The 60948-nt window shown below is 37.9% G+C and overlaps 1 protein-coding gene and 1 pseudogene across 1 annotated transcript; both read left to right on the top strand.

Moving 5' to 3' along the window:
• The first annotated feature begins 2829 nt into the window (after positions 1-2829).
• On the top strand, positions 2830-7147 carry myclb (MYCL proto-oncogene, bHLH transcription factor b). Its single transcript, XM_052533939.1, has 3 exons — positions 2830-3174; positions 3653-4248; positions 5295-7147. The coding sequence occupies exons 2-3, from the start codon at positions 3678-3680 to the stop codon at positions 5939-5941; spliced, it is 1218 nt and encodes a 405-aa protein (XP_052389899.1). The 5' UTR covers positions 2830-3174; positions 3653-3677; the 3' UTR covers positions 5942-7147.
• Positions 7148-9063: 1916 nt separating this feature from the next.
• Positions 9064-47575, top strand: LOC127935566 (tRNA dimethylallyltransferase-like; annotated as a pseudogene).
• The last annotated feature ends 13373 nt before the right edge of the window (positions 47576-60948 follow it).

The raw sequence follows: 60948 nt of genomic DNA, 5'->3' as shown, positions 1-60948 counted from the left end.
CTTATTTCAAGACTTTTTTGTCCAATTATTTGATAACACAGAATACCTTATCACATACAAATGAAAAAGAACACTTTTTATTTATCCAATTATTTCACAATATTTATAATATTTCAAATATACAGGATTTTAATCTATTTTAATACTTTAAAATATTGTTATAATAATAGAATAGAATATTTTATATTAATTTTATTACATTAACCTTAACATTTATGCTGTAAGATGCATAGCCAGAAGTCACTCACATTCCTGTTTATTATGACTTTAATTATTAATTATTAAATGTACACAGCCATATGCCTATACATTTTTATTGACTGTGTCTGCTATGTTCTGTGCTCCATTGTTTCTTTCTTTTGACCTAGTTTTCAGTTTGTTTAGTTCATTGATTAGTTTCCACCTGTTTCTGTTCTCTCCATTGTATTCCCTTTGGACTTCTTATTAAAAACTGTTATTTCAGGCTACTGGGGATTCATAATACCAGTCTTTGATAGATGCACTTCAGTAAGAATTAGAGCAACAAACAGAGTTTAGATATCCAGAGAATGTTGGAAGAAAGGATTGCATTTGTTACATATTAAAGCCTTATCTTCTGATAAACCAAACACATTTCTCACAGTTTGCCCTCCACAGCATTATTTGTTATTTGACCTCTCAGTTGAGTTTTTGTCAACGAACCTTCATAACTTAAAAAATGAAAACAAGAATTCTCACATCATTTGCACCAAAGACATCTGCTGATGATGTAAATTCCATTTTACATCATCGCATCTAACACTATACAGCAGCAGTAAGAAAAAAGAAAACAACAACAGCGATAACAAAAACACCTTAAATAATTGTTTTGAGTTGCTGCTTTAAGTTTGTAGGCCTACAATCAAACTGGCTGTAAAAAACATTTAAACGTATTAAAATGGTCTAGTTTAATCTTATATAACTTAAACAATTAAGTTGAAATTATTTTGAATTCCATAATTTAATTATTTATTATTATGTATTATTATTATTTTACAACATACTTTCCCATTTTTGGGAATTGTAAGAGAAACATTTCCCTTTAAAAAAAAAAAATGTTTCAGAAAGATTTTACTGAAGTTGTGCATTTTCTTGTAAAGCTGACCATGTTGCTGGACAAAAGTAAAGTGGGTCTTTCATTCAGTGTATATTGCATTTTATGTCTGCCAGAAGACAAAACAATAAATAAAAAATAAATTAGTGAAGTTATAGTAGCCATTCTTTATTTCTAATTTGCATTTTCCACTGCTTTGAAGGCTAACTTCTTATTTAGCACCTTTATTTAGCATCTAGTATATGATAACAGCATGCTAATGCTAAGGCTAATAACACATGCAAACACTCTTAAACACCTCTGTAAGTCTTTGTCCCCTGTGCTACCCAAACACCAGCTCCACACACACACACACACACACATACACACACACACACACACACACACACACACACACACACACACACACACACCTACTGAGTAAAACTGAGTTGAGAAGGATGCAACAATGCATCAATGCAAACCAACTGTCAGAGCAACCCAATAAAACTTGCCTATAGCCTGGTATCATTGACCAGCCTCCTAAAAACTCTTTTGTTTCTGTATTTGTATGGGACAATTGGATAAAAAGGGTGGGTCGAAAAAGAAAAGCAAATTTTATTAAAAGACCATAAAGCCAAAGAAAGAAAGATACATCTCTCAGGGGAGATTTTTCAGTCACTGTCGGAATGAAGAGCCTGTGTTCTGCGTAAGGTCAAGGTCTTAAATTAAGAGGTGAAGAAAAGGAGAGGACAGACACTGAATTGAGACACTAGTCAGCGATTATACTTACTTCCTAATGCACAGATTTGACATATGGGACATTGTTGGAAAAAAGGAAATGTGTTATAGCCATAAGAAACCGTATTGTCACAAGTACAGCTTGTGCACTGCCAGCAATTCATTAAGCTGTCTGGCACTAATTATCATCTTGAGCTAGCTACACAGATAAGATATTAAGGCTGGATATGACTTTTCACTCACAATAATAATAAAATAATGTGTAGTTCAATTCAACATATGGAAATCAAAAAATCTTCCGTTGTATGTGAGATAAAGTAAGATCTAATGTTTCACTTTCTTTTCTCAGATCTCATGCACAATGATGTGCTAGCATTTTGCATTGCAAAAATAATATTATGATTATTTTATTAAGGGACATAATATGCAACCTGGAATAAATTTTTTGGGAGGTTTATTTTTTATTTTTTATTTTTTACCTTCACGTGATAATTATTTCAACCAAAAGCTTGAATTCCGAATAAATAAATAAATAATAATAATTCCTATGTATGTATGTATCTATGTTTGTGTGTATGTATTTATTTAAACATTCTTAAAACAAGACTATTATTTGATTTTTAACAACATTATTCTTAAACAATCGTTGTATATATTTAAATAATAATATATAAAAATTAATAACTTACTTAATAAATAATTTAAGTATATTATTAAATATATTTTGTTATATTTGTTTGTAGTATAAGAAATTAAATAATTGTCAAATAGATAGTAATATCTGGCATTGATATAATGTAAAATGCATTTTTATTTAAATCTTGCAAATGTCTTGTTGTTGAGCTGATGTAGAGTATATCGTCTTAAAAGTGTTTTCAAATCTGAAAGAGACAAGTCTATTAAACATTTCTCCCAATCATGATCTGAATTTATCCCTGTACACCCAAATCTCAAATGAACCTCAGACCCTGTCACTTTAAGCAGTGGGCGTGGTCAGAGCCCATATGCAAATCCAGCCACTACTTTGGCTGGGTACTCGTTTCAGGTGTCTATAGTGAGCGCTAGCCGCGGTTTGAGAAGGAGCACACAGACGCGATAAAGGGCGCAGAAAGAAGCTAAGTTCTCATGAAGAAGCCCACTGCAAATTAGCAAACATCCTCGCAACTCAAGTTCTAAACAACAGCCGGATAATACTAAACCACACTCGAGAAACCCCACACAAGACAGGATTATTCAACAAACAGCTGATGACGCTTTCTTAACCTGTTGACATGAAAGCTTTTTGTGCAAAACATTTAGCTGAGGCTCACTGGTGAACCGCAACACCTTATTTTCGCGTCTCAAATGACAGGCAACATACTCTCTCCCGGATCTGTACTACGGTAAGTGTTTAAGCAAGGAACGCCTAATTTATTTGGTTGACTTTAATCGATTTTGGGGGCATTTCACAACAAATAATGCAATTCTATGAGACAGTATACACTAGTGTAACCTATTTACTTACATGAAGCGTTAAATGGTTGTATTATGTAATAGAAATAGCCTATGTTGCGAAACTTCAAGTTTTATACAGTGGAACTGCATGCAGACCAAATACTCTAGCATTGCGTTAAGACGTTTATAAAATAATCACATTTGATAATAATGCATTTGCATGCATATTGTTAATGAATTCATAATTAATTCATAATTTATATTATTTAGTATAATTTGATATTAAGATTTAAATTAATTCATTTTTTGTAATTATATAGCTACTAGCTCATTGAAAATAAAAATGAAGTGCTGTAAGTCGATTATCTCTCACAGAGCACCGTAAGATCGGATTGTTTTTAAAAGCGGATCAATTGTGGTTTTCAGATCTTGAGCTCTGAGGAAGACACCAATGCCAGGAATCAGTGCAAACGCATCGCGAAATGAGAAGTGGGAGATGGAGGAATACGACCAATATCAGCACTATTTCTACGACGATCTCAACTTGGACGAGGACGACTTCTTCAAATCGACGGCGCCAAGTGAGGACATTTGGAAGAAATTCGAGCTCGTGCCAACCCCGCCCCTGTCGCCCGTCAGGAGACTGGAAGGTACCGGTCCATCTCCAGGGGACAGACTAGAGTGGGTGTCCCAGTTCATAGGACAGGACGACGAGCAGGAGGGACCGTGCAAACTGAACGCGGAGGAGACTCTGGAGAACTTCAGCTCCATCATTATTCACGACTGCATGTGGAGCGGTTTCTCCGCCAGTCAGAAGCAGGAGAAAGTTGTCAGCGGGCGCTTGTCCTGCTCTGCACAGTCGAAGCTCTCCAGCAAGGCGCAGTGCGTCCCAGCGGACGCGCCTGCTCTCAACAGCTTGGCGACAGATTGCGTGGATCCAGCAGCTGTCCTTACCTTCCCCCTGAGCAGCAGCTGCAAGAAACAGGTGTCATCCGGGTCAGAATCTCGCAGCGACTCCTCTGGTAAAGCACGAGACGTTAATTTTTAAACGCTACATATCAATACATCTCACTTTATTTGCCGAACAATGTAAATTTGCATTTGTGTTGACACCTCATTTCGACACCTGACGGATCTCAATGTCAGTGATTATGCAGTGCAGTAGTTACCATTCATTTGTGCATTAAGTAGAACTAAGAAAAACCCTGACATACTTGAATAGAAAAGTTGCAGTGGTGCCATGGGATTTAGCTTGGCATTTCATTTCGAATATGTGTGGAATGTAATAGTGTGCTGAGCTTCCACATTCCTCAAGTGGAACAAAAGGAGAAATTGTTTTAGTTGTGGGCGGTGCCAGCAGCAGAAACCTATAATAAGGATGCTTGGATCCTAAAGGGACACCCAGGGGCCACTCAGTTGTCCATGAAAGAACAATAAGTACCTGAAGTTTTCCACCTTTTTTGGGGGGGGGCTTTAATTATATTCTATATTTTCACTTAAAGGGCACATGCAGCTTACGTTTTGCCAAAAAGAAAAGTTCTGTATCATTTGCTCATGTCATTTTGTGGTATGACATTCTGCAGAATACCAAACATACATTTCAGCTCTTTTTATCCATGCAATGAAAGTCAAAGGTGTCCAAAAAAAAAAAAAAAAACACTGGATACCATTTACTTTCTTTTTATGGACCCAAAACATATTTATTAATGTATTTATTTTCAGCTTCGATATAACTTTTAATAGTGGATTTCTGATTTTGTGACGAACATTATGCTTTGTGCTGTGCACTAGAAGTAATTGCATAGTGAAATCAGAGTAGAGGGAACTCACAACAGATGCTTCTCTTATCAAAATACACATCAGAGGTGACTCTAAGTTCATTATTGCAGTTCAAAGCCTCTTACTTTCCTCTTGTTGAGAATAGGGAACTGAAAGAAACCTACGATTCATCTTGTAGTTTCGGAACCCATCTAATTAAAGATCTTACATTCTGAATGGAGTTTCTATGGGTGAGTGGAATGGTGTTGCACATACAGTCAATCTACATTTCTTTCTGTTGCTCTTTCAGATGATGAAGAGATTGATGTAGTGACGGTGGAACATAAGCAGAAGAAATCGCGCTTGGTGAACGCCCGTAAACCAGTGACCATCACAGTTCGTGCAGACCCCTATGACACTTGCATGAAGCGTTTCCACATCTCCATTCACCAGCAACAGCACAACTACGCTGCCCGCTCTCCCGACAGTTATCCTGAAGAGGAGCCACCTCGCAAGAAGATCAGGCAAGAGACCTTGCAGCCACGAGTGGGTTCCACACCCCAAACCCCAGAAAGAAAAAGCCCCTTGCCTTCCCCCTCAGTCCCCACTCCATCTCAGACGGTCTCTGATTCTCCAACACACACATCCTACCACCTCAAATCCCAACCATCCAGCCCTCAGAGTTCAGACTGTGAGGACACGGACAAGCGGAAAACACATAACTTCTTGGAGCGGAAAAGACGCAATGACCTCCGTTCCAGATTTCTGGCCCTTCGGGATGAGATCCCAGGTCTGGTTGACTGTCCCAAGACGCCCAAAGTTGTGATCTTGACCAAGGCCACAGAATACCTGCGTACGCTGCACGTCAGCGACAAACAGAAGGCGCACGTGAAGAAGCAGCTGAAAAACAGACAACAGCAGCTACTACGAAGACTTGCTGAACTAAAACGTGCATAAACCTTCATAGTCCAACCATTTTTTCAATAGGAACTGTGTAGAACTACGTTTTCTCCAAAAGTGGGATATTTAATGGAACGGACTCTGTATTTTGAGATTGGTTCTTCAGTTTTTGTTCTTTGCACATTTGCCTTCGCAACGGGGGAGACGAACTTGTGGAAGCTGTGGAACTGGTTCGAGCATTTTTCAAAGCGGGTCATAATTTCAGATTTTCATTTTGAAATTTCAAGATTTAAACCATGAATGTGCGTTATCTTAAATTCTTTTGCGAAAGCTTAAGTATTTGGGCGGGGAAGTATTATTTCATTGAATTAGCATGCCAAATTAAGCATTGTTTGAAAATGTAGCAAATTTATATGCATGTGTAATTGATCTTCTAAACCATCAAGCCTTTTTTGGCGGGGGAATCTTGAATTTATCTAGGTAAATACTCAAAGTAACTTCTCCGTTAATAGTGCTTTATCTAAATTAACCTAAATTTAAGGAGAGCTGTGTGCCCCCGTTGCCACATGATGACCGATTAAGTTTAACAGACAGGAAGTTGCATCACTGTTGCTTTGTTACATTGTGTTCCACTGTTTTTTTCAGTTATTGTTGTATATTATTGTTAACATTCAGGACCGTTTCCAGCACAGCCTTGCAGTGTATATAAACTGTGGCATATTCTTCAGACATATGTATATAATAATAGTGGTGTACAGGACATTGTGTAAAAATACATACTTTGTGTTTTGAATATGAAAATCAGCACTGTTAATAGATTTTATTTTCTGTTTTTCTGTCATCTGTCCTAAAACTTGGTTGGCCCACCTGCCTTCCCTAGAGATCTCAAAGTTTCTATTTTTGTTAAGAAAAGTTGTAAAAAATGTCAAAAAGATAAATAAAACAAAACTATCAATGTTTCATTTCCATCACTAGCCACTTTATGCTGTTTTCACTGACTATTCCCTTTGTGTTTGGAAATTTCTTTGTCTTTTCACTCTTGTGGCAGAAAAAAAATGCTAAAAGAATTTTGTACTAGTTATATTTTCTTACAGAATTAATTGTATCATTGTTTGATTTCTATTTAAATATAAAGTTGTACTGATGGCATATGCTTACTTATTTCCCAATATGACCATGTGGTCATTTGAAGTTTATGCACATGGTCATTTGTCATGCAATTATTTGTCAAAAATAAAGGCCATGTGCTCAAAGCAATCACCACTTACTGATTGAGGTGACTTCTGTTTGTATATTCAGTGTTGCCATAAGATCAATCAGAAATAAATACTTTCAGAAATAGACCGTACTTCACACCAGGGATGCATATGCCATCAGTAACCTGTTGTTGTTGTTTTTTCTTTCACTTTTGTCACTTGTCATCAGGTGTCATAACGGGAGGAGAATGGCAGCAGCATCGTCTAAGCACTTTGTGTTCTGTACCTCATAAGCCTATATACATAAACTCAAAATTGGGTGAACAATAAAATAAATTCAGTTCAAATCCTGTCAGCATCCTTGTCTTTCTTTGTTAATTAGCTTTTAACGCCACTTAAATGCTTTCAGATTTGGTTGCATACACCTGAAGCCATGCATGAAAATTTTAACATTTTTACAGAATAAGACATAAATGTTAGTTCTCTCGTAAACAATCTGTCATCAATTCAGTCTTGTGTTGTTCCAGACATGCATGATTTAATTCTGTGGAACATAAGATGCCTTTTGTGAGAGAAAAAAAAAAAAAAAGATGCAATGAATGTGAAGAGTGACTCATACAGGCTAAGAATAACAACAGGGTTAGTAAATGGTTGACATCTGGGTGAACTTTCTCTTTAAAATGACCTTAAGACAGATTTTTGGCAGTTTTTAAATAATCTCTTGATCAATGAGCCAATGAGTGGTTATGAAGTGCACCATGACTGTTTAAATATTATTATCCTGGCTCGCTTGTGTCAGAAAATAGGGCGAGGTTTTACTATGTGTGGCATAAGAGCTATTTCAGTTCATCAACACCTGGGTGAGAGTGTGAACTCGATTTGATCGTTTCATTAGCGAGAGCTACTTTTAGTTGACACGTCGTAGTGGCCTTTACCATGGCAACGAGCATCTCTCTTCCGTGGCGCAGAACGCTCAGTTGCCAAGGAGACAGAAGAGAGCTATTCATACCCGTGTTCTTCCGGAAGGTGCACAAGCCAACCTGCTAAAGTCAAAGCAGCAAACGTAAAGATTAAAGAACTGTGCCAACTCATCAGATAAGTGAGTGACAGCTGAAAGCCCTCATCAATGCATTGAAGAATACGGATACTAGTTTCACCATTTTACTAATAAATAGCACTCATTGCTGGGTAGATTAATTGCTAAATTAATTGCATTACTGATTACAAATTACACTATAAAATGGTATTTATTAATATCAACTATTTGATTATTAATTTTATGTAACATATTCCAAATACATATTTAATTACTTTTATTGACAACTTTTTAGAGTACTGTCTCCTTTATCCTGTAAATTCTAATGGGACTGTTTTGTAACACACACACACGCACGCACGCACGGACGCGCGCACACACACACACATATACATATATATATAAAGAAATAGGGTAAAAAAAAAGCATAATTAGGGACAATTAATAAATTATGAATGATTAATGCCATTGTGTGGGTATGCAATGCAATCTGATTTTGAGCATTTTGAAATGTAATATAATCCAACTACAAATAAATAAATGAAAGAATTAATAAATAAAAGTAAATCAATAAATGCTGCTAAATATATAAATGTACTTAATTTTTGGTTACTAGCCAGCAATAATTATGTTATTAGTTATTACAGGATTCTATATGAATGCATTAGTGATTACTAATGCATCCATATACTAATGCATTCCAAACAATTTTTTCCTTGTTTGGAACAAGCAGACCCATTTTATTGTTCATATATATTACAAATCCTGTTTTCCAATAACTTTTTGCTCGATTGTTGAACTTCTGTCCTGTTTCTGAATGAGACACCCTTACCTTCGCGTGACTTACCTGCTGAAGCCGAATCCTTCCATCCCGTTCCTATGGAAACAGTGTTAGTTGCTTGGAGACAGTTCCCTCCTCCGTCGCGAGATCTCCGCGCGTGCTCAGATCGTTCTACAGCCGCGAGAGGTTGCTGTCATGGCGGCCGCCACGCGTGTGCTCAGGAGAGGCATCAGCCCGTCTTTACTGGTGATTTTAGGAGCCACGGGAACGGGCAAATCCAAACTAGCTATCGAGATCGGGAAAAGGCTTAATGGGGAAATTATAAGCGCCGATTTCATGCAGGTGAGTCGAGCGATCCACTGGTTCATCTGTCAAACAGAGAAGAAAGTGAAAAGGCATTGAGATTAATAAATGACAGGTCGTCTTAAAACAGCAGAGCTGAAATATTAGTTAGTGCTTTACATTGGAACAGCATGATTTGTCTGAAGCTTTGGTTTGGTGAGACATTAAATGCAGCATGTTTTATATCGTATTAAACTAGCATCGCGATTCCAAAGCATCTGGAGTCCAAAATATGATTAGTAATTAGATTTCCCTCCAAATATAGATAGGAGCAAACATTGTTTAAACTTGGAAAACGCATCGTACACGTTTGAGGTTTCAGATTTTTTTTTTTTTTTTTTTTTTTTCGTGTCCACCTTTGGTCGACATTTTTTGACAATGCTCCACGCGATCATAATTCATAAATTTGTCATAAAGCCAAGATTAAAGTCGTGTCTACTGGTCTGCCACCAACACCAGGGTTATGTCAAGCAACGTGTAATAACTGACTTACATTTAAGTTGATTTGGTAAATTATCTTACATGCATTGGTAATCTAAAGGTGAGCATTGCTCAGTTTTCTGACAGGATCTGTTTTAATGGGTTTCCTTAAATGGATAGAAGTGATCATCTGCACTAGTTTGCTACTTTTGGTTATGAATAGTTCTGACCAAAGCTGGAGATATTTTGAGCATGCGCATAACAGAGCATGTTGCCTAACGGTATGAATGATGTCTTACAAAATAATTGAACCATCCAGTGCCAACTCTAGATCATGGTCTATATAATATTTGGAGAAAGCTGTCCGTTAGCATTGCTGTGAATCGCAGATACATTTACTCAGTTGGTACAGATACCCAGAGAAGTACACGATTAGATGTCTGCCTTCTTTGCTTGTTGCATGGGCTTTTAGTTCTGCTGCCAGGTTGTATTGGGCAGTTCACAGCGAACTCAAAAGCAGTGCATAGGCAAGATATCTTTTGCTATTTTATTTATATATTTTTAGAGTATTTTCAACGACTCTGGGCAGCTATTTAGGGTGTGCAAGGCCAAGGGCTGTCTGCTTGAATGAGGAAATCATGAAAAAAAAAAAAAAAAAAGCACACTTGCCACACTCACATTGAAATATTTCAATGACAGGAACTGCCCCAGTTCTTATGCTTTCTTATGCTCAAATAGCATTAAAATAAAAAAAGAAAGAAAAAATTATTTTGGGGTCTGAACTAGGGATATGACAGTATGAAAATTTTCCTTCAGCAATTAATTGCTAATGCTTTTATCATGGTATTATCACAGTATTGCCATTTCTTTTAAAAAAAGTTGTCATAATACAGTATAACAGGTTTAACAGGTTTTTATAACAAAAATAACTGAACATTTAAATACAATAAAGCAATACAGAAAAATATATAAAGTTAAAATTTTACACAGATTAAAGTGCAAAAGAACTATAAAGACCCGTAGGTATCACTTTACAATAAGACCTCTTTAGTTAACCATTAACATTCACAATGAGCAATAGCTACATTTTCTAAATAAGTTATTAATCTTTGTTAAAAAAAAACTAAAGTCTTTGTTCATGTTAGCTCATTAAATAACACATTTGCAGCTTTTTTTTTTTTTTTTTAACAACGTGTTATTAAATATTAGAATACCTAAGATTTATGAATGTTCAGAATAATTTTTCTTTGGCAGTTTCACTAATGAATTAACTAATGTTAACTAATGAAGCCCTAATGTAAAGTTTGAACGAACAATAAAGAATCAGAATCAGAATCAGAATCAGAATGAGCTTTATTGCCAGGTATGTTTACACATACAAGGAATTTGTTTTCGTGACAGAAGCTCCGCAGTACAACAGAATGACAGCGACAGAACATAAAACACATAATAAAATAATAAAAAATACAAATAAGTAGATAGTGAATGACAATATACAAATTGACAATTGTAGGCAGGTATATTACAAAATGCAGTTATGTATGTACATGTGTATTATGTGCAAAATTTAAGTGTATACTAAGTATGTGTGTTAGATAAATGATAAATCAAAACACTTTCAAAAAATATCTATGGCATGTTGTAGTCCAGATAAAAAAAAAAAAAAAAAAAAGTAAATAGCCTATTAAGTCTAAATATTTAAGTATTTGGTGCTGTGATGAACACCGTAGCGAATACACAAATCTGAATGGATATTTTAAATTATTTAAATATGTTTTAGAATGTAGTGCATCAGAGCGCACAGGTATCTTTCAAGCAGCATACAGCATGTTGTGCATTTTGACCAGTTGATGGGAATAGTATTCTTAAAATTAATTCCAAATTCGGAATAATTTGTAATATATAATTATTCACGGTATTTAGAAGTGCCCACAATAACAATACCGTGCATACTCATTAACGTGATGTATTGCTTTACCGAATACCGGCACATATCTTGGCTAAACCAGTGAATCTTTTTTATGATACACTTATTTCTAACAGGGCGAATGGGTTCTGTTTCTTTCCCACACTCTATCCCCATCCTTTCTAGGAGTATGTAAGTTTAGTGAGTGGGAGTGAAATACATTGAAAAGGGTGGTTTGCTTTGTTAACAATAAATGCCTGTGTACAGCTATCCTCTGCAATTACAGTGTATTACTGTAGGGAGCTCCAAAAATTCACAGAAATGTACAAAACTACATGCAGTTGTTGTGAGCTATAGTGAAAGATAACAATCTACATTTTTAATATGTGGTTTGAATCAGATTTGAATACGACAGTGGCTTGTTAGTTCCTCAATGTGAGTAGAAGCCCATTGGTCACTGTCGATGACAATTTCAAATGTGCTGGACATTTGCACACTGTAGCTTTACTTTGTATGCAAATGCATTTTGGTTTAATCATACTTATCTATTTACCTCGAGTCCTGTAGTGCAAATATTGAGAATTGGAACGAAGCTTTACTCTGTCACAATAACAAATTTTGCTGGATGAATAACACAATTTTCGTTCTAAGACCAGTTTCAACTAATATAATGATAATGGCATAATAACGCAGGTACACCTTTTCAAAGATTAATAAACTTTTATTTTATTTTATGGCAGATTCAGAGCAAGAAATACCAACATGTTGACTTTGTGTGGCTTAAAATTAATACATTTTGTATGTTTGTATGTTATATTATTTTTATTTGCCAGTTAGGGATGCTCATTTTGACAGTTTAACCTTTAACCGGAAGTAAACATTTTGACCGATGAAGGGGCTGTTCACATATCGCGTGTTTTGGGCGCTCAAGTTTGTTATTTCAAATGGGGTATGCAGGCTCATGATGGAAGCGCCACTGTGTGACGCGCTTGTTTTTTTCAGGCGCGTCCGTGCCGCATCTAGTTAAAAACATCTTAGCTTTTCAGAATGACGCAACAGGTCATGTGAAAAGAACCAACTCAATCAGCTTCCTTCAGGGTGAAATTCCCCGTTGTTTTTGAAAAATGGGGTGCACCCAGACACTACAGAGTTTTTTACATTTCTTCATAAATAAATCTTGTAGCAGAGTTACAGCTAGGGTTTTTCAGTGGTGGAAATCCATTACTGAAATTTCCTTGTTGTAACAGATATCGCGGCTGATGGATGCTTAGCAATGATAGACGCCTCAGGAGCGCAACTGCCCGAGCGCTTTGGAATGGAGGAGAAAATGACGCGCCTAGCGTTTTCTATGCTTTTTTTAGGCTCGACGTGTGAATGGCCCGTGTGTGTGTGTGTGTGTATGTGTGTGTGAACTCATGACACACGCAACCACACGCCTACAGACGTATTTAGCTGAGCAAGCCAAATTAAGTGAGCGAAATGTAGGGTACTATGTGGGACCATTTCGAGAGAAAGGGCAACGAAGTTACTTGCAAAATATGCTACGCAATATTAAAATAAAAAAGTAGTGCAAGTACAATGCAATATCACTTGAGACGCAGACATCCGCAAGCAAATGAAATGCGCTTCCCAAAGCTGGTCACTCTAGCGAGACGTTATCTTATCATTCCCGGGACATCTGTGCCATCGGAGAGACTAACCTCACATCATGACATTTTAAATTATTATTCTTTTTTTATAAAAATTGAAAAAATTATCAAGCATTTTTTTTTTTTTTATCGTGCGATTAATTGATTTATCGACAATCGTGACTGGCCTATTAGTCAAGTTTATTTTTACTACCATATCTTCCAGCACTTTGCAGCTATGATCAGGTAAATTTGCTGAGGTGCATCCTCTACCAAATCTGTGTCAGTAATGGATGAAAAGGCTTTGGCTGTATGGACCCCTTTTGTGCCCTCAGGGCCCCTGGAAGCAAGGACTGGGAGCCCAGGGGGTGGGTTTAGTGAAGGTTTGGTACAACATTTGCATATACGCTTGTCTATTATTCTTGGTAGAAAAGGACTTTTCTGCTTTTGAGTTTGGGTCAGTTTAATTGTACATTAAAGCCTCATTCAGGATGTTGAAATTTAGACCGTATCCTAAGCTTAACTGGGTGTATTTTGTGTATTTTATGGCTTGAAAGTGCGGCTCTGATGTACAAAGTTACAATTATGATAATTTTCTCAGATAATTACATAATCTTTCTAAATGCAGCACATAGATTACATCATTGGCAAAGTATCCTTAAGACGATTGCTCTGTTATAGCTTCTCTTAAAAATTTTGACATGCATTTTTGTTTAAATATCTAGCCCTATTTGCTATTCAATGACTCCTTTATCAGCTGTGTTTACTTACTTGCTGTTGCTCAATCCCTAACCCTTAGTATTAAACTTCGGTTTTTGTCCTGCACATTTGGGCTAAAGACATGAATGATACCTCAAATTGTGTGGCTTGTTGAAGAGAGATGGGCTTTGACTTATGACTTTTGCCTAGTTGGTGAAACATGCGAAATAAACTTACATTTCAAGGAGGGCCTTGAGCCATATCTAGAGACAAGAATATCATAGAGATTTGGGTAGGGCTCCGAGATTTGGGAAATATTTTCTTTTGCCATTTGTAGGGCTGCACAATTTGGCCAAACATTTTGTGATTATATATTTATAATATGTAGGGATGTAATGATTGACTCAACTCAGGAGTCGAAGTTATTTATTTATATTTTACAAAATTAGATTTTAGACATATTATATATTAAATGTGTCCTTTTATATTTGCTTGGACAAAATGCTGCACATTTCTTTGTGAAATTGAAATATAACACTATATTAATATACTAATATAGCACTTGCATATTATTGCTGTTTTGTTGGTTTTGACTGCTTCTATTGTTCTCATTTGTAAGTCACTTTCCATAAAAGAGTCTGCTAATTGAAAAACTTTTAATATAAATAACAAAATTTTAAAACAAGCCCCAAAATCAAATAAATAGCAATATATATATATATATATATATATATATATATATATATATATATATATATATATATATATATATTTTCATCTAAACAAAATAAGGCTTTGTCAGTGCTCTTTCCATTTAAAATGTGGCAACCATTGATTTTTAATCATGATCGAACAAAGATGCTGCATACATGCAACAATGAGCAGTTTCAAACTAAATTAATTTGAAATTTGAAGCAAATACAGAATTCCCCTCAGACATACATTCATATAAACATATACAAATAATAATTATTATTATAATTTTATTACAAAATCAAATATGAAACGTTTCAGAAATATGGTTGCATTTCAGAGAGCGCTTTTAAAAATGGCTCTTTTACTGAGAACAGGTGCTATATAAGAGCTTCTCATTCCAAGATTGGTAAGATGGTTGGTGGATTCCAACTTGTTATAAACAACTCAAAAACCACATGCGGTGATAAATTATTGCGAACTGAGCCATTTTGAGATACTGAAAACGCTGGATCATGAATGGATAAACACAGTGCCTCACTTCACTCTAAAATATGGAGCACATGTATTTATTTAGTAGAAATTTCAACCTTTGTGATTTGATACTTGCACTAAACTTATTTTGAATGCTCTTGAATACTCTAACAACTCCCATGGCGACTTTGGTACAGGCAAGTGCCACTGATGTTCTTCATAGAAGATTTGAACCTTTAGTTGTCCTTCCCTCATGCGTCTTCCTTGAGGATGTATTGCTCTATTAAGAGTGGCATGGCTGTCACCTGGTGCAGTTAATTGGGTTATGCTAATAAAACTCCTCCCTTGTGCTGCACTGCAGTCCCATCCACTGCTCACACACTGTGCTGCAAGCTGGCTCCTCCAAAACCCCTCACTGGTGGTAACGCTCCACAAGAGATACAATGAAAGATTTGGATTGACCTAGCAGCAGTGTGTTTCGTGTATCTGTGGAGTATATTGAAAAGTATCGCATTTGTTCGTAGATAGTAAATGCATGTTTGTGCAAGAGTGAGTTGGGCTTTTTTTGTTGCACGCTATTGACGTGCTGAAATGGTGCCTACCCGCCTATTATGCTCAGTAGCTTTCAATGGACATTCAACTGCCATGCGGCTTACACAGGACACTATTTAGATTTTGAATGGCAGTACTGTACAGAGGGTTAGAATGGGACTAATCCGTGAGAGCGACCGATTGTTTGTGTGGTCAGGTTGGGATTGAATATTTGAATAATAGTTTATTGAAGTCTGGTACCCAAATTCTTGCTGTTGGTGCGAGCAGTGTCATGTAAGGTCACAGAGGGATTGGCTCAATAGACCACGGGTTGACAAACTGCTCATGGGAACCCCGGCTGTGGTCAATAAGGCCGTAACTAGAGAAAAGAAAGAAGGGATTCTGCTTTTCACACGAGGTCTTCAAGATCCCAACAGCCTTTTTAATAGGCCCATTCACAAGAATGAAGGACCAGGAGACCTAAACGCAAGCGGTTATTAATGGACTTTAGTAGGTGTTTGGGTTCACTGATGCGGAACCGATTCTTATTACACTTTGCTGGTGTCATCTTTTGATCAGTGTAAAAGGAATCCAAAGGGTTTATAGAAAAACGAGACCTGCACAAACACCCACGCTGCCGTGTTTGAGCTACAATGACTTGCTAAATTAGATTATTTTAAAAGTTGTTATTCATGGCATATGTTTACGTGCCATATGATCTAAAGGTAATCTAATTTACACAGATAACCAGTTAACCATATGAATTTGATATTGGTAATGTTGAAAATCGGATCAAATCAATTTTTCTTCTTTCTCAAGCTGACACTTTAAATCAGAGATTTAAATGTCCAACTTATTTATGTTAAAATGTTTTCAAAGTATCAAATTAAATTATTTTTGTACATTTCAGTGCTGATATAATAAATGTGGCGGAGCCTCTTAAGTGATTCAAAGAGAGCTAATCACTAAGATTTATAGACACAGCATCGCATAATTTCTCATGGCCTGTAAACTGGAGTATACTGATGTTTAGAGGCACTGAGTTTTCAACAGACTCTGTGTAGGACCTTGAAAGTGAATTCACATAGTCAGTAACCATTTACCTGAACTTTATTTAACCTTGTGACACGATGTGAAGACTCTTTCAAAGACCGATTTGGCCTCTTTTCCACGAACTTTCAGCACATGACAAATGACTGGCCTTGACTCATCTGTGCTCTCCTGTTGCACAGGATAGCCGTAATTCAAAGAGAATCATTTATCAACCTGATTTGAATACTCTGTTGGACGCAGGCCTTTAAAGCATTTGTCTAATTTCTGTTCCTTTTTTCTAAACTCTTTGATAAGGAGTTGCACCTGTTTGAGCACTTGTTTGCACTTACACCTCCCTGTGTGCTGAGTTAATGGATCAGACCTTAAAGCAGACAGAACCTACATGGACAGCAATGGAAACCCACAGGGGCCTTGCCATGTAAATGTACCCAGCAATTATTGCAGTCAGGTTGCTTTGCTAATTAATGCATCTGTCTAATGATTGATGGATTTTAGTTTTGCATTAATATCAGATTTATTTTTAATGCAATAATTCACCCAGTCATTATAATTATTTAAATGTCTTTCCTTTGTGCCTAATCTCTTTTCAAACCTATATGTGGGGATGTGCTATATATTATCAGTGATATTTTAATATTATTTTCAATATTTATACTCAATTTTATTGTTGTTTCTTTTACTATATTTTACTATTTAATTTTTAAACAATTTAGGCAAAATAAATTGTTTTATAGCTGCCATTATAATTAGGGCTGTACTATTATGACAAAAATCATAATTGTCGATTATTCCCTTGAAATTGTTATTGTGATTATTACGATTGTCATAATTTACATTGAATGAAGTTCATATCATTGTTCGATGCAACTGCATGTCGTATATTTATATGAAAATAAACAAGCTTAAAACACTCTAACTGAAAAACCTTTAGTGCTTTTCTATAGTATTAAGCCTCAAATGTCAACTATATATCGGATTGGTTTCTTCTTTAATTTATAAAAAGTAAAAATATGAATGGTATTTATAATGTTATACTAAAACTAAATTTAAATAATGGGAAAAACCCTTAAGATAACATGTAGAAAGAAAGAAAAATAAACACATCTTAAGCACGCAGAATAACATACCATATTTTTCGGACTTTAAGTCACACCTGAGTTTAAGTCGCATCAGTCCAAAAATACGTCATGATGAGGAAAAAAACATATATAAGTTGCACTGGACTATAAGTCACATTTATTTAGACCCAAGAACCAAGAGAAAACATTACCGTTTCCAGCCACGAGAGGGTGCTATATGCTGCTTAGTGTAGGCTACAGGAGCAGTGAGCAGCATAGAGCGCCCTCTCTCGGCTGTAGACAGAAAAGTTTTCTCTTGGTTCATTTCTCTTGGTTCATGTCAAATTAATTTTGATAAATAAGTCGCACCTGACTATAAGTCGACGGACCAGCCAAACTATGAAAAAAAGTGCGACTTATAGTCCGGAAAATACGGTAAGTGGACTTTGAACGATTAAGTAATTGTGGCATCCATAAAGCGCGATTAGACATTTGATCAATTGTGCAGCCCTAATTATAGGCTTTTTATTTCTTCTGTGGAACACACAGAACTAACTTTTGAAGAATGTTCATACAGTTCTTTTCCGTACAACATTCTTATTGACCAGGGGCTGGATTCACGAAAATCTTCTTAAGATCTTAAGAAAATTCCACGAAGTTGGTAAGAATGTTCTTAAGTGCAGTTCTTGAAAAAAATCTTAAGTTCTCAAATATATTCTTAAGAGCATCTTAATTTTTTTCTTAAGAAGAAAATAACAGCCGTTATCTGAATGATTAGATGACGCACTGCTAAACTCACACTATTGTCTTCTTGCGCTTTCCTAATAATCATAATAAGCACGCACCATAGACTCAGCTTCACGTTTTTAATGCGGCCTGTTTTTGAACAGTCACAATAGCCTGTCTCAAGCTGCAGCGATACGTTTCATTCATTTTTGTGCTATGTTTTAACACTCTCATCTAAGTGAACGCTTCCGGTATGTAAGTCCGCGCAGCAAATGCGTCCTGCGCATTCATATGTGCATAGTACAGCCAAAGATTATGTGTTTATAAGCTAAAATTAACTTAAAAAATAAACTATTAAATTTTTTTTGTATATAATGACAGAGTTGTCATATTTGGCAGAACTATTGCTGTAAACATCTGATTTATAACCTAATTGACAGATGCAGGTGACAGGGAAAAGGTTAATGTGGCCTTTTATGCTTTGAAGCTCAGGCACTAAATGCTTTTGGAAGGAACCATTTCCACCTTTTGCCAAACACACCAGCAGCTAAATTCAATTTGAGTTGAATGAATGAAAATCCAATTGTGTCAGTCTGTCTGGCTGCCTAGGACTGGCGGCGCAGCACATGCCTGCTGTGACGTCTGCATTCATCCCGGTGTCTGAGAAACCTCAACAGAGCCAGAGATCTGCCTGATATCCAGTTAAACTCCCACACTGGTCTCTCGGTGCAGACTGAAGCGAGAAATAGAAGTGATGTCGCTCATTTATTCTCCATTGCTCATCTCCTCTGGCACCCTGTTCTTTCCTCCTAGAAAAGCTTTAAAAGAGGTGTTGAAGTGGGTTAGTTGTGGGTGGGGTGTTGAGTGTGGCGCGATTCAGAAAGCCTCCATAATGATGACTGCACAATAGCGCTAAAGTGAGGGGAAAGAGCGACATTGTGAATGATTTATTAGCTTGGCTTCACTGAGCCATTCCTGGAGGAGAGGAGGAATGGATGGAAAGACAGAGGAGAGTGGGGAAGCGTGAATGACTGCATGATTGGGGCGTTAAAGATGTTTAGTGGGAGGTACAGTGTTGCAAAAAATCAGTTTCCAGTTTCCACCTCTGATACAGAAGCACTAGGCTTCTCATTAATTATCATTGCCATCAAGATGTCATACATTTGTGCAAATTAAAAGCTTCTTGTTGAGGAGCGGTATACTAATACTTGAATTTTTCACCTACAGACATCTTGGCAATTGAATCGCCATTGGCTAGTAAATGTTTTAATTTACTCGCCAAACTGATGAAGAATTCCGAGGGAACGTTGTTATTTAGACAGGAAAATAAAAAAAAACTAAGAATATTGTTTACTTGTAGCGTGTTAATTCTCTTTCGCTGCATGTGTGTGAGACAAAGCGTTGGTGAACTGTGCATGTTCACATCCATTCAGACGAATGCTTGATGAACAGTGAAACTCTAAAGTAGGACTGAACCAGAAGATTCGATTATTCGAATATTCATTTGGTGTGTTTGCATTCGATTTCAAATTTTGAGATGCTAATTATCTTTATTTTTTTTTTCTGGCATGTCTTGATTCAAACTTGAATATTGTTGTTTTTTTTTACTCTCGGGCTGAACAGTTCTAAGGACTGTCATGTATGGTTACAGTTATATTTCCATGTGAGCCTACCTGGTACGGCACAGAACAATTGATGATAAACCAGGTGAAACGTGGTGCTTCCCAGACATCATTTACTAATCTTGTACATTAGATGTTACAGCATAATACTGTATGAACAAATATGTAGATTTCTCATTCTTTGTGTTTATGTAGCTTGTATTAAACTGCTGTGCATTGTGAAAGTGAAAGTGACGTGACATACAGCCAAGTATGGTGACCTATACTCAGAATTCGTGCTCTGCATTTAACCCATCCAAAGTGCACACACACAGCAGTGAACACACACACACCGTGAACACAGCAGTGGGCAGCCATTTATGCTGCGGCGCCCGGGGAGCAGTTGGGGGTTCGGTGCCTAGCTCAAGGGAACCTCAGTCGTGGTATTGCCAGCCCGAGACTCAAACCCACAACCTTAGGGTTAGGAGTCAAACTCTAACCACTAAGCCACGACTTCCACTAACTGTTAGTAGCCCACTGTTAGCTGATTAGACCACTATCTTAGCTTATACTACACTTTCCCCACCAGCAAAAAAAAAAAATTTCTAGCCAGTGCTAGCACTTTTGATGACCTACAGTACTCAGACAGTGTGTGATTCTGTATGAACAGTGGGGAGCAGTTGTTTCGCGCATGGTCTGAGGTGCTGTGTGGATCATAGCCGCGGCAGGCTGTAACAGCTCAACACTAAAGCCATTGTCTGGGGACTCGTCTAAGTGTTTGTGGTGTGGGTCACTGGATTCACTACAGCTTTTTTGGCTTGTTCACCCCCTTACCCTTGCTTTCTACCTTCCTTTGGGTCTCACATATACACACACGCTCCCATTCACTCACTCTCACACAAAGAAAAATTGTCCCCACCCCATTGGGCTGTGTTCGATACACAGACTTGTGACCACTCTGTCGGCCGTCTCCTGCTCGGTTCATGTGTATGGAAAGCACTTGGATTATCACACACTGCTGTAACTGTTACTACCTCATAAATGCTGTTATTTGTCTTTTTTACAATTGGAGAATGGAAAATGATGGATGTGATATAAGGATTCCACATTTGTTCACTTCCTAACACCCCCATCCCCCCCATGGACCAGTTGTCCTCATTAATAATGAGTTTCAATTAGACACTCTGGCTCTCTAGAACACACACACACACACATGCATAGGCAGCTGCATGGGATTAGATGCCTTCCATTAAAATCATGGAAGGGCATGAAACCAAACAGCAGGACTTCACCATTGCGACATTAACCAGACAAACCAGGGCGAACGCAACAGGAAGGCTAATCATTAAAAAAGAATCCCCAATGGTTTGATCAATTAAATCAAACATGTCTGTGAGATAGAGGTCAGGAAACTAGTTTAAATTTGACGCGAATAAATATGAAGCTGAGAGGAACATCAAAACTTAAATCTTTTAACAGATTTCCAGTTAATAGAATTGTTAACTCCTCAACTTTTTTTAAATCTGTTCATTTGTGAGAAACTTGAAGTCTATTTTCAACATTCTCAAAGCAAGGTTGTACCAATGTTTAAATATATATATATATATATATATATATATATATATATATATATATATATATATATATATATATATACTATCCACTTTCTTTTTGAGTTGTCAAAATATTAGTTTCATCTGTAAAATGATCGACAATATGTTCCACACCAGCATGACACATTGAACAAGTTGTAGTTCCGTTTTTTACAGGCGCATTTGTATTTATGCCAGATTAAATATGCCTTCTATTAAACGACTAGAGTAAATAAAAATAAAATAACCACTGGGTAATTGATGCGCTGGTCATTTGAAGCTTGGAGCACCGGGTGGGCTCCGTATCAGTGAGAGGCTGGTATGGATTCTCATGAAAGGGTGTAACAAACGGGTGTAGGTAACAAAACCCGTTAATGCCTGCAGCACTTAAGAAAACGTGGCCCCTAATGAGAGCCACATGACCAGGCTCTGCATTCACAGGGCCCACACACATACACCCCTGCCCCACCCCCTTTTTCTTGTTCTCTCTTTTGTGTCATTTTAGTCTTATCCTGGAGGTTAGCTCATACATGCTAGGGCCCCTCTGAAGAACACAACATGCAGATTTTTTTCTATGGTGGTTGCAAGGTTTCTTTTTTATGGTTTTTAGCTTAGTGGTCAAACTTGAGGTCTTCTCGGGTCCTATAATGTTTACTGTACCTAATTCACTTCTTACCAGAAGCTGACGTGCATTTATTAAGTTTATAAAAAACCCGACCCGAGACGGAATTGGGGAATTTATACCCAAATCTGACCTGCTCTAATTTGATTTAATTTCGAACCTGACTGGACCTAAATTTAGAGGGCATTGACATGTCCTGACAGATTTTTGCCACTTCTCCATTACTTTTATTTATTTACAATTTATTCAGTTTATTTATTAACTTATTCATTTTATAACTCAGCGTAGTTACTGTTACAATTTGAACACCTCTTTGGGGTGGAGTTTAATCTACATCTAATCTCAATATTGATGATTTAAATTAAAATCTTTCCACATTTTCAGTGAACAAAAATCTAAATCTCTAGCACTAGCACTAGCAAGGCTGTGCAAAGTTTTATAAGTTGCTCATATAAAAATCTTCAGCATCTTCAATGTGTATATGACAGAACATTTGAAATATTAGTCTGCAGATTTTCAGCGGAAAAAATAACCGTAACGTGATTTGATGAATTTTTAGGGAAAGAAATATGCACTATTATTGGCACTGGCTTTCATTTGTGCAATTTAATAATAGTAAATTATGGTTCATTTCTGTCCTTTTTTTATTATTAATTTAAAAGCACACTGACCATACTATATAAGGTGCTGCTTCCAGTATCTGCAGAACTTGTCACCGCCCTCATTTGTTTATCTGTCATCTGACCTGAAATGCCCTCACCACAGAGCTGTAATGCTCCCAGCATGCTGGTCTCTCAGGCCATGTGCTTTGCTGTATTGATCCTTCTTAATGTAACCATATTAGCTGGATATCTAATGTCAATGTTCTGTGTCAGAGCTGTAGTGTTCCTAGTGGTCTTAAAATGCTACTTCCATAGAGAGCTCACAAAATTCTGGAACTTTGTCCATCCAGGTGGTTTATGGAAATTAACAAGGCACATTAACATATGAACATCCACTTTACATATAAACGTACTCAGCAATTTGATCTGACCTGATAAACTTCAGTTTCAGCACATTGTTTTTGCCAACAGTTGTCCAAAAGTGTTGTGCTCTGTACTAAAGCTGGACTTTTATGGATGTTTTGTTTGTCTGTCTCAAGCTTAGTGAACCAACTCGTGTTTTAGTTTTATTTCAAGATTCCAAGTTTTCCAGCCTGTAAAGTCGAAGTATTGTGTTCAAGAGGGCTGGCTCTAAAAAGTAGGCATTTACTTAGGCAGTAAAAACAGAACAGCAGTACCATGCCAATTTCGATTGTTTAGAACTTCTGCATGTTTTAATCACACCCCTTTATTAGTGTTTACCATTCTATTCTGGAGATAATTGGCTGAATTCCTGTCTCTCCTAAAATGCTGTTCTCCCCATTCACCCTTAGCAAGATTTTGCTGGCAGCGATGTCCTGTGGAGAGCACAGGGGGAAAGATCTTAATAATTCAGTAGCATTTCTTCCTAACTTGCCGAAATCAATACGCAAGGGCAGAGGAGTTACGGTAAGCTGGTCGGTAAGCCATGACTGCTCACACTAGTGGTCGACCGATATTGTTTTTTGTTTCTTTTGACAGCCAATGCCGATATCTTGGAAAGCAGGGGTGGGGGGTGCAGAAATAACTGATATAATTTTTGCAAAATTTATGAATATTTAAGAAATTCTTTATAATTTGACTTGATTTAAAAATAAATGTGTAAAAAATTTTTTATGACAAAGTATTTTATATATATATATATATATATATATATATATATATATATATATATATATATATATATTTAATAACACAATTCAAAAGGAAGTAAACACTAACCAGCAGGGCACTCAGTATTCTGGGAAGTTTGTGTGCATTGGGAATCATATTTTTCATATAAAGCCAAGGTAACCCTCATTTTACATACAGCACACAGAGAAAATGACAGTGGGCTAATTCATAAAGCACAGCATAATTTAAAACCACTTTTAAAAGTTTAAAGCATTCAATTAACATGGGCCCACCTTCACACAGAGAACATGCAGTTATGCTGGATACACATGTACACTCCACAAGATCTCACAGCTGGATTCGACTAAGTTTGTATGTTCATTATTTAGTCAAAGATTTGTTTAATTTATATAAATGCGTATTTGCTTAATGCTGACGGCAAACAAGAAAGTATTATTGTTTGCCTATTACTAATAATATAAAAGCAATCTGTGGCGAGTGGGGCGGGGCCGCGAGGCGTGGGAACGAGGAGTGAGGCCAGGTGTAGTGATTGGAGATGAGCTACACCTGCGCCCCACCGCCGGTATCGAGTCCCACGGTAAGAGATGGAAGGATATAAAACTGGAGCGACTATAGTGAAGGACGAGAGAGGACCAGGCCTGGGACATTATTTTATGTTTGCTTTTTATTTATGCGCACCAGTCGTCCGTGAGGGGCTGGTGCGCTGTTTTGTGTTTATTTTGAGATTATTAAAGTTTCATTTGATTGTGTGCCGGTTCCCGCCTCCTTCTTCCCGATGAGTATGGAGTTTATATCATTACACAATCATTATAATACTTTTTGTATACATTAATTCCTTTGTTTATCTGATTACTAGACAAACTTCTATCGGTATTAGACAAAACTGTTAACGCCAAAGGTGAACAAGATGGAGAATGTGAGCACTGTGTGCTCAGGCGCTGCCTTTCTCAGCGTCGTCAAAATAAAAGTTCTGCTTCAAACACATCGGCAAAACAGAAAAACCTATGGACCTAACCTATTTGAAAAATGCCAAATATTCACCGATATATTAGCCTGCAAAATAGCCAACTTGCAGTACAAAAGATTCCTTGTTTAAAAAAATAATGATGACAATAGTTATGTAGGAAATGAGTGAGGACATGCCTGTGACCTGTTCTACCTCTGTCTCACTGCAGGTTTACAAAGGGCTGGAAATCATCACCAATAAGGTTACAGAGGAAGAGCAAGCCCAGTGTCGCCATCATATGATCAGCTTTGTGGATCCATTGGTTAGTGGATATACAGTGGTGGACTTCAGGAACAAGGCTCTGTCTCTCATATCCTTCATGATATGTCCGACCCTTCGTAGTGAATTTTCAAAATCTTCCAGGTTGAATTAACTTATTTAAGACCTTTTTCCATGTATGTGATTGATTCATGAACGAGTGACTATTTAATAATTCCAAGGATAATAATTATAACTGTAAAATGAAAAAAAGTATTCTACGTGAAACTAAGTCAACATCACAGATGCAACAGGAAGTAGTTATTTTTATAGATATTTTTCTCTGTGTGAATCGATCTGAATCATAGCCAGGGAAGCATTCAGAGCTGTTCCTGAGTTTTCAGTCGACTCCTTTACTGAACAGTGAGTAATTTTTATGATTGTCCTGTAATTTGATGAGCCAATTTCTCCTCCATAGTGTGGAACCCTTTGACTTGTTAACTGGGTGACTAGCAGTGATGCGCGTGTCGATCCAAGATGAGCGGGTGCCTGTGGTCACCCGCGGTTACGAGTCATCCAAAAATATTTTTCATGATATTTGGGTCACGGTCGGTCACGTCATTTAAAATAAAGATGCCAATTAAACCTTTGTAATTTATATAGTACTAGACACAATTTTGAAATGCATAGGCCTACACTTTATTGGCTGAATAACTGGCGCTATTATAGAGTGACCAACTGTCCCGCTTTACGTTGTACTGTACACCAATTTTACCCTTTGTCCTGCCTCACGCAAACTGAGCATCTGTCCCGCTTTTTCATTTGACCCTGCCTAATTAATACAAGGATACATCCATAGGCATACTGTTAACTTATGTCCAATAGTTCAGAAAACTATAGACAGCAATAAAAGCGTTAGTCGATAGGCTGATTCGTACGTCAATCAAGCTGTTGACTGGTGCACGAACGCCTCCTCAACATTGTCAACAATCTAAAATCGGTCAGGTTAAGCAGTCATGGCCAGTATGGTCACGAAAACGAGAAGATGCACTTTTAATAGTGAATGGACCACAACATACTCTTGGTCAAGACCTGTAGATGGTGAAGCAGAGAGAGCTTTTTGCATTTTATTGCAAAAGCAGTTTTTCTGTGGGACATGGTGGAGAATATGATGTGAGCGACATGGGGCATGTGAGTACTGCAGAAAAAAAGCACATCATCAAGAAACATGCAAATCAGTGCAATCGTTTTTCAATAAACCAAATGACCCACAGGCTGACAAAGTATGAGCAGCAGAAGTGATGAGCATGTATCATGCCGTACATCACACACAGTCATATCACTCTAACAACTGCACAACAACAAGTTAGCCCCAGTCATTTTTCCAGATACTGAAATAGCTAAGAAAAAAGCTGTAGAAACTTTGGGTGATATTTTGGGACTGGTAGTGTCTTAATCTTTTAGTCGGTGGGTTTAAAAATAAATATAGGCGATATATTACAGAAAGCTTGAAATTTCTACTTTAAAATGAAAATATTCAAGCCAAAATAAATAGGCTACTCTCTGATTATGTAATCCATATGAAATATGCATTTCTCTCGTGCGTTCATGGCGAGTCCGCATCATCAACTTCATCTTAGCAGCGACAGAGAAAACACCAGATTATTACTAAATTAAATGTCTCCTTGTAATTTAGACACATTCATAATCATTACTTTAACAATTTCTTTGTGGCAAGCCTTATGTGTGCAGTCATAACGCTTATTATCCTGTAGGCTATAGCCTATTTAAGTAATTAAATTAATATAAAGGGGCAACGCATTTACTACTTTTATAAAATGCGGGTCAGGAAGCGGGTCAGTTACAATATTTTCTTTTTTAGCAGTCCGAGTAGTGGGCGGGATTGTTGAAAACATCGGTCGGGTGAGGGTTGTTTATACATTGACCCGCGCATCACTGGTGACTAGTCGGCCATTTTGCACATTACATACTCCCCATAATTAATGGTTGCAGAGATTCATTTATTTGACACGTTTAGTTGACACCCCCTTCTAAATATAAATGTTTTTTATTTTGCCTCTGCAGATGAAATTAATGGGCCATTACTCAGCCTTTTAAGATATGATCTGCAAACATCTTAATGATCATTCTGAGTAATTGTCCTTTTTAAAATGTCATCGCCTGCCTCACATCAGTGACACTGCTTTTGTGAGACTTGAGTCTTGTTTGAATGCAAATCCCAATTTTTTAATTTCTCATCTTTTGTGGAATGTGGCATTTCCCAGTGAGCCATATGAATGGCTGTGGCATTTTATGACTAGGCACTGGGCTGGTCTCCTTTGCCATGCTCTTTCAGAACATGCAAGGCCATAACTGGAAATGCGTGTACCGGAGACGGAGAGCGAGGTGTGTCGCTGTCCTCGTTTTCCCCGCCCGCCTGCTGCAGATGTTTGCTGAGAGATGAGGAGGGTATTAATAGCTGAGGGAGATGCTGTGAGGAGGTGCGTCGGCTCTCACAGTGTCTGGAAGAGCGCTTCCGCAGACACCTTAGACGCTTGCACACAAGAAATAAGGAGTGGTGGGTGATGAGCACCCCAGGCTTGCACACACACTAAAAAGCAGTAATAACCACTATAAAGCATGCAGAAATAGGGCTGCATTTAAAATTTATAATCACAATTAAGATATCAAGAGAAATTAGATTTGTCAATCTTCTGCCATAGCCATTCAGAAATGCAATCTCGTCCCCACCCCTTTCCTCATGGCTGCCTCTCACTCCCTGCTCTTCTCTCCTCCTCTCTTTTGTTTTCTCCACCTCCCTCCACAGGGATCACAGAGTGATGCGGGTTGGTTGGACAGTGTGCATCCAGTCTGCTTTCATTTTGATGAATGTGATCTGGGAGTGTGTGTTTGTCCGTCTCGACTTAGGAGGAGTGCTGATGCATCTATTCATATTGAAGCAGTTATCGAATTGCTCCACGGAGGCAGCCTTTGATGCCGTTTATCTTAAGCAGAATCCCAGCAGTCATGTTGAACCGCCTGCCCTCTCACGGCACCGGGCCTGGACATTACATGCATCATTGCTAGAGCAGCTATAGATCTAGGAATGATATTACATTTTTACCGAACACTGTAGCACTGGTGTGTTCTGCAGTCTTACCCAATGTGGTTGCACATGTATGGTATTTGTGCATAATTTATGTATTGCTTGTAACTATGCCGTCATTGTCTGGGAGTTTGACTTAATTTCATACATAGAGGACATGCATCATCGGAAAAAGATGCCCATCATAGTTGGAGGCACAAACTACTACATTGAGTCTATTTTATGGAAAGTGCTCATCAACGCTGGGGTAAATGTGAGTTTTAATGTTTTATGACTATAAACAATCGCTCTGTCCCAAAATCTAGTGAGCTGCCTACATAGGCAGTCACAATGTAACAAAAGAAGCATCAGAGCTTTTCTTCTGATTGGAGAAGTTCAACATGCAAGAGAGAAGTCTTTCATTTCACCAGAAGATCGAGTTATATGTTTTGATTAAAAATGACATGTTTATCATTTGAATCATTCACAATAAGATCAATAACATTAATTTAGAAAATATAACTGGTGAATTTCATACCTACTTTAAAGCATCATATACGTGGCTTTACGACTTTACGATTTTTCTCCTCTGTGTGTCTCCGCATCACTATATTACCATTTTGGAGAATATGAGCTGAACACTGGTAGTGGACGCTTTTTTTTTTTTTTTTTTTTGTCAGCCGTGCCACAATGATATGTTTTCTACGTGTATTTATGCTTTGATTTGAAAACAGTGCATCTGTGCAATGATACAATTTTCATTTTGGGGTGGAGTATCCCTTTCAGATACCCCAAGAAAGCAGACCACCACAGAATGCAGTTTTATTAATTGAGGTTTTGTGAGTACTCTTTATTAAAATAACATGCTGTTAGCTTACCAACATGCTAATGGAAAACTGTTGAAACACATTGCAAGTCCCGCTAATTGTGTGTCACAGAGTTGCTGCCTAATTCGAGGCTTCTTAATAAGTCTCATGACGTTTTGTGATGTTTAGTATGCTGCTTTAAAAGGCAGTATGCAACGTGGCAGCTCTTTACATTTTGAAACTGAGCTAGTAAGCCTGAGTAATATTAAAAGGCTTTCTGTGCATCTGTTGGCAGATGTGTTCTAATCGAGTCCTTCTCTGTCTGACCTACAGCAGGGGAGTGACACAGTGCCAGAAAAGGGTGAGTCAAGGGTGAAGCTTGAGAAACTGGGAGGTCCCCATGGCAGCCATATTGCACCCTCATGATGCACGAAAGATCGCAAGGTAATTACTTCAGTGATGGCATAAAGCATTGCGACAAATCTTAATTACAAGTCACAGAAAAGACAACTGTGTATTTCCACCGAGTGACTATTTCTACCACTGCCACAGATCAGCATGGTATAATTTAAAAGTATTTGTAATAATTCTATGGCTCTGAATGGGTACTTACACACTATACAAAATAGTCCAGTGTTTGAAAGAAATGCTGCAATCAATTCAGGGGTGAAAAGTTTTGACCCAGCAGATAAAGTACTCTTGGGATTAAGTCTGCATTTTGGAAATTGTTCTTAGTGAGCCTGGGAATGGTCTTGGTCATGGAACATCTAGTTTTAACTCCAGCTCTGTGTATGCAAATGTAACCATTTTCTTAATTTGTACCTATCCTGAGGTGTTAAAATTGAAGCTATCGAGTAAAGTTCCTCAAGTGCACAATAGTTATAGTTCATGGGGCTTGAACCTCCAACCTTTTTAGATACCAGTTACCCTATATACTGCATCTTTTACCCTTTGTTCCTCTTTCAGTGAATCCGGTTTTCTCTTATACTTTTTGTGTTGAGTTGTTTTTTCCTCCCTCATAGTAACTAAAAGAGTGGAATTTGACATGAACTTGGGTAGAAACCTTTTCATTCTGTCTTGCCATGGTAAATTTGGGCATTTGTTGTGCATCTGTTTTTTCTAACTGTGTGGGAGAAGTGCTGTTGGCTGTGGCCTCCATGCGTGTTATACACATATGATTTCACATGCCTCAATTGGTGTTTTATTGGTATCAAGGGGCTGGTTGGCACCTCTACTGAGCACTGTGTGCTCGCTTAATTGATGTCAGCCTGTGTGCCACTGCATGTGCCGTATTGCTGCCGAGGATGAGCTCCTCTCCCACTGTTCACAGTGCTCATGTCTCCTTCTGATATCAGCTCCTTTTGAGAAACTGACAAGCAGTGTGACAAAACTCAACCTTCATTGTACATCTTGTCCGTTATTAGTTCATCATGTTCCTGTTTGGTACGTGGTGTGTTCTTTTCAAATAATATGTTCAGCTAAGAGAATATTTGGCATGTGTAAATCTTTCAAATGCATTTGAGAAATTCATTGCTAATTTAACTGAAGTCATATATGGTATTTTTAGATGGTCAGTTGATGGGTTAATTGATGAACAGGAGTCTTCAGGTTTATATGGACACTGGAGTTCCACACAGTCGGCTTTTGGAGGATCAGCAAGGACAGGATGGAGGAGATTGTCTTGGGGTTCCCTTACGGTACCAGGACCCTTGCATCTTCTGGCTGCACTACAAAATTAATGGTACTGTAGCTCCGTGGTAGATTGGCACTATAATATGTCTGCCATATCCTTATTTAATATTCTCATTTTTCCTCTTCTGTAGCTCTGGATGAGAGTTTGGACAAGCGTGTGGATCAGATGTTGTCACTTGGGCTGATTGATGAGCTCAAAGATTTTCACCAACGCCTCAATGACAAGAAGATCAAAGAGAACAGGTAGCTTCTCACTCTTGTGAAACAGAACTTTTTAGATTTACGATAAACAGTTTATGAAACTAAACACTTCTAATGTTATAGCAACGCATAACCTAATATGCTAACTTGAATATTACATTGTCTTACATCCATTTCAGAGGATAAAAAAATAGCAGCTTAAATATAGGCTGTCATAATTTGTTGTTGGCTTGATAGATTCATCAGTATCTATAATAACTTCATTTTACTAGTAATTTGTAAATAATACACCTCTAGTTTTGGAGCTTTTTTTATGTATAATCCTTGAATTACCTCTGAATGAACCATGTGAAACTTATCTCACACAAGCTGCCTGACACAAAAGCAGCACAGCTGTCTTTTCCTTTCTTAATCTGTCAGAGAAATACAAGAAAGCGATGTTTTTACAGGCTGAACCGGTTATGCACATCAGACCTTTTAAGTTAACCCTCTGGAATCGATTAAAGGTGCTGTAGGGAACCTTTGTAAAAAAATATTTTTTACATATTTATTAAACCTGTCATTATGTCCTTACAGTAGAATATGAGACAGATAATCTGTGAAAAAAATCAAGCTCCTCTGGCTCCTCCCAGTGGTCCTATTGCCATTTGCAGAAAGTCATGCGCTCCCGGTAAAAAATAACCAATCAGAGCTGCGGTCCGTAACTTTGTTTGTGTTCAAAATGTAGAAAAATGAACATAATAAGCGAGTACACCATGAATCCATTTTCCAAACCGTGTTTTTAGCTTGTCCTGAATCACTAGGGTGCACCTATAATAAGTGTTTATATTCTGACTATTTTAGATTGCTTCGGGTGTACCGCGGCGGAGTAACCCAGCACCTTTGTGATTCTTCATAGACATAAACAGAGAGAAGTAGCTCCGGCTAGAGACATGAGAGAAATATCTATAAAAATCTTGACATGTGTACTTTTAAACTAAACAAGTGCTGCCCGAAAACAAATATTCTGATAAAGTAATCCATATGAGAACAACACGATGTCCATTTTTCACATCTCCCTTCATTATCTTCTAATGTGACCACGTCCCCACTCTGAACACGCTATTCAGATTCTAATGTTTCACTGAAGTGCGCGGCTTGAATACGGCACACAACAGAAAACAACGCAGCCAGACTGTTCTTTAATGTTTTTATTTTACTGTTTGCTTTGCGATAAGAGGAATAATACATAATTCACCCCAAAAAGATGTGATGTGGTTGAGGATTTGAGATTTGGATTTCCTCAGAAAAAAAGAATGAAGCACTTTATTCAGCAGAGATCATAAACATGAGTAAGTCTGTTTTTATTTATTTATATACTTCTACTATAGTTTTCACATAACTTGTAAACTTTTCACTAGTTAGACTTTTTCCAAAGACTTTTTCCAAACTATAATTCCTGACTAAATGTATAATCCAGTGAAATATTAAGTTTCAATAACAATATACAATAATATACAATTCAAAAGCTTGATGTAAATAATATAAATGTAACAAATAAATGTAACTGTAACAAAGTAACAAACAATGCTGTTCTTTCAATTTACCCCCCTAAAAAACCTGAAAAAAATATTATCAGCTCTTTTCAATAATAATAAGAATAATAATGATGATAATAATAATAACAATAAATGCATGTTTTTGTTGTTGTTGTTGTTTTTGTTTAGTTAAAAGTTTATAAGAAACATCTAAAAGCACAAATGTCAGGGCATGACAAAACTTCTCCAGGCCCCAAAAATACCCTTAGACTCCAGAGGGTTTAAGCATTCATTTCACACTAACTGACCATCACGCAGAGAACCCACAGCTGGATTCGACTAATTTGGCAAGGTTTGTGAAATTAAATAGTAATTAGTCATTCAAAGATTTGTTTAAATGATATATATGTATATTTGCTTAATGCTGACGGCAAACGAGAAAGTATTATAATGTTTGCCTTTCTATTACTAACAGGCCTAATACAAAAGCAATCGTTATAATACTTTCTTTATATATTAATTCCTTTGTTTAACCATTTTATCTGATTATTAAACAGACTTTTATCCATATTAGACAGAACTGTTAATAATGAAGACGAACAAGAGAGAGAGTGTGAGCACTGTGCACTCTCAGTGCCATCATAATAAAAACCCCGCCTCAAACACATCGGCCAAGCAGAAAGATTTATCAGCCGATGCCGACATTTGAAAAATGGCAAATATCGTCCGATATATCGGCCTTGGTGATATATATCGGTTGACCACTAGCGTTTATCCCTTGTTTATATTACAGTTGTTTTTGTAGGTGTTATTTTAGCACAATTCCTAACCCCATCCCTGACCTCACTAATCTTCAAACCCTTTTTAAGGCCAGGATGTCCGAGTACATGGAGTAACGAGTGGTTGCACTTACACGTGTATGCTTTTTGAATATACAAGTAATGAATTCGTCCAAACTGCTGACTAACATTTGATGTGGCCGTGACATTAGCGTTAGACTGTGATTCAGGGCCTGTTATCTAATAGACTGATATTTACATTTCATTAGACTATAAGACTATAACTATCATCATGCATATATGTATATGTAAATATAAGATTAAAATGAACTGTAATGTAATGTTCTCAAGGACAGTCAATGCCATGACAGCATATCTTTGTAGTATGCTCCTCAAAGGCATAACTCAGTGTTAAACTTTGAGACATAACTTATCCCACATCTTTTGAGGTTCAGACATCAGTGGAATTGTTGACGATAAATGCATGACTCCCTGGACTCCATGGCATCTGCTCAGACACCCAAACAATTTTTAGAAACACCTTGGAAACCACTCATAATGGCCCAATAGGAACCACTCACAGCATCCTCACATAGATATGCCCATGCAACCACTTATAACAGCCTAACAGTTATATGGAAATGCCCTGGCAACATCTTATAACAGCCTAGCAATTATATAAAAATGCCCTGGCAACCACTTATAACAGCCTAACAGTTATATGGAAATGCCCAAGCAACCACTCATAACACCCTCACATAGATATGACCATGCAACCGCTCATAACAGGATAGGAATCAGATGGAAATGGCCTGGTAGCCACCCAACCAAAACACCCTAGCAACCACATAGAATTGCCCCACCATCCACCAATGACACTGTAGTCGGGCTATAGATATATGGCACAGCAGATTCAGCTGTAATGTTCAGATCTTTTAGCAATCAGAACATCAGCGAAGCCCATGATGCTGTATCCCATGGTTTAGACCGTATTTACTGATGCACTAGCAATATTTGTTAGAAAAGGTGATTAATTATTGATAGTTAGTGCTGTCGCATGCTCTGTTGTGCGGGGATGTTAGTGGATGGACTGCACTGCAGTGTGTCTGTGTCTATGTGAATGTTGATGACACAGCAGTGTCTGGGGTTGGGCCGCTGTGGGTGTGGCTTCTGCTGATTGATGGCCGAATGCCAGGCACACCGTCCAGCCAAACGCACACAACCCTTCCCTCTGAGACGTCTTCATTGGCAGATTTGCCAGCCAAGCTCTTTTCTCCTCTTTCCTCACGTCATCCCACTCTCTTCCTCCCCTTTTTCTCTTATTTTTTCTGCATCTACCGTCCTTCCGCCAGCGCTCTTACCTTACATTGGGAGCGGTCACAAAGCAGCAAGGTCAGACTCTGTCTGTCTTTCTTTTCCATTCCCTCTTGGTCTATCTCACTCTGTACTGTCAATAGACCCCCCTCCCCCGCTGCACAGTCTGTGTCCCTATGAGGGACAAATCTGTTTTCTGAGCTGTATGACGACTCATTTTTACCCCAGGGGCTGGTGTTCTGATGCACCCAGCGACTACGTTATCATGTAAAATTGAGACCCATTAAACATTAAATTTGATTTCACCCTTGAGTTGGCCTATAGGGTCTAATACTTATGATATTGTTCTTTTCAATTCTGTTATAGCTATGAAGTAACATTGATATGAAACGTTTAAAAGGAAAAACTTTGTTGTTTAGTCTCGGTTTAATTACTGTAGCTTTAGGTGTTTGTATAATGAAGTGCATTTTAAAAATGTGAGCTGTTGATGGTTCTGAAAAATTTTATTTTATTCCTCAATTTTATTTTTATTTTTATTTTCATTAAATTATTGCTGCTTTAAAACCGTGTACAGAAATGTTTCTGTTATTGTTATATTGGTATTTATTTATTTATTCACACATTGTATAGCATGCATTTACACTACTGTTTAAAAGTTTGGGACCAGTTTTCCTATCTTTTTTATTTATTTATTTATTACTAAACACCCTGAGAAAAACCCAGAGCATTCTAGCGTTTTGGTCAAAAATCAATTACATTTACTTTAGTACAAATGTACTGTAGTCCTTCAGTTTTTGTGCATGAATAATGGTAATTCAGTGTAGGTAAGGAATTTAGTTTTCTCCTGTATGTTTGCAGTCAGGACTATCAGCATGGCATATTCCAGTCTATTGGCTTTAAAGAGTTTCACGAGTACCTGACAGCAAGTGAGAACATCAGTCAGGAAGAACGTGACAAACTGATGATTAAAGGTAAGGATTCATTCTCCTTTTCATTTTGCTTGAACTTGAATGTCTTCAGTCTTTTGTTGTTCAACTATAAACAGCTGTCAGTTCAGGCCTTGAGAACATAGTGAGAATGTTGATGTTCTTGAAATTTCTCTGCATGAGACCAGTTATGAAACCTTTCCTGACTTCGCACAAAACAGAGCAAACCCAATCTCAGACACTCATCCTGAAAATATTCTCATGCTCTTCCAAGCAGGTTTTTTTGTAACCGTCAAACAAAGCAGCTTTTAAACAAAACACAAAGCAAAAACACTAGGTCCAACAGTGATTCAAATTATCATTACATCATCATTGTAATACAAAAATATGACTTCCACCATCAGACAAGTTCATTGCTCTCAGTCTCCGTTAACAGCTGCTGAGGGGCTGTAGAGAGGGAGACGTCTCTCTCTCTTTCTCTCTTGCTTTTTCTGTCAGTCAGTCAGTTGGATCGGTGTCAAGATCAATTACCGGCGTGCTAAGCATGAAAGTTGCAGAACTCATAACGGCACTTATGTCTGTTGAAAGCTCATAAGTGCGGATTGCTAGTGTTGAGTGCTGAGCATTACTGACTTTATCAATAGGCCATGATGTCAACAGTACTGCTCTTGGATTCGTTAGTGTTGCACTGCTGTTTATATGATGGATTTTGAATTGCATTTATGTTTTGTGGGGGTTCTGCTTCCTGTGAGCCCAGATAGGAAGTAGTTTAACATATTCACGTAAATCCCTGTCTAGCCAAATGAGATTTCAATATGGAGATAAAGGTTAGAATCGTGTATATTAGCACCATTTGTGGTTTGCTTTGGGATCTGATGGAACATTTGTACCTGCATTTGGATTCTGGTTAGAAATGTGTCATGGTTTCCACAAAAATATGAAGCAGCAACTGTTTTCAGCATTGATAATGAGAAGAAATGTGTCTTGAGCAACAAATCAGCATATTAGAATGATTTCTGAAGGGTCACGTTATACTTGAGACAGGAGCAATGGCTTCTGAGAATTCAGATTTGCCATCATAGGAAATCATTTTTTTAAAAGTGTTTAAAAAAGAAAATGGTTAATTTAGTCTGCATTTTCTCTGTGCTTCAAATTGAATGGGCTGCACTCTGTTCTGTTGACTACTGTAGTGTTGCATGATATATCTGCACTTAAAAGGTATTGCAATATCCTACTTTTAAAAGTGTTACTTTCAATTATTGATGACATCATACTCTCAGCCAGCAGCCATAGCAGATACTGCCATCGTCGATGCCAGGGTTGTGTAAATAGGGGTGAGGTCCTGTTGGGGTATGGGCGCGTTTGTTTCGATGTTTTCAGATAGCAACATCGTTTGGCAAAATTTGCTGAGTGCAACTTTAAAGGACTTGAATAAATTGTTGGCTGTAAATTTTCTGCACCTAAATGAATGTAAAACTGAGACTATTGTTTTTGCACACTCCAATGCATCTGGGTCCACTAATATTGATTTAGGCCCTTTATCTATTCATGGTAAATTCATGGTAAAAAATGTAGGTGTAATTTTTGCTTTTGTGTCTTCTCGGCTGGACTACTGTAATTCCCTGTATATAGGGATTAGTCAATCCATGCTGTCACGATTACAGATTGTCCAGAATAAAGCTGCTTGATTGTTGACAGGTACCCCAAAAAAAGGACCATATTAATATATTTTGTCATCTTTACACTGGTGACCGGTCCATTATGGGATTGAATTTAAATTTATTTATTTATATATTTTCCTTTAGAAATGCGTAGATTAAGTTGGGATGCAGGTGTTTATCCTTTTAGCTGACTCACCAGTGTTACAAATATCTATCTATACCTATAGGCTCGGTAGTTGCTCACCATAGTCCTGTGTAGTGGCACTGGCAATTTATTCATTTTTTTAAAGGGGGATGAAATGCTCTAAAAGCAGGTTACGCACACACAGGTCAAGTGAAAGGTTTCATATATAGAAAATAAAAAATTCAAATCCCAATATTTGTCAAAAATCTTACATTTGACTTAATTTTGCTGTTGTAGAACCCAGACACAGTTCGGTGTGCTCTGAAACCATGACTATTTCTTACTTTTCTTCTCCCACAAACATCTCACATAGTACTTTGTGTGACATTCATGTATCGATCTTGTTATATCCTCCCCCTGTCACAGGGATCGAGTCGCTCAAGCAGGCGACCCGCCGCTACGCCTGAAAACAGAACAAATGGGTCCGCAACCGATTCCTCAAGAGTAAGTCTCACTCAACATACACTCTTTTCTAAGTTTGGGTGCTGCAGGTACCATACTGCAGGTAATTCTAGCCATAAGATTCCTGGAATAAATTCATGGAATTGCACTGCATGAAACCTTTAGGGTGACTTCTTTTCCCCTTTCCATCCTGTTGCTTGCGTTTGAGAGTTTAATGATGTGTGAGGTACGGTCTCTGCTGCTGGATGCTCTGTAACAACACAGCTGTGCTAGTGCATTGTAGCCACTGGCTTTAATTTGGATCACAGGTATTGCAGCCACAGTCCCCTCATCTGAGTTATTAGTTCATTGATGCACATTACATGTTGGCTTCACTCTTGGCTTGTCTGTTGTATATTGGCTTAAGTCACACTCAGAGGTTACTGGAGCTGTGTATGTGTGCCTTTTTTAGTTTTCTTTCATAATGGTCCAATGGTCAGTTAATCACAGGATCACGTTTTAAGGAGATGGACTTCACACAGACCATTAAACACACAAACGGCTGTGTAGAAATACAGTGTGTGTGTTTGAAGGTTACCCCTCCCTTACAGACCGTCTCCAAATTCCAAGGCTCAGGGTTCGGTATTTACTGGCCTTGGGTTGATAAAAGATCAAATACTTGTAAAGCTTGGGTGTTTCAAGACACGGTCAGTCAGAACAGTTTGTACTTTTACTTCCTAACAGACAACAGCCACATCAGCGAACCCTTCAATGGATGAACAGCTGTGTGTGTATGTGTGTGCTGGTGACATCAGGGTGTGAAGTTTATCTAGAGAAAGGAAGTGAAGGGCACTTCATAAGAATAGAGTATGTACTGATAGTTGTTCACATAATAAAAGCTGTAAATTTAAAAGGATGGTGTTTATGTGTGTGGCACATGGGACGTTTACACAGGTTGAGTTGTGTTTTGGTTTATCTTGTATACAGAAACAACTAGAAAGATTGGGACAAATGCAGGCAGGAGTCCCAAGGGTGGGGTTGTTAAAAGTTAAACTATTTTTAACTTGTTGGTTGTAGAGTGAGATGCTGAAAAAACATTGAGGTGTGGCATAGTGGACTGCTTGATGCATATGTACGTAAACCAAAAAAATAAAACAATAGTACAGACAGAATGCTACAACTCATCCTGTTAATAAAAGCTATGCATGAATAATTCATCCAAAAATAATAATCGTATTGTCAGACAGCATGTTGTTCCAAACCTTCCTGACTTAAACTCAAGAACTTGTACATTTCTGGTCATGACATGGCAGTTTTCATTTAAATATTAATTTCTTCCACTTGTTCTCTTTCTGGTTCTTAACGTATCTTACTCTACTTTCTGTACACATTTCAGCTTTGACCTAAGTCTTCGGTATACCTTAGATTTCCGCTAAACTAGTATATAGCCTCCATTAACTGGACTGTTCCTCCCAACATTATCCGGGCATTCACTTTGGGCTCTGACCCCTGTTTCTGAGGATCGTGGACTGGATTACCCCTTGCTCCTCATCCCTACAGAGACTACCAGCAATCCTGTTAGCCCTAATGAGATTAGGCAGAGACAGTGGCTAGCCCTCATTAAGAGTAGTTTTGTGTCTCGCCATATGTGGCCGGACCCTACACACAAAGGCAGCATTAGGTGAGATGTCTTTGAAAGTGGCCTTCCTCCATGGCCTCTCCTCACCTCTTGAGTTATATGAGGAGGAGCCTTTTGGTCATCATCTTCACTAGATCATCTCTGGCACTTTAATCAGTGTTCAGTCCTGTAGCGCAGTAAGTTTCTACTCCATTTATACAGTATACCTGACACAATTTCTCTCTAAATTTCCTCTTTAGTCAGTCCGTCTCAAGGCAGAGTTCCAGACAATATCTTCTATGACTATTCGAGACCAGCTCCAAATCCAATGCCGAGTTCACATGCTTCTGAAAATATGGTCTCAAACTTGAGACAGATTTGAGACAGAGTCTGATCTTACCTGGAGTGAGAGTGCTACAACACTACTATTAGGTTTCTAAGAACCAGCTGAACTCGGGTCACCTATTTGTTGCCTTACTTAACACAGTTCAGCAGGCCAGTCTGTCTCAAGTCACAACTCTTGGTTGTTTCGTCCTCATTGAGCCCCTTGTATCCATCACCACCAGGGCAGGACTGGGGGGCTGGGGGTCCCTGGACTTGCGGTTATGTTTGGGCCCTAGACCTATACACTACATATGTACAAAGATTCACACATGCTTTGAGGTTTATATCTAGTACAAATTATATGCAACTTGTCTCATCAAAATTGAGATGTATTATTAAATCAGTTGAGAAACCAAAACCCTGAAAATTACTCTGAGCAAAAAAAAAAAACGGGTGTATTAGTATTATAAAAATGTATTGTCCTTTTATGTCAGATTCTTAAATTTAATCAGTAATTTCAATCAAAATAATAAGACATGTTGGCTATTATCAATTAAATTAAATCACTATCAACAAAATCCATAGATGAATTCTGCATAAATTAAGTTTAAATATAACATTTAATTGTAGAAAAAATTTAATATGTCAAAAATGAAATAATAAGCTACTATTTTAATATGAATATTTGTCCTGTATCATTATTTCAGGAACTCCTAAATGGCCATTTTTATTTATTTTTAATAATTTTGAAGACATTTCTGCCCAATATGCGTGATGAGAGCAAGCACCCAAAACTCTTCAGATCACATAATTTAGTGGAACATTAATATAATATACTGTACAATCATCCTCTAAAGAAATGAGTCATGAACATATGAGAATGTATCACTATCTTTTGGGCTAAAGGCTTAATGGAGCTGTTTAAAGTAGCCATGTGATCAAATTATTTGGCACAGATGCAATTCAGTGCGTGTGTCCTCCTCCTGTGTGAAATAATGATTAATACCAGTTAACACTGTTTGATTATGGCCTTGGAGGTCACAGTTGGAAGCTGTTAGCCCCGGCTGACCTGTTTAGCCCTTGCATGCTCAGTGGAAATGCGGCTAATAATTTCTTAGTAGCATATAACTGACCAAATCAAACAAACATAAATGGAGAAAGGCGGGGCCCCCTACACAGCGGGGCCCATGGGCTGCAGCCCGGTCAAACCCAGTGGTAAGTCTAGCCATTCCCAACACTCTCCTACACTTTGCTGGCTCTGCCGACATGCACATGCACTCTAAGACTTCCTCTTTTTTATTTATTTATTTATTGATTGATTGATTAATTGTCTTCACCACCTGGTTACTGTTGTGAAATGTTGGGTGATTCAAAGTAAAAAGATTGCAAGTGACGTCACTTGTGCAAGTGCAGTCTTAGAGTACATGTCTGTGGCTAGACCCTATTGGGAGTCTGACCTGCTTTTGGTATGGTTAAGCTCCTGTGGCTGTCTGTCAGTGGCCTAACTGATCCCTCCCTCCGCACCCCACACATCCCAGCACCTCATGGGGCCCTCAGCTGACCGGTCTAATCCTGCAGGCATTAGTGTACTGCTAGGAATTCAGATTGGTGGCAGGAGGTTGGAGTCTGTGGTGTGGCCTCTAGGGGATAAAGACTGTGGGGTCATTGAGAGCAAACTTGGGTTCATTGTCCTCCTGGCCTCTATGGGGCAATCAACAATTCTTCTTTAATTTTTCAGTCGAATATTTATTTGTGAATTGCGCTCTAAGGTTTGGTTTGGTATATTGATCATGTTGGCCCAAGAAGGGAACATTACTCTAAGAGCAGTCAAAACTTTTTTTGGAAAAATAAGTTCTTGTGATGTGCCACCGTTATTAAAATTAACTGATTTGCAGCCATTAGCCAGCTCAAATGTCAGCACGCTTCCTTGTAGAGCTGAGCCCATTTTGAACCCTTCTGTTGACAGTGTAACAGCTGAATTTGGGATTAGGGTGAACCTGAGCTCCATATCTCCCTATACTTCCCCAGGGAGATTGGGCCGAGCAGCTTGGGGGGTAACTGTGACAACGACTCAGTTGACGGCTCAGGGTGGCAACGTGAGCGTTAAATAACAGTCTCTTGCCTTTTGTCAACGATAGGGGAAACCTGAGTGGGATGCGCAACAGGTGCGACATAGAAAAGTCTCCCCTTACACTCTGCACACCTCGGGACACACCCCCGCACTCCTTAAAATACAGTCCTACTACAAGACTGCTGCCAGCTGCTTGCGAATGGGTCTTTGTGTGCATTTATATACATAAATGTGTGTTGATGACCTTGTGAGATGGCATACAGAGAAGTACTGTGTAGATGAAGACTGCCACATAATCTTAATGCGATGCAAGTGTAAATGAGATTAAGGGATGAGAGAAGCAAAAACACAACTGCTGATGTGTTGGCTGCAACCTACAGCTGGAAGTCTGATGATTACGCCTCGTGGCCACTCAATTTCATACCACTCACTTCCTGTTTGGAATGTCCAAAGATGACTGACAAAGTCCTACAGTCATCCAGCATTGCAACAGGTGTCCTGTGTTGAAATCCATATCTACTTTCATCCTTTCTTGCCCTAGGCTCTCTTATCACACAAACAGCAGCAGGTGTGTCTGCTCGGTGAGTTTCCTGATGCCCATGACTTCAGAGACTCTAGTGGATCTGCCATTTGGTGAGCGAGGGGTCTTTTCAGATTTTAAGAGATGGCAGATGTACGTCTGCCTTCCGTGGGTGTGCTGGAGAGGCAGCACCTCATTGATGCAGATAATTGAGATCACTGTGCTTAGAAACCCTTGTAATCTGGTCTTTTCCACCATTCAAGTCCGCGAGATTACTTGATTTAGATTTCACTGAGATTTTAATTTTGGACAGGAGGGAAAGGCCTCCGTTCAGCATCTGTTTACCCCCAGATGGCCATCGTTGCCCTGTTCCCTCTAATTAAAATACCCCAGAGAGAGAGAGAGAGAGAGAGAGAGAGATGGAGAGGTAGAAGTTTAAAGAGGTAGGTAAAGGTACAAAAAAAAGAAAATCCTTTACCACTCCCCACATGGCTCAGGTAGGCCAGGTGTCTCTGTGCAGGCCCACCTGCTGCCGCTCTTTTCTGATAAGCACAATAGCAGACAAAGACTGTACAACTTTCTTTGATTAAAAGTGACTGAAAGCAAGAAGCAACACGGTTCAGTTTGGGCTAAAGAGATGCTTTACATCAGCTAAGTGGGACGCTGGGTTGCTTGTGTGAAGGAACACCTGAGTGTTTGATGCCAATGCGAAACATGTGCAGGCAATTTAAAAGGAGTTAATCCTATAATGCTGTTTGGATCTCATTTGGTGCATGAAACATTGTCATGATCCATACTTTCAGTGTTTTTTTTTTGCTGGGAAATCTTTGTTGAGTTGGAAGTAATTGGTTTTGATTTATTGAAAAAATTATATTTGGTGAGCTTAAGCAAAAAGCTATTAGTGCTTTTACTTTCCAACAATTAAAAAAAAATATATATATAATTTATTATATTTGATACAGTATGTATTTGAGGTATATTAAAATCATAATTGTAATAAATGTAATGATATACTATGAATATTTTTTGAACAATATGCATTTTATTATTTGGTTGTCATTCAGGTTTTCTGAATACCTGTCGCATTATAATTATTTTATTGTGCTTGTTTAATATTATGGATGTTGTTGTTGTTGTGTTTCAGGATTATGTCATACTTTGTGGTGTCATGTGGTTTTGCAGTAATTGTAAACAAGCACAGGGTGATAAGGAAGTAAACTGCATTTGGAGTCATTCCAGTTGTTGGCCCAGGGTCAAATTAGAAACTGTTGCATCCTTTTTGCCAGATGTGGTGGAACTGTTTGACAAAGAATTAGATTTTCTGCAGTAAGCATTTAACTATAATATGTACTTTGCAAAAGCGTGATCTACATAAAATGCATAGTATGTTTTGTTTTGTTTTTTAAACTAAGAGCCGTCTTGCATTTTCAAGGTGTTTTCAGTGCATGTTTCTCTGTGACAGTGCTAGACTTCTGTAACGTGCCTCAGGCAAACAGGTGTGAAGGCTGGATGATATTATCAGCAGTGTCCTTGTGAAATTGTGACTTTCCTAAATTGTCGGTTGTTGTCCTTTTGAGCTGGGCTGCTTGTGATCTCTTAAAAGGGTTTAAACAGCAAAAAATATATAGTAGCAGTTGTAAATGCAGCAGTTTTGTACTAACAAGAAATCATGTTTGTTAGTGCTTAGTGTTAGTTTTACAATTTCAGAAATGTTTGACCCCAGAAGGTTGTCAAAATGCATTCTGCAAATTGTAAGAGGTCAGATTTCTTCCTGTAAAAAAATAAATAAGAAATTCTCAAATATGAAAAAAATGTGTAACAGTCTTCTTGTATGCAAACACTCCATTTTTATAGCACTATTGTGCAATGCGGTAATATGAATGAATAAACAGTCTACACATCTTCAGACATCTTGAGAGATCTTCCATATTCAGTGTACAAGAAAAAAAAAAAAAAAAAAAAGTTTGACTGTTTAATTAATTGTAGACAGTATTTGAACATAGCAGCTCCAAAAAAATATTGTGCTAGACAGATGCTGCTTTGACACTGGTGATCACAGCCGGAACATTTTAACTGTTCATGTCTTCACCAGGACATAATTAAGCCTCCCTGAGCCAAACCACTGCAATTGGTCATAGTGACACTTCAGTCACCAGAGTTAGCTTTCTTGGATCAAATCAAATTGCATTAGTTAATTGCTGAGCAAGTTGTTTTCGCCACTAAAAAAGGCTAGAGATGCAACATTTACTTTTTAGCTGAGACAGTAATACTTTTAACAATAATTACTTTGTTTCTGCCTTTATTAATTTGTAAAACTCCAACAATGCACCATGGCAATGCCAATTTTATCTTTAAACTACCTTGTTTTAGGACATGTTAGTTTAGTTTTTTCTTAGGTGGTTTTGTATACCTTGTAAAACCCCTTTCCATGAATATGATAATAGTTTATTACAGTTCTATTTACTAGTTATTACTACCAGACACCATTTAAAACATGGTGCCACCCCAGTACTGCACATAGAATGTAATATTATTGAAAAATTCTGTATATTCCCAAACAGATCAAGAGTCTTTAATGTTGGCTTAAAGGATATGGTCAGAGTTATGGTATGATATGGTAAGAGTTTAATTGCAGCACCAGACAGCCAAGGTCAGAGAAGAGAGGATTTCGCTAATGGAAGCTTTTTATTCTTTCTTATATCATTTCTTCTCTTGTTTTGAGGAGTTTAACCTATAATTGATGTGGATAATGTGGTCGTTGTGTCTAATTAGACAAGGAAGAGGATGTGAGTAAAGCATGACAGCAGGTCATGACCTCTCATTTAAAGACAGAGATGAGTTTCCCTCCTGCTGATAGACAGATTTTTAGATTATGACAAAAGATTGCTTCTGTTCCAGACGGCCAATTGTGATTTATTTCTCTCAAAGGCTTGTGTTAAAAGTATTTTACATTTTTCTCAACATTTCAGAATGCCTGTTTAGTGTTTTTGTAACAAGTTCTGAGCACACTAGGCTTTTTGAACAGCCTAAATATTAAACTTTGGAACCTAACTTAGCCTGCACCATTTGCGCTGCAGACATGAATGATGCTTCAAATCATGAAAAGAGATTTTTTTTCTACTTGGACCCAGAACACCCTAATAAACCTAATATTTTCTGAAGTTTAAGTGCTTTTTGTGTGTCTGTGACTTTTTTTCCTCTGCATGTGTTTAATGTACAGGCCTCTCATGATCTGTGGATGTCTTCTGTAATGTGCGTGGAGCAATAGCGTTGTGCAAGGCAGAGTGTGCTGACAGAGTCAGAATGCTGTTTGAGATTATTGCGCGGCAGTGATTCAGCAGGTTCAGGCTGCTGCAGGTCCTTCCCACTTCTCCATACTGATTCACTGCACCACACCATAGCCAGACGTATTCTGTTCCCTTCTTCCCTTTTGCCTTCAACATTTTGAATTGTTAGATGAACACATTTTAGAATCCCATGATAGTTTTTTTTACCTTAAGTCCTTGTATGTTAGCCTTAACCAGCAAATCATGGTCATTGTTTTCCCCAAAGCACTCAAGCCTGGAAGTTAATAAAAGTAATTTATCCATTAGCCTAAGGTTTAACATTAACATTACTCAATTAGAATTTGTCTGAGAACATCAGCTTAGTACAGTGTTCAGACCATTACATTGCTCCTTGTTTATTCTGCAGGTTTAATCAAGATGCTGTTTAATCAGTTTCATCTTTTGTCAATTTATCTTCCGATTCTTCAGGACCTGCTAGCAATGTGCCACCAGTTTACGGTCTGGATTTGACAGATGTGACCAATTGGGAGGCTACTGTACTTACTCCTGCTCTAGAGATCCTGGGCTGCCTTCAAAAGGTTTGACTTGTTTTCTTTCTGGTTTAGTTGGCAAATAATGTCTCCTTCACACCCCGCTGTTCATCATTTGTCTTGTGGACCCAACCATGGCAGTTCTGCAAAATAGTTTGTGTTGCTAGTTCCCTGTCAGTGATTTTTGGTGGCATTTTCTTACTTAAGAGTTATATTTATTTATTTTTAAGTAATAAGTCATTTTATTTTAGGGCTTTTGCTTTTAAAATAATTTCAGGGAGAACAACCATCTGCACAGCCAATCAGAGCAGAGGGGGTGGATTCTCGTGCGACCTGTGCGAGAAAGTGATCATTGGTGACTTCGAATGGACAGGTGAGTTTCTGCTCTTCAAACCAATGCATTCTCAAACGTCTTGCAACAAGAAACAAGAAATAAAAAATAAAAAACCTTCAAATTTGACCTGTCCTGTTCTCCAGCACACCAGAAGTCCAGAAACCATCTTTATCAAGTCCGCACAAGGAGAAAGGCCTCAGATCAGGACCCAAACGCTACCAAACATCAAAAATGTCAGTGACAGGCAGGTACCTGTACTATAGCGCTCCCCTCTTTGGATCTATTGGGGTTGAGCCCACAGGCGGACCAAAGAAATTAAGTTTTAGATCAGTGTAAGAAGGTGCTTTCAGATTGATAGTTTGGCAGTGAGCAGCAGTGATATCTTAACTCTCCCTGTGGAGTTGCAGAACACACTTCCGGTTCTGTGATTTTTGGACACGAGGATTTGATGTTTTTCCCATCTGCCACAGACCAAGGGGTACGGCTGATGTCTGGATTTGGATTCTAGTGCTGGACAGATGTCTTTCCTGCTGTTTTGTCTGAGCGGTGCACTTTATAACCACATTGCACCGTGTCTGATGCTCTTTTAAACCACACTGTGGCGAGCTGTACTAACCACTTTGGCTGTTCTGACTGAACTCGAAATACATCACTGCTGATCTTGGATTACTGCATCACATTTTTTTGGCTGCGGATCAAGAATGGAGGTTATTTTTTTTGTTAAATTTGGTGCCAGATTTTATTTGAAAGCCTTACATTTTGTAATTGTCTGATCAGTTTGGTTCAGAATCTAACTATGACTTCAAGCGGTGGACGTTCATCCTCAGGATTACCAGTGCCTTTTAATCTGTGATTATGTCCAACCAAAAACTTAATTTATACACCCTCATGCCATTCCAAAACCATTAATTCTTACATGCAACATGTCATATCAAAGAATGTCCACGCTGCTCTTTTCTATACATTGACTTAATAAATTATATTACATGGCATATATGTATTTTTTAATCTCATTGTAACTTGTATGGAAAAGAGCAGTGTGTACATTCTTCAAAATATCTTCTCCACGGAGTTTACAAAATGATCTGTCTGTCACAGTATATATTATGTAAATGTAATTAAAGAGCATTTTATCATTTTTAGAATGACTTATCTAAACAGATCTGTGTTCATTATCTAATCAAACGAAAACTTTTAGCATGAAGTCATTCGGGTTGCTTGGCGATGAGCCACCAATACCTGCTCATACGGGAGCATGACTGCCTTCAATCCTTGGCTGGGTAACAAAGATTACCTAATTTTTCTTTCCCCCTCTCTTTTGGTTCCTGCTCCTTATCGATGTATGTGCTTTAGTGTGGAAATACAGCAAGTTCACAATATAACACACATTAACCTCCCTGCCCAGGCTAAATATACATCACACATACAATAGCTGGAAGGGAGAGTGGCTGTCCCATATTTGCACTGATTTGGGTCACTGATTTGAACTGAGCGGGTGCTGGTGATTCCGGTATAAGGGAGTGAGAGGCTGCCTCTCATCCTTGTGTGTGCAATTGTGAGTTTTATTTTAGCTCTGTGAGAGACCAAAGCTTGGCGGGAAAGTCTTAGTGGGTCAGCTGAGTTTCCTCTTGAAGGATAGCAGCTCATTTAGTTCAGGGAGTTTTCTCAAGGATGAAAGCGAATGGAAAAAGAACAAAGACAAACAGCAGTCAGTTGGCTTTTGTTGACCTTGCATGTCATCTGAATGTTTATTTCAAGAAATAGTAGTACTTAACACTATTTTAGTAGTTTGACCAATGCTTTTAAGATTTTTTTTTGTATTATTTTCATACCCTTTTGCCTTCCTTCTGTGGAATGCAGTGGGAAATTTTGAAGAATGTGCTGGTCGCTCATTTCAATTCAGTGACAATGAATGACAATCTGTTTCGTTTATATGCATTTTGGTTATGCAGAACATTTGTTTACCTCACACTGGGATGATTTAATGATTCTGTTTCTTCCCCCTTCCCTCACAACTGCTGATTCATTCCTTGAATAAAAGAAAACTCGCAGATGTAATACTTAAATAGCGCAAGTTAAGCCACGCTGAGAACTGGAGAATAGGGTCAAGTTTGGTTGGATAATTATCCTGTTATGTTCAGTCGTGTTTCGATTTCCAATAGCCCATTTAAAACATGTATAGAAAGTCATGATTATAAAAGAACTGCGTAAAGTGTGCACTTAATCATAAGGCTCAATCCCAATGCGCATAGTATTACTTATATACTGTATTGCACATAGGTATAATATCTGGCCCTTTTTGGATTCCTGCATCTATATGCCTGCTTATAAATATTATGTGAAGTATTTGTTTTGGTTTAATTTTGGGAACTCATTTTTTGTCATTACATTGTAGGAATTACATTGATCTCAGCATATCTGTTTATTTTAGTATATTTTAAAATGTAATTTATTCCTGTGATGACCGCTGAATTTTCAGCATCATTAGTCCAGTCTTCGGTGTCACATTAAGAAACGTTTATTTCATATCCAGGTTCAGCAACATTTATTTGAAATAAAAATCATTTGGGACATGGAAATGTAACTTTTGGTCCTTGCTAAACAGTTCTTACTGACCTTGAAATTTAGAATATTATTTATCAGTTTTTACTTTGTGCAAGCATGAGAATTGGGATTCAGCCTATATGTGTTGGTGTGTTGTTGAGTGACTTATCAGGACGTGTATCTGTGTGGAGTGAATAAGCGTCATGGTTAGACACAGTCCATTCCCTCCACTGGCCCCCTTCAAGGTCCGGTAACCTCTGAAACCTGACCGACATGCATGAGTCGGTTTCCTTTCCTTGTCTTATCTTTCTCTCCTTCACTTTCTCCATGTCTCCTCTCTCCTTACCTTTCTCCTCCATTACCTGAATAACTGCTTAAATGGGGAAGTCATGTCTTCATATTCTCTCAGCTTTTCCCATTCTCCCTCCGCTATCCGCTTTCTCTCTCTTGCAGTAATGAAAGCAAAGAGAATAAATCATGTTGTTCTGGAGTGCAGTGGAACAGTCTGCACACACAGTCCTTACCTGAGGTCAACTTTGTGATTGAGTAAGTTATAGCCATGCAGCAGACTGTGCTTCAAACTCACCATCTCCCCTCACTGTGGAGAACAAGTGAGAGTTAAGGTGTATATATTGCATTGCATAAACCAGAACGCTGATAATATGCCTTTTAACCTGCTGTACTGTGACCTGTATCTGTATCGTATCTGTTTGCATTGAGGCGTGGGCACTGTCAAGAATGTCTGTGTCTGTTAATCTCTACTATAACTCAGTAGTTATTAATGACAGGTGTGTGTAGCTTTTATAGATTTATTTATTTATTTATGCCAGAATACTTTGGTATTACATTTGAATGAATTGGTTTCAAGCTAGAGTGCTTTGAAAATTGGACCGTAAACAGGTGCTGTTTTCTGGTATGATTTAGTCAATCTATGTTCCAAAACCTAGTGAGCTTCCTAACTAGGCAGCATTTAAATCATTGTATAATACCAACTTTAAGACTCTCCTTAAATACCTAATTTTGGCCAATTTCTGGGAAGCATAGAGGTCTGCAGTGATGACCAATTTTGTAGGCCAACCTCAATGTTTGAATTACCCTGGTTCCCTTGACAAGAACTCAATTAGAGCTAAAGATCTTGGGCCGTACCCGATGGGACCCGATGGGTTCGGTCGGGTTCGGGCTTTATTTATATAATTTTACATGGGCTCGGGCTTGTGCTCCGGTTTGCGAGGTAAATGAGCGATTATGTAATGTGTTTCGATTAGCGCCAGAAAGATGAAGGAACGGAGGCTTCCCTCTGGCGATTACGTTTTGGTTGCACCTGCAACTAAAGCAAAGTCTGAGGTGTGGAAATGTTTTGACCATGTTTATAATGAGAATAATGAGTGAATAGGAACGCGTTAAGAACATCTACAGTGGATGTAAGCCTAGCCTAATCTTGGTGAGTAAAGGTTTTTCAAATTAGAACTAATTATTAATTGTGTCTTAAATGCATAATGTGGACAGAGTATATAGGCTAATTATTCTTTTATTAAACTTTTATTAAATTTCAGCTTCTAGTGGTGAAGCAAATCCGGCGGAGCTTTTATCTTTATTTATTGTCAAATACCAATCTTATTTTAGAATTTATTTTTATTTAAGAAAGACTTGTTTTTATTGGTGCGTTGGTCTATTTATAGGCTAAATGAGCCTAGGCCTATTTAGAGTGCTGAGATGTTACGATGTTACAGAGGACTTATTTTATTTCTTAGTTCCAACTCCCAAGTGGCCTATAGCCTACGTTAGTCATGAATAAATTGTTAAAACATTTATAAATGACTCATTTTTTGTCAAAAGGCAAAAGAGCTGTGTGAGTGCGCACATTTGAATAATGTCGGCTGTAAATGGGTTCGGGCTTTTAAAAAGCTGTCAATCAAAATGTACTTGTCGGGCTCGGGCCGAAATCTGTCGGGCCTAACTTTTAAGGCCAGATTACAGCTCTAAACTCAATAGGACGACTGAGGTGCCCTTGAGCAAGGCATTGAACCCCCAACTGCTCCCCGGGCGCCGCAGCATAAATGGCTGCCCACTGCTCCGGGTGTGTGTTCACGGTGTGTGTGTGTGCACTTTGGATGGGTTAAATGCAGAGCACTAATTCTGAGTATGGGTCACCATACTTGGCTGTTTGTCACTTCACAGATTAAAAACTTTTGAATTAAAAAAAAAAAACTAAGCGTAGGCTATAAACAATCTATGCCACAATCACATGACTTCACCACAAAGCTTTGACAGCTTTTAGTCTTTATTTTAAACCTTTTCCTTGAAAGATTGAGAAGAGTGTGATTTCGAAATAACAGGAAATTATCAGCAACTGCATAGTAAAAGTAAATCTTAAAAAACACAAGGTGGTATTTCTGACGTATTTAATGGCTTAAAATAAAAATATATTGAACTTGTGTTAACCACAAACGTCAGCCAAAAGCCCATAGACTTCATGACGATGGAAATGGAAGTTTTGAAGAATTGCAAGAACAATATATCTAATGCATGTGTCCTTGGATGTATAAGGCAGTCCTCTGGGGAAAACGGCAACTAGAAATGTAATTCTGCTTCATTCAATGAAGAGTTTTGTTTTAAAAATAGTTTGCACAATAGTTAATAAAATAATAAATAAAACTAATAAAAAAACTATTTTATTATCTATGTATTCTGTATTGTAACTGATGTATTTCGGAATTAGCTTACGTGCAACATGTTAACACCAAACAACACTGGAAACCACATTTACCTTAAGAAAGTACATGAAAGTATGCTTTCTTTGTTCATGCAATGTAATTTTCATAAGGATAATCCATTGATGTCTGCAGACAACGGCACACATGCAAATGTTAGTCCAACTTTATGTCTGACAGAGCGCAATGAGGAAAATAGATTAGGCTACCTGGGTCTTTAGAAAAACCGGGCTGTGCATGTTTTATGAAATTTCTATCGCAGGCCCTAAATGCACATACCCCGTTTGTATAAAACCCAAGTATACCTTGGGCTTTAGAACTCTGCTGTCTAAGTAGGGAGCAGGGCAATTTTGTAACCAAGTTTAAATGTGCCTGAATTGGACTAGTCTTCTATATATCTTCCTTTTTGTCTGAGTGGTTTGGATTAGGTCTGTGTAGTCAGAGTCAGTATGATCGCTCTTAAACTTGCCTTGCGAGTCTACAAGATAATCCTAATCCCTTTAGACAAAACACCAGACCATCTGGAGCTAGCCTGACAAATGCGGCTAATCTACACGCCACAGCCAGGCATTCACAGACACTGATGGCAATTTAACACGCAACCAGCACAACTACCATGGACAGACGTGTGAGCAATGTTGGTCTCGTCTCCTAAGTACAGCAACTGGATGTAATTGAAAATGCAGTGTTTGATAGTGACGGCACACTATGAACACTCGTAATGAACCATGAAGAGTGAATCAGTCCTTGTTTTTGCCCAGAATAGTGTGGAACTGTGAATAATATTTACCAGAAGTTAAGAGTAAGGGTAGTAGTAACGTTGTTGCAAGGTTTGGACACAAACATTGCATTTTGTAATCACTCGTTTTCACCATAAACTCATTTGAGAACCCATAATACGGGACTGTGTTGACATTCAAAATACCCATGACTTCAGCACTAGCACTTGTTTTTAACACCGTAACCATGCTGTCAGCTGGAAAACTCATTATTTACTGGCAGAAGACATCATGTTATCTTTATAAGAGAACTAGGATATCTCTCTCAGATTTAGCTCTAACCCAAACACGCCACACTAACGCCACACTTTAGTGAAGGCCTGGTCCGCTATCTTTTCACATTCATGCTCTCAAGGTTATAATTTGTGGCCTTTTTTCTCAGCTGGATTCCTGACATGTTTGATGGCTATTTAGTCTGGTTTGAATGTTTATCATGTCATAGTTTCTCAGCCGAATGAGCCTGGAGTTTAATTTGGAGGGAATCTGGACAGGAATGAGGGAAACCCATCTGTATTGTCTGGACTGCATAACTTGACTCAATTAAACATACATTTAATCCATTTTCAGTTCCTCTTTGCACGATTGTGGTGGTTAGATGCTGGCAGGGTGGTTGGGACGGCCCGTTTCCTTGTTTGAGTTGGCTGCCAGCCTGTCTGCTACTTTGTGTCCCCATTTGACCTCAATCAATAGGTGTCCTGCCACTTAACAATACATTTACGTCTGTATATGTTTATGCTCTCACCCTACAACTCCCTAAATGCTCTATGGATATTGTTATTCTAACCCATAGTATTTTCATCTAAAAGCCTCAGGGTATTGTTATCTGGATTAAAACGCTGAACTTGAATTCCACACATCTCTCAGCGTGAAAGTCATGCAAAATAAACAGAGACTCATATTTACGAAGCTTGAAGCTCATTCCTGTGGTGAGGGAAGGACCTTGCCTGGTAATGTCCCAATAACAGTGGATTGGACACACTAATGTGGCCTAACATGATCTGTTCGATAAAAGCCCATCAGTTCGCAATAACAGACTTTACCATCAATACCACAGGGAACGGTCTTAGCCATCACTTGGGAGCAGCATGTTCCCTTTTAAACACAGAGTGGTTTTCTCTGTCAGCACTTCCTCAGCTTAAACGGTTGCAGTTTTGTTTCTTATGGTTTGAGTGTCTGTGTCCGTTGAACCTGGTGAATCTGCCCTAGGCATTTCCCTGGTCAGGAGGCCTCAGATTTGCATGTACCTTGATACAACTGTAAAGTAACAACAGTTAACTGACTTCCTAGGAATGAACACCCTATAAACGTTTAAGAATATCTGCTGAGATAAGATGAGGAGAGATAAACAGACTTTTGAGGTTGGCGTAAGCTTGATCCACACTGGAGCTTAGACAAGAAAAATCTTGTACAGTGAGCAACCACAGGTTAAAATATGAAATTATTATTTATGATTTTTTTTTTTAGAAGTTTTTTTTTTTGCTCACCAAGACTACATTCATTTGAGCCGAAATACAGTAAACTAATATTGTGAAAAATGATTAAAGTTTAAAATGTTTTTTCTTAAAATTTTGCAAGTTTAATTATTAGCATGTCCAGCTAATTTCTTATTTATAATTTATTATCATTTTAACACCTTTTTTCTTTTCTTTTCTGTTTCATGAAGACTTTAATTAATTAAAACTTGGAATTTATCACATTTATTTTATTATCTTCAAGTTTATACATTTAACATAAGTGTAGATCGGAAAAAATATTAATAACTGTAAGTACAAAAAATGACATTAAATATTTGTATAAAACTTATTCACAGATTTTATATAAAATATTGATAACACTATTTTAAGGCGTCCTTGTTACACGTTTGTACTTGTACATGTACTTACTATTATAATAACAATTAATCATGCATAATAACATGCAAGTAACCCTAATCCTAACCCTAATCATATAGTAAGTACATGTAGTTCATTAATAGTACTCAGAATGTATAATTACATTGTTACAAAGACACCTTTAAATAAAGTGTACCCAAAATAATTTATATTCCAAATAACATTTCCCAATGATGTTTACATTTGTTTCTCTGCATAAATTGCAGTCTTTTTACATTTACACACCATTTATAGCTGCCTTCATGTTTTAAGAATGGGTTCCTTCACAGGAGGATCATCATATTTGGGGTCCGTGGCATGAAATGTTCAAAAACCCCAGGACTATAGGTAACACGCAGCTGTGGGAAAGAGCTGATGAACAGAAGCTTGGCTTGAACACATGTCCTTGGCAGGAGTAGCATAACAAGAAGTGGGTTTATGTAACTGTACTCTTATTAAAATCTTTTTTTACGAGCGCAGTCAGTCTCCCACATCTTCCATTTGTGCCTGTTCCTTTTTCTGACCACAGTTTGTGTCCTTTGGTCAGTTGTCGTTGTTGAGGAAGCCTGCCAGTCGAATGCAGGATATCTCTGGACTTGTGTTTGTTGTCAGAAGCCCTCTCAGGCTTATGGTAAGCAGCCACCTGTTAAAAACACGCTGCTGACTCACTCTGGTTTTGTTTGACAGGATGCACCACACTCATATGTTCTCATTCATTCTTACTGCCAGCTGGCAAGGCATTGGGGATTCTCAACTCTCATACTGAAGATGCACTTGAATATGTACTTTTATCTCTCTTTTTTTCCCCATCTCACTCTCTTGCTTTCTCTCTTACCGAGGCTAACCTCACTGCCTTTAGAGATTTGGAGGACGAGTCCGTTCAGCAGCGGTTGGTGTAAATAGGCCCATGCTAGACTGAACTCGTCCTTGGGATGTTTCAATAACGTCTTGGCTCTTTTCTTTGCCAGACTGATTCCGCGTCTCCACTTCTGTTCTTCCCAAGCTCCCACTCGCAGACCAGCTCTCTCTCTTTCTCGCAATAAAAGGGGAAAAAACAACACTCCTCCATCACAGATTTTCATCATTTTCACCTCATGAGCAAGTTGCATTCTCGCATAACTTTCTTACGTCAATGTTGCATCACCTTTTCTGTTGTGTTTGAGTTGTTAATTATGCTGGAAGGAAGTTGAACTGGCCAAAGGATGATTTCATCTGAATAAGTGTTAAGATTATTTAGACTGCACTGTGTATTAAAAATAATAATAATAATAAAATAAAAATTATTACTATAATAATTTGTTTTGTTTTGAATATCTTCATTCTGATTTTAGTGGTTATATAAAACAAGTTTGATTAATTTAAATGAATGCAATAGTATTACAGGGAGATATGCTTTTAAATTTACATCAAAGATTTCCTTCATTCTAGTATAGTATGTGCAAGAATTTAATGATTCAATTAGTTATTTTTCAATAATGATGTACTTGAGTAATTATTTAATAACCATGTGAGAAGAGCATGTAGTGATTTAAGCAGTCCTAACATCAATCAGTTTGACAGAGTGCAACGGCTGACCAATCAGAATCAAGCATCCCAGATCGATTTATGCAGCGCTTTTTGAAAACTTTGGTGCATGCTGTTGCAGTTGTGATAATTGTGGTGGTGTAATGGCTTTTAGTAGCTCAATGGTGCACAAAAATAAGCCTGGAAGTTTTAGAGCATTACGCTATCTGATTGGATGAAGCAGACATGTGTCGGCAATGTGAAGTGGAGTGCTTCATTCTCCAGCTAGGTCAGAGAGGACGCATGCCACTGATCTGATGTGAGAGGCCTGCAGGGAGACATCTGAGGTTCTGCTGTCTGCTTTGTGTGTGCGTGGCTGTCCTTGTGTGAATGTTGCCACTATTAGGAGGAAACCGGGGGCAAAGAGTGCAGTTTAGACGCATTTATTAAGCACGCGTTTCTGAGTGAGCTTAATTACCTTGTGTTTGCACACTTCAAAAATGTCTTGGTGGGGAACAGTAGCCAATTTGCATATTAATGTCATGTAAGAGCGTGCTGGGTTTCTTGTGACTTTGCCGTAGACTGTTAAAGCTCTGCAGATTTCCTGCCGTGTTATGTAATCCGAGGGCAGTGGGGTCTTTCCTGCTATTTTTTTTTTTTCTTCTCTTCCTTGAGCTGCGCAGCACCTCTCTTTCAGAACTTCCTGTTTTCTCAGCGGCCCACTGGACTCTTTCCCAGAGACGGGATGAGAGGTGCTCAGCCTGAAGATACGCCCACCATGACTCACAGAGAGCTGGTTTTCCCCCAATACCCCAGAGTACTACTCTGCCCTTCTGCACGTTTAATTTGCATCATAAACACTTCGGATATCATAACCATAATATGCCCTGTGCTTGTGTCGTGCTGTTGTGTTTTTGTGATGTATTGCTGAGATGAGCATTACTATTGTTGTTCCTAATATTTAGGGTTACACAGTGTCCTCTTATCCAGGCTTTTAAGTCGAAGCATGCATTTTATTAACAGTATAAGGCATGCCGTGTAGTCATTCAGTGAATTATGTTGTCACCCATAAAAATAAAAGATTTTTATATGCATATTTGGTTTCATGAAGAACTTTAGCATCCATTTATAGTCTAATCTTTATAATTCTTTATAATGGGGAAAAAAAAAATGTTCTTAAGGTTATTAAAAGAGTGTAAGAAACATTTAATAGGACAGAGCTGAAGTGTATGTGGGCTAGATGAGGTAAGGCAGTCGGTCTGGTTGTGATTGTTGGCCCTGCAGCTAGAAAATGTTGGAAAGAGAGCTGAAAGAATGGCCCAGTCACATTCACTTCATACCACAACACTGTTAAGTCATTCTTACTATGCAGTATGCATGCAATCATATGTGCATTTATATACTGGCTGATCCAAACCAGTGTTACTTTATTATGCATTTTTCTTTTCTGTGAAACACAGAAAGATCTTTAAATCAATTGTTTTTGGTTTCTTCATTACTTTAAATGCGATTGTCATTCTAAATACCTTGTTGGATCGTAATTCCTTATAAACATTTTGGTCAAATTCAAACTCTTGAAATAAAACAACAACAACAACAACAAAACTTATGACAGCCAAGGCCAGTGAAGAAAGTGTTAATAATGAAATGAACACTGTCTAGAAGCTAACTGTCGATGCCACACTAACTCTGTTTCACAGCCTGTTTCATGCGATTGTGTAAATATGATATAACTGAAGTCTGAGCTTGACCAGATCGTATTTCTGAAAGTACCATTTTATAGAAGCACTTCCTTACATTACAACACGTCCACGTTTTTGATAAGTTACACGGCTCAAATGGCACTGCATAACTGGAATGACTCGTTTATGAAAAAAACTGTGCGAACGCACACACAGACTCAAGCCGGCAAAAATCCCGCCAAAAAACTCTCAGCTGCGCAGATGAAGAAACAGTTGAGGGGAAAACAGTCTTTCACAGCAGTGAGATTGAAGATATCACCGTTTGTTCTGTGTTTACCTGAACAGTTTTTCCTTACCACTGTCTATGTTTAGTTTGTCAATATATGGGTCAATACGCAGTAAAAGGGTCTTGGTGTATACGTGTGTGTGTGTGTGTGTGTGTGTGTGTGTGTGTGTGTGTGTGGTGTCTGTCTTAAATAACAGCTCTGCAGTCGCTTTTGTGTCCTAGCTTGTTTCCTCCTCTCATTTAAAGTAACCTTTCATTTTTCTAGCTATTTCACGCCAAATTCAGGGACAGAACAATGTGGACGTTAACCATTTCCCTTTAACCCCTACAGCATTGTGTGTGTGTGTGTTTCTGATAAGTGTGGCATTGCTGTCTACTGTATGAGTCTTTATATGGGTGTGTTTGTTCAGCACTATCTCCTTCCTCGAGCCGTGTACGTTAGTGCCTGTGTGTTTCTAGATCAAGCCCTGAATGTTTTCACTGGTTGCCTGGGTACGGTGGGGCCGTTGGTCACCGGTTGCCGAGGGAGACAGGCATGGGCGTGGCCAGAGCGGTCCTCTGCAGTTTAGCGCGCTCACTTTCCCGCCATTAGGGAGGGGCTTTGGCAGAGCAGAGAGGGGAGGATTTCCCGCCAAATGCCTCATATGTAAATAAGCCCTGGTGGGAGGGGAATTCAATCATTTGCGGTTAACTGTTTCAGTGCTGAAACAAAGCCTACATAACCCCTCATAAAGATGACTTACATAAGCGCACCGTCCCACCGTATGTTTATGTTATGTAACTTAAAGAAACTCTAGATCTCTCAGCATGTATACATCTGTGAATTTCTAATAATAAGTAACAAAGAACTTATACTGTAGGTGTGAGGTTAATGACTTTACCATGCCTGGAAATGCATTTATTACACATTGTGTGGGAGATTTGCATGCAGAGCTGTTGAAGGTTTTAAGTAATTATTGTAAGGTTGTCAGTAATGTAAGTTAGACTGCTGGGTTTTGATCTCAATGATCTTTCCATTACTTTTAAATAGATTTCTGAAGTTCTGGCTGTTTGAATGTTTTGTGTTGGCCCTCACAGAAGACTGTCTTTGAACATTTGAACATTTCCATGTAACTATTGTAACATGTAACAGTCATGCAACAGACTGCTATTTTTAGTGGTGAATTTTTGCAAGTGATTTGTATGTGTTAAATATGACAGTTAAGATGGTTAGAAAAAAAAAAGAATAAATAAAAGTGTGTGAAACTAAATATATTTATATAAATGTATATATATTTATTTAGAAATGTAAATATTTAAATATCAATTTAATATCTGTATATAAATAAATGCTAAACGAATTGCATACATAATTATTTCAACAAAAAAAAAAATCAATAAAATATTTTACTTTATGTATAGCCTATACACTTTAAAAAGTATCAGAATAAAAATGAAAATTATTTATAAAAATGTAAGGTTTAAATATTCATTTTAAATGTATAAAAAAAAACATTAAATGAAAATGTCATCTTAATTGCAAACTACCGGTAAACATTTACCATTTTTTAAATATATATATATATATATATAACTATGTTTAACTGTAAACAAAACAAAAAAAATTATAATGCATTTTTAGCAAATATATTTAAGTGCACTGTTGATAAGCCTCATTTCCTTAGACACAATCATGCGTACATGTTAATGTTTTGGATAGGACATGCTGTGTAACCGCTCTGTTGTTACAGTTGGTGTGGGTGTGGACAGGCCAGGTGGAGGTGATGACGGTTGGGGAATATAACCGCACTTCACTGCAGCCCTCTGCCAAGATTTCCCTTGAACAATAGAAAAAAAGATATCCACAACAACTGTACTGTTAGTAACCTGAACTAAAAGTTATGGGGAGTGTAGTGATAAAGTAAGGTAATCAAACGCAGTTAAATGAGACCGACTCACACTTCCTTTTATCAGCCCTTAAGGGCCTCTGTCATAAAACAGAGCCAGTAACTGTCACAGGGTACATACCCTCCGGATAGAAAATATCACACTTTACTTCCCTCTCTTTCTTGTTTTTCCCTTGCTGTCGAGGGTGGAACAGCCTGGTTCATATTTTACCGGTTTGTTCACCTGCCAACGGACTAGCTAATGGATTTACCTGCAGTACTCTCAAAAATACAGCCAAAGGCAGATCCCAGTCTAACATGCATCATCTGCAGGAAGGCTGATACAGTAGTCTCGATGGAGATGATGGACCGCCTTCATCTGTACTGGGTCAGCAGCACTGGACGCGTCTAGACATGTCAGCTCAGTTTATGACAGGATAATCAGTCACTGATCAAATATTTATTTTCAAATGGATGGGAGTCTTGAATGTACAAAGGTACTGAGAGCTGAAATAAACATTTAATCTGAATAATGTAGTGCCGATGACTATAGTGAGCTTTAGTTTGCTTAAGTGTAATTACATTAAGGGGGTGTTCCAGAACCAAGTGGTTCAATCATTAGACAGCTGTGTGTGTCATTACTTAACTAGGTTAACATGTCACAGCAACACAAACATGAACACAAGCGGTTTTACTTGGTGCATTTTAAATTATTAAAAACATGGGATTGTATTGTGCAAATTTATTTTATGTATTTTTCCTGAATTGTTGCAAAGACCTATGTATGAATCATATGTGAAAGCTCTTTTCACAGCTTTCCAATAATAACAGTGCACACGTCGTCTCTTTCTCTGCACTAATATCCACCAGACCTTCCTCATGCTCGCTGGGGCTTACATAAAGACGTGGCAGCATTTATGTACACATGAATTATGGGGGTGTAGATGTTTTAATAATTAAAGTTTTTAGGGCCCCTTGATGCTGTAAGGCTGTGAACATAAACAAGTCTCAATTTTAGTACGTTGCTGCCCCCTTGTGGTTGGGTTGTGAAACCTAAATACAGTATTTCTGAAAATACTTCTGTTTTGTACTGCTGAGTTTTAGTGACATGTTAAATATTCATACTTTTGGAAATCACATAACAATATTTTTATGAAAATGTAGCAGTATTTTGAGAAATCAATTTTAAGGACTTTCTAAAACGTGGAAATGCTTAATGCACCAATACAAAGACCTTGGAGAACCAGAGAACTCTCGCATTACTTAAACACTCACTT

This window comes from Carassius gibelio, chromosome A19 (assembly GCF_023724105.1).
Source record: "Carassius gibelio isolate Cgi1373 ecotype wild population from Czech Republic chromosome A19, carGib1.2-hapl.c, whole genome shotgun sequence".
Classification (NCBI taxonomy): Eukaryota; Metazoa; Chordata; class Actinopteri; order Cypriniformes; family Cyprinidae; genus Carassius; species Carassius gibelio.
Note: the sequence above shows the minus strand (reverse complement) of the source record. Positions and strands in the feature narration are given on the sequence as shown.

Excerpts from the sequence above, each read along its gene's own strand:
- myclb (XM_052533939.1), top strand. The coding sequence starts at position 3,678 with ATGCCAGGAATCAGTGCAAACGCATCGCGAAATGAGAAGTGGGAGATG. Across the intron at positions 4,249-5,294 it reads ATCTCGCAGCGACTCCTCTG|ATGATGAAGAGATTGATGTA; the intron begins GTAAAGCACGAG and ends TTGCTCTTTCAG.